The sequence below is a fragment of the Thermobia domestica genome, chromosome 9 (assembly GCF_964235325.1).
Source record: "Thermobia domestica chromosome 9, izTheDome1.hap1.1, whole genome shotgun sequence".
NCBI lineage: Eukaryota > Metazoa > Arthropoda > Insecta > Zygentoma > Lepismatidae > Thermobia > Thermobia domestica.
Genome location: NC_137462.1, coordinates 36180262 through 36252350, shown reverse-complemented (window position 1 = coordinate 36252350; position 72089 = coordinate 36180262). Strand labels below are relative to the sequence as shown.

The following is a 72089-nucleotide window of genomic DNA, read 5'->3' as shown; positions in this document are numbered from 1 at the left end:
TGAATAAAATATTATTTGATTGTAATATAAGACACAGAATGCATAGAACACTATTAAATGTAAGGAAAAAAATGTGTTTTACACATGCGCAGAATCTTTTATTGTAGGTATATAAATAGATGTATCACACTTGAAAAAAGCATTTATTTGATTTGTTTTGCTGAAGAGCAGAAAAAATGAGTAACATGGAGACTGTTTATGTTTCACCTAGAGAAAAGGAAATTCAGCGTGAAAACGAAAAACCTATACTGTTAATTCACCCGTCTGACCCCGATTTGCCAGATGAATTACATGATAAAGTGAGAATCATATATCCATGACAAGAAATAGAAGAAGTGTATTATTTTAGACGCTATAATAGATATAATGATGAAATACTCCCGGAAAGTGATGATGATGACAGTGTTTTAAATATTAACTGTTTTGAACTGGAAGCTGATGAGTGCGAGTGTGCTAGTGAAACTATTAGTGATACATGTGTTATACAATTATTTAATGAGTACACACCAAATTCAGTATTATTATGTGAAGCATGTGTTGAACATAATGAAAATTAAAAAGGTCACAACTGTTTGCTGCAGTGTGATTACGAATTATTACAAAAGGTGTGGACGATCTTAATTAAACGTGAAATGAGAGAGAAAATCTATAAACTTTATTTAAATAAGCATTTTAAAGGTTATAATATTAAGAACACTTATACTTTGGAGAAAAAATTTAATCTGGTATATGAATACATTACAGAGTGTGATTGTTATATCAAAGAAATAGTAGAAATGTTTTTAGAGAAAGATAAACAATTATTTAATTCTGTAAATGAACACTGAGACAGTGTAGCATATGCATTTGATTGTGTATGAATAGAAGAACATATTTATCCTCATATATATATATATATTAGGGCTAAATACTTTGATGTAAGTTGAGAAATTACAAAGGGTTACAGAGAATTGAACTGTTATCTATATTATTTATAAATGGATCAATTTGTAGTATTGTAATATTAAGAATTTAATAGATTACAAACATTGGACTAACACATGTAAATAATAGTTAGAGCTAAAATACTGAATTACTGGCAACTGAATGATCAGTGAGACTAATGTATTTTTAAAGAAATAAACTGATATTAGAAAAAATAATCTTAGTTGTTTGTATGCTATATGAACAAACTAGTGTTTAAGAAGAATATGGTAGGAAACTGAAACTATTTAATACTTTATTTTAGATTTTTTAGAGACATTACCAACGTAAGTAAATGATGAACTATTGTCGATTGAACGGGAATCACTGAGGTTGATACCTTGTGTGTAGTTTATGATATGAAGACTTTAACATTCTTGTTTACACAGTTACTTTTAAATGAAAACAACATATAATCTTGTACGCAGAATGGATTGAATTAAGGGCGTACCTACGCGAGGGATTCATTGGATGCGGACCACATTTAAAACTCTATAACCCAACAAACATTTGAACACTTTTTCAAGAAAATTATGGTTGCAGTAGGAGAGAAATGCGTGATATACAGTAGAAAAGTCGATGTTACAGTACCCTTGTACTCTTTCTTTTCTTAGGGGCCGCGGTGGCTCAGTGGTAGAGCGTTCACCTCTGGTGCTTGGGGTCCCGGGTTTGATCCCAGCCCCCGCCAAGTGAACTTTGTGGTGGACAACATCTTTTTTCCTGGTACTTTCATTTCCTACATTTATTTATTGGCTTAGTTAGCTTATTCGATCTTTCTCTCTTGCAATAGAATCATTACAAGGCTATGATCATACCTTATAATTATTATTAAATAATCCTTATTGAAGGTTTAATTTACTTCACGATTTCTTTGGAAACAATAAAAAATTTTTACTTGAGATGGATTGTTTCTCAGGGAGGAAATGTCAGAATCATGAGAAAATTTGCTTACATGCTGTGTGCCAAACATAATAAACCCTTGGCGGGCTAAGATCGAGCCATGGACCCATCACGCGCCAGAGGTGGACGATTTGAAGGCGATGAAGAATATTTTATAATACCACAGTGGTATCAATAATTGTTTGAGATTCTTACTATACTATGTGATACAGGTTACACGAATACATAATAAACCCTTGGCGGGCTAAGATCGAGCCATGGACCCATCACGCGCCAGAGGTGAACGATTTGAAGGCGATGAAGAATATTTTATAATACCACAGTGGTATCAATAATTCTTTGAGATTCTTACTATACTATGTGATACAGATTACACGAATTTTATTTTGTTCTTTTGAACTAATGTTTAAGAGGACCAGAAGGATGGATTTCAAGAACTACCTATGGTCCACGGACTAGTTTTAATTTTACAGCTTTATACACTTGCATTCAAAATTATAGGGTCATTAGATGGTTTTATAAGACCCTTATTGGAATAAATGTTTTCGCTGGAACCTTTTTTAAAATTTAATGTAAAACTTTAAACACAATGAAGAAAATAAGAACATGCTGAGGTGAAATAAACGTGAAAATTCCCACTGTGCAAAAGAATTAAGGAAAACAGCCTCTGTTTTCAAGCTGAGACTATCCATGGTTGAGATTGACCACCAAATATAACGATTATTTTTCAGATGATGAGTTTATATGCTTATGCACGTAGCTAAAACTGGAAAAAGTGAACCAGATAGTGTTTGAAAATGATATTACATGGCTCAATCTCAGAACATGCGCAATTGTGATGGACAAAAATTCCATGGGTAGTGGTGGTACTGGACAACAACAATTTCACGAAACATCTGTTGGTATCAAAATTAGCGATACATGAACTTTCAAAAGATTAAATGTTTCTTTATCTGCAGTGTTCATACGTATTTGAAATTTCATCAGAACAAGCATTCAACTTAAACTATAATAAACGAACGAACTATCTAGTTGCATTATAGGAGGGCGATACAGGTGTGGATGAAAAGTTTATGTATTGATTTTTGAACACGAGTTGTGTGCGAGTAATTCAATTTTATTTAACTTTTAATATTAGAGATTATTTTATACGACCATTTAATATTTTATTATTTCTTATACATATTTGCTTTCATCATTTGTCCATTGTAATGTTAGTAGAAAAATGTTTTATTTAACAATATAAGCACGAAAACATACAAGAAAAATATTAGACAACATTCATAACTATTACTGTACGGAATACTTCTTTAAACGGAAACAGTTTTTTTTGTCCATTAGTAGAGTGTATCCATTTGGCACGAGGATCCATTAGTTCAATCCCAGACCATGACAATTTGTGATGGACAACACCCTGTGGATTTTCTCGGGGTTCTCCATTCTCTACTACTTTCTTCATATTCAACATTTTTTACAATCATTAGCCATTCAACGTTGCCTACTTGTAAAATGTTTCAAGTAGATGAGTCTCATATGATGCATATACCCGGAAAGAATCCACTACTCCCGGAAAACTAAGTCTTTTGTCACACTTGAGTAAGCTCTTTGAACGTGTTTTTCTCTGGAGGCTGAAACAGCACGTAGTTAATAGAGACTTACTACCTCAGTTTGGATTTCTTGCCTAACATAGCACTACTACACAACTCGTACGAGTAGTGGATCACCTAACAGTGGCTTTCAACAGGAACCAACACACTCTTGGAGTATACTTGGATGTATCAAAAGCATTTGATAAAGTCTGGGTAACAGGACTCTTATGTAAACTATACACGCAAGGTCTTCCAGATCGTTTTCTACACTTACTTCGTTCATATCTCATTGGCAGAACATTTCATGTGTCTGTTGAGGGTGTCAAATCTACGTCTAGATCTATCAAAGCAGGTGTGCCACAGGGCGCTGTACTTTCACCGCTTTTATATAATCTATACACGGCGGATCTTCCGAGCTTACCGAGCTTTTTTCGCAACGTACGCTGACGATACTGCCTTCTTCACGACCAGTAGCTCACTTGCACAATGCTACATCTACATGCAACGTCAATTAAATGGTTTTCAGGAATGGGCAAGACGTTGGAGGATTAAAATCAATGCCGATAAAAGTTGTGCTGTCGTCCATAGTCGAAGACGCATTCGAGCCCCTCGACATTTGGTCTATGAGAATGCACCCATTCCACACGCTACGCACGCCAAATATTTGGGCGTGACTTTAGATCGTGGTCTAACGTTCGCCGCTCACATCAGGGACATAAAACAAAGAGCATTACGGAAAATCTCAGCGTTATACCCCATCTTTCGCTGCAGTTCACTTTCTCACGAGGCCCGAGTTCACATTTTCAAGATGATTGTCCTGTCTACAATTTCTTATGCATGCCCTGCCTGGCAACATGCTTCACACAGTCACACACAAATACTCGAAAGTGTTCAAACTCGAGCTGGTCGTATAATCACTGGTCACGACAGATACACAAGAAACAGACAGATTCTAGAAGATTTAGAGTTACCCTCTGTTAGAGAAGTTCTAAGGCATCTCCACAGTAAGTTCTGGCGTACTTTACCCAGACATATAAATCCAGCTATAGCTAACATCGGCACCGAATGCGCTCTCCGGAACGTGCATCGCACGCCACGCCTTTAAATATCTTTCTAGAGCTCATAATGTATATATTCTTTATAGCATCCTACTCATGGAGTCAGGGGCTTCGGCCCGATACTCTATACAAAACTACAACATGACCGTGACCATGACCGTTGCTGCTGAATTAACACACAACTAACACGCTAAAATGGTAGTCATTTTGTGTTATTTCAACACCTTATTTTTTACAGTGTAGGTCACTGAGTCTAAGGGGCAAAACCCTCCCCGTGTCATCAATGATTGATAGATGTTCCTTCGTGTCGGAGACATTGGGTGATACACTGTTCCAAACTTTCTCTGAATTCGTGTTACAGATTTTATTTATGCAAGTACGACACAAAGACTTTTCTCCTGCACAAACTTCGTTTATATCTAGTCAGCCAACTAGTACCCAGCATCCAACTGGAATTCCTAATCGCACAGTGTTGCCAAACTTTGACCGTTATCAGTTTCCTAGAACAGAGAGACAGATCCTCAGTCTTCAGTCTCGTAGAAAAGGAAGTTGTATAGCCTAGATTGCTTATTATTAACACATGGCATTTTATATCAAACCACCTTTGGAGCTGTACAAACATCAGGTTATTCAATTTGATACGTAATCCTTAGAAAGTGTTTACGAGCTTTCTCTCAAGAAGTCCTTTCTCTTATCGTCCACCAATACTAGAAGATGATAGGCCTATCCGATAATTTTCAACATACTCATATACTCGAATGCGTGACTCTTATTTTTCCACTTATCGGAATTTAATCTCCCTTTTTAAAGAATCAGCAAAGTTATTATCATATACTCCCGAATCCAATTCAAGAAAAAGAAAGTACCTCTAATTGCAAGAAATTATCTTCAAACTCAAGGTTATTGATATAGAAATATATAAAAGCTTAAAGTGAAATATTGTCTTGGGGCGAAGTCACATTTTTTTCATTACACTAATTTACAAGTATCTCGTGGAAAATGAAGAATATTTTTGTATTCTTATTAATTTCAATAGCGTTGCTAGCGTTAGTCGCTGGCTATCCACGACCCCGAAATTATATAGAACTAGGAGTGTTTGATGCCGATTCGCTTGTCAATGAGGAAGTGAAATCGAGCTGGGCATTGTTACCTCAGACAATTACCAAAAGATACCCATCAGATGGAGGATATACAAAAATACATGGAATTCGTGTTTTGGATAAGCATACAACGGGTACAGCTGTAGTAAAAGAAGGCGGAATTCTTGAGACATTTGTCGTTCTGGAATTTCACAGTCCACCTGCAGGCAGCGTCGATTTTACAGTCGAGGTAAGTTCTTTGGTTGACATTCTATTCTCCAGTATCTCGAAACAATCACGAACATCCCTGTTCATAACTACATCATAAGAAAATAATCATATACCTAGTATTATCATAAATATTGTTTTAAAGTAATCAATAAATGGACACAACATGGTGAAGAATATTGTAATATCTGAATACTATGTCATGCACCAACATACTGTGAACAGACAACACCAATCATTGTTCAAAACGACCACTATTTGCACGCACACAAGCCTTAAGTCTTTGTGGCCATGTATCAGTTGCATTACGCACTGTGTTTAGTGGAAAGCTGCTCCTGCTTGCATAAGAGAGCGTTTCAAACATTCTATGTTATTGTGTCATTTCTTATAGGCCATCTCCTATAGTACAGCCCACAATTAGTTTGCCAGAAGCCTGAAATATGGAACTAGAATAAGGCTAATCAGATGTCTGAATGGAATCTGGCAGTTTTCCAAGCTCTCTTGAATGATCTTAGCGTTATGAGCGGGTGACAAATCTCAAGCTTCAGGCATAGCCAAGAAAAGAAGAGATGCGTTGAAATCCTTCACAAGCCTTTTCAAGATAGTCTGTTGGTACAATCCCGCTGAGGTTTTGATTACTTTCTGACAAAAATGGAGCTCAGTAGTCTTCAGGTGTAAGAAGATAAGAAAACCTATCGAAGCCAAATCCGGGCTAAGCTGCAGGTAACAACCGATCTTCGGTGTGTGTTTGACATGTTTGACCACTCGCCGCATGACTTGGAGTTTGTTCCGAACGGTTTTAAAATCTTATTCAATGTCAAAACATTCCTGTCTGGTAAGCATTTGGTGTTGATGAACAACTGCAGATAGCTGTGATACACTGGTTCCACTCCGGAGCACAAAAGTTAAATCCACGATATGACAAATGCCTGAATTCTGATGATGAATATATTGAAAAGTAATGTAGCTATGCCGTAAATGTAGCAATAAAAGTTTTAAGGTCACTTTGCCCTTTGTGTTAATGTCTCTAGGAAAACCTACTTTCTCGACGCGCCTCGTATATTAATAAAAAATATTGAAATCTTGTTTGTGATGACGACCGAACAATTCAACTGATTGGCATGAATATTTTACCATGGTTAGTACCCATCATGAATTAAGCTTTTATCATATTTTCAGAAAAACACGTATACTAAGGGGTAGAGAAAGTTCAACAAGTCTCGCCACAACAAAGTATTCATCAATTATTACAGTTAACATTATGGCAGGCCCGTATCCAGGAGAGTGTAAGGGGGCCGGATCCCCCTTAAATTTTTGCTGGCCCCCCTAAAATTTTCACGGTACTTGCAAATGAACTATAATATGGTTAGAGTGCCCCCCCTAACTTCAGCAGCCCCCCTACAATTTTGGGCTGGCTACCGACCTGCATTATGGGCCTTATGCGGAGTTGTTCTAAGGCATGATTAGTTCCATACTAAAGAGTTCGACTAACATATATCTTACAATAGGTCGTATGCTGAAAATCACAACTTTACAGGAGAGCGAAAAAACTTTCAGTTTTGAAATAGGATGAGATATACATTTTTTTCTCCATTCTTTTTTATAACTGTGCTACTATTAGCCGGATACATATGATACTTTGCCAGGTGATGAAACAAGTGCCGCCAGATCCAATACTGGTGTTAACTAAAAGCACCCAAATTTTAACATACGACGTATTGCAAGATAAAGAACGATATGTTTGCTGCAGTAGTCAGGCCTTTAGTGTGATCCTGATCATACGTCAAAATGACTGCGTAAGGTCATATCAGTTTTTCATTGTTACATGTCAAAAAATATTTTCCATTGTTTTACCATACACTGTTAAAAATACTTTCTGAAATTTGAGAAACCGTTTGTTATCTGTGCACCGAGAATATCTTTTCTTAGAAACAAGAGTTTGAAACTCTCATTACTGAAAAATGAAGAAAAGTAGATAAGGTTGTATAAAACGAAACGAGAAAATATACTGTTACTTTCCTTATGAATGAGAATCGCCAAATCTCATTTCTAAGAAAATATCGTCTCGGTACACAGATAAGGAACGGTTTCTCAAATTTAAGAAATTATTTTTAACAGTGTAGATTTTCAACATAAACCACACAATGTTAGCGAGGAAAGGAACAAATTTTGGAACGAAAACTACACATGCTACATGTAACAGAATGAGTCGAAGAAACATTTTTTTAAAAAAATGAAAAGAACCTAGTACGGAAATATGCAAATATGTATGGTAAATGTGCAAAATTTGGGTCAAATCGTCCATTTTGTTGTGCCATTGACGCCATTTCGGTACCTATACGAAACTAGGCAATTTTACGTTTCCCAAGGGAATTTCTTTTATACTTTTGCACTACAGTTTTGTTTCTCTGGTTCTAAATATTTGATTTGTAAAAAAAAAAAAAAAAAAAAAAAAAAGTCTTCTTAACCCCCGATTTCCGTCAAAAGTGATTTCATAAAAGAAAATTCATTTTAAACACCTGCTTATTTTGAACGTTCTACATAAAATCCACTTTTTGCATTAATAGTTTCATTGCCTTCCTTTCATTTATTTATTTTACAGTAATTGCAACACTGACGAGACATATAAACATTAATCCTGAAGTACATTCTCTTCCATTATTGCAATTGTTTTAGAACATTTTAAGTTGATATTTGATGAAAATTTACAAATGCTTGTCACTTGTATTGGTTGATTTATTCGGAGTTTAGCGTCCAATTCAGCACCGAGGCCACATGAGACGCGGAAACACTGCTTAGCGTGTGGTTCGAGAAACATGAGCTTCCACCGGAGATCGAGCTCTAGTCTCCTGCCCCAAAGATGCGTAATTTACCATATAGTCACAAGGAGGTTCTCTCTTGAGCTGAATCTTGCCTAGACTTCTGTTCCCACATTGATGCAAGGAAGAAAACCTGTATTTTTCTTCTTAATCAGATTGTGTATTTGAGTACACTATACACGACTAGAAAGAACATACGTAGAATTTATCTTACGGAATTTACTGGAATCGTAGAATTTATAGTGATTATGTGTAGTTTTTTTCCTATAGGCTCTTTTTCTATTTTGAGTCAGTGAGTTTACTCCAGAATGAAGACTTCTGTGCAGCATGTCCAATTGTGTAGCACTCCAAAACATGAGTTGCTTAAGGGTCTTCACTATAGCGAAATTAAAACTACCGATAATATTATAGTTTTTTTCTGTATTATCTTCAAAACAAATAAAAAATATTCGAAAAGTGGATACGTAGAGAACTAAATAATACAATTTTTCATGTGCTACCGTTATCACAACTCATCTGTCTCCTTTCGATTTGCAACTGTAGATAGATTTAGCATTTTTTTTTTTTTCGGATTCTATAAATAGCGGCATACGAAAAGCAGATATGTGTGAATTGTGGTAAAGGTATCACATACAAAATCGTATTGTCTAGTTCACTACGTTTCTGCTTTTCGAATATTTTTTATTTGTTTTGAAGATATTACAGAAAAACTCTAAAATTAGCGGTAGCTTAATTTCGCTCTAGTGAAGACCCTTACCCTGAAGAAGAACTTTACCGACACACTAAGTCACGATACGTTACTTCCAGTTTCTCAGATGTGTTCCAGACGCAAAAGAACCAAATATTACTGAAACTGATGGGGAAGCAGCAACAAAGATCGAGAAAATCGAGGAACGTATTATCAGTAGTATCTCATAATAAAATCATGAAAATGATTCTTTCATACTACATAAATAGAGAAAGAAATACATTAAGTCGAAAACTCAGTGCTTTTATATTTTCCATAAGTAGAAGCTTTGCTTTGTATATACTGAAACACAAACAAACTATTTGCTAAGCAAAACAATAATATATTCACTAACCAACACTTTAGTGTCTGATGAAGCCAAAATGTTAGTTGGCGAAACTGTAACACGCATGTAGTTTTTTATGTGAATATATTGTTTTGCTCAGCAAATAGTTTGTTTGTGTTTCAGTGCTTTTCAAAGTTATGTAATTGCCTTTAAAAGTCAAGTGAAGATCTTATTTGATACTTATACAACGGGGTGCTCGAAAGTACCAGGCTTTGACAAGAAAAACAAGTGTCAGAGATCCGATATTACATATTTATTCCATTGAGATCAATGCACTTTTGACAGCGTTAACGAAGCTTTCCTAGCCCATAGAAAAAAAAAATCTTTTGATTGTCTCTCAAACCAGCTCTCAGCTGCCTCTGTGTTGGCAGAAATTTGCTCAAAACGGTGACCCTTTAGGTGCTTTTTCAGGTTCGGAAATAGAAAATAGTCAGAAGGGGCAAGGTCTGGGGAGTAAAGTGAGTGATGGATCAATTAGAATCCCAGGGTGGTCAATTTGGTAGCAAAAATGTTGGACTTGTGTACGGGTGGCTTATCGTCCAACATCATGATCCCTTTTGTGATATTTCCATGGCGTTTCCTCTTAATTGCCTCCTTCAGCTGGTCTAGAAGATTAGGATAATACTCTCCGGTGATAGAGGCGCCATTCGGTAGGTAGTCCAACATTATAATGTCTTCATCTTCACAGTTTCAAATAGATTTAGTCAAGTTCAATGAACAGACACGGGCAGAAACTCAGAAGGAAATATGTAAATCAAGATACACAATGCTAACATTCGAATGCTCATTAGGTTACTGCATTTGTAACTTCATACGACTCGATACACGTGTCTTCTAGGGATGTATCTAAAATTGAAAGTTCCCCGTTAAAAGTCTCGTGGTTAACAGGGGCCATCGAGTAGAGAAGATGTAATGAAACTGATTGACAGAAGTAAAGTGCTAAGAAAGATGCAGAGAAAGCGTAATAAACTTACTTGTTAGTGAAAAATAATTTGATGAAATTATCAGTACAAAAACTGTCTATTTGGATGAAAGGAGGAATAAGAACTACGCACCAAGTAAATATTTTAAGAACATTTCACATATAAATTGTAATTCAGTAACACTCTCTGCTTGTCGAGCCAGAGTCGAAGTACATTGATCACGTTACATCACTTTCTGGTACATTCATCGATATTAAATCAAACATCACTGACTATTTAAAGAATATTAATATGAAAACTAAACATTTAATGATTGTTGGCTGTGGTACACCCAAGATCAAAGGGAGATGCTATTCAGTTGATAGAAGAAGAAATCAAAAACTAATAGAATGGTGAATTTGCATGCTGCGGAATGACGAATTCTTCTGTGTCACCTTTTCCATTATTTAATATTATGTTGGCATTTAACAGGACCTTATTCATTTTCATACTTTATCTGTAAATGGCTTAAGTCATGTCAGAAGTTGCTGGAAATCAAATTCGAAAGAATTCAGTCTTCCTTCCATCTCAATCTACCTTAAAAAGCTGTCTTATGGGAGATCTGAGTTATCAACTCTTGTCGACTATGTGAGATGGCAAAATGACAATAGTAACAAAATTTACCTCAGCATGGATCAATCACAATTGTTAAATATTTCCTCGCTTTTGAAAATGGGGATTCACCGTAAACTCGGTTCGAGGGACAATTGATAGAAGGAAGAAATTGTGGAAGATTGTAATAGCAGGATTTTATTGAGATATCGAACTGCGAATTGATGGTTGGATTGAATCTGGGTGGAATTCTATTTACAACCACTTCATCGTGGTCTATTGTGTTTAGAGACAATTAAGTTTATGAGAATTGAGGATTGAACTGACAATATTTTTTTTAAAATGTTATTTAATCTTACATCTAGAACTAGAAAAGAATTTTAGGTATTTCTTATGTTATAGCTCTTCCTTTAAAGAAAATAGTGAAGAAATGCCTTTGGAAAACATTACAAATGCCTTGCTATGCATGGGTGCCAGTGGCATCTCAAAATGTCTCCGATTTGACCTAAATTTTGCACGTTTATTATATACATCTATACAGAACTTTTCCGCACTAGGCCAGGTTCAGTTCGAAGAAAATGTCTGAAACTGTCATTTTCGATTCATGTTAAAGTGCAACGACAGACCCAAAACAGCAGAATAAGAGAAAAATACTCGGACGCAATTAGATAATAAGGGTAAAATATTTAGCATTTGAATTAAGCTGTGTCCAACGATAGGCTTAGAACTTCAAAGGAGGGGAAAATCGTACAGAAGCCGTTAGACAACGAGGGAAATAAGTGAATATATTTAACACTTCTATTTTGATTTGAGACACGCGTGATTCTAAGAGAGGAAAGGAGATTTACACTATAAATACAGTGTTATTACAAATCATATTTCCGATTTCAAATACACTTAAAAACGTTTCATATACGTACGTAAAAGTGATATTAATGCGAACAGGAACCTCTGTTTTTATTACTCAGTTGCAATCGAGATACATCGATTTGCACTTGCGATTTCAATACTAATCTCCATAGACCAAAATCAATAAGAGGTAGTTAGTAATGACTTTTTGATATGAATTCAGTATCTACGGAACATGATCTATCTTTGATCCTATTAGTCTATTGCAATGAGTAGTTATAAATGTACTACATCAAGTTTAGGTATTCAATTCGCATAGTTTGGATGTCTACCGTACTTTCCCACTGTGTGTTTGGTACTTTTATCTCTTACCTTCTATTTAATAAAGAACATAGTAGTAATAAAAACCAGATAGAAATATATGAGAAAACGGATCATTTAGACATTCTGTTAAAAATATCAACGCCACACAAATTATTTATTACAGGTAAAGCAAACAATAGGTTGTGATTGTATTTCTGAATATATGACAAAACTGTTTTTATCCCAGTATTATGTTTAGTCTCGCAATCATTACATTTATGTTTCTAGTACTATAAGTGAAAATTAAGATTGCCCCATTCTTAAGTATAATAGAATATTTTTTTTTTTAAATTTGCAATATAGATATGCCATCAACCTAAAGCACTTTTGCAAAGATATTTGAGTCTATCCTTTTTAGATGCATATCATCAATCTCAGATTTATCAGAATGCCATTGTTCAAGGCCATTCAATAATGACAAATCTAAACATTAATACATATCTTATAGCAATTACAATAGGTTAAAAAGGGCACTTGAATGTTATCTACACAGATTTCTCGAAAGCACTTGATAATGTGAGTCACGTCATGTATAAACAGCGTTATTTGTAATGCTGTAATTGTGTTTTAGTGTATAATGGAGAAAGTCAAATAATGAGATGTATACCTGCTAATAAACCTAAACAAAGTTATATGAGAGACTAAATTCACATGCGTATTTTTCGAGAAAATCGAGAAATCCTAAGAATTGATGGTATACGATAACTACGCCATCTATTAAGTTGAAACTGGCACTGAAGTTTAAACTCATTAAGGTTTTCATTATAACATTAGCAGCATGGTATTACGCCGTATGGTTAATGAGCCATAACCCAAATTTATGATTAACTCTTAAATTTAAATTTTAAAAGGTCTAAAGATGAGACATACACGAGATATGTTTAAAAAGTATTGAATCCCAAACACTAATGCCCTTCAAAGTAGTCTCCTTGGTAATGCACACACTTCCCCCAGCGTATCCGCCATTGTTCGAAACAATTCTGGAACACAGTTTTTGGAATGGTGAACAGCCGTGCCGTCCCATTCCGCATGAAGTATGTCGGGTGAGAAAGGGGCCCGACGATACACAGGAATGTTGTGTTTGGTGATGGAAGCCTGAATCAAATTCCGCGGACACTCTCTTCATTCCCAAATTCTCATTTCAAAATTGAATGTTCCGATAGGATTAAATGGTTGCCGCTTGGGTATCGCCAAGCTTTTGGCAAAATATGATACAATATCGCTGCTAAAGTTTTTTCTGTCATTTTACAAAAAAAAAGACGACCGCTCACTACACGTCTTCACTCGTTGGCCGACTGCAAGTGACTGACGCTTTTAGCGATCGGGAAAAGATCACGACTGCGCATGAGTGTCCTCCTCTACATCTACACTGAAGAAAGTCTCGGGACAAAAAATGGTTCGACACTTTTGAACACACCTCGTATAACATTGAATTACAATTGTTAAATTATCATGCGTAGTTTTCGAAAAAATGAAGTTTTATGATACTAAAAAGGCTATAATAGTTCTTTGCCAATAATAAACAGAAGCTTTTGCTGTACTGAAACAGATAATTTATTTATTTATGTACTGTAAATATAAATATAACAAAGCTGTTAACCATGACCTAGTTACTTTTGTAGGCAATTCCTAAAGGGAGGCGTTGTCGGACACGAGAAGAAAACGACGCCCTGTCCTAGTTTTAAGTGATATGTACTGGTAATTTTATACAAAATATTACACGAAGTTTGTTATAGAAGAATGATATTTCTAAAGCATCTTGTTATTGTACTTATGAAATTTGAGAATACAGTCTTATCCTGTTAATACTAAGTTCTCCTAAGTTCAATATAATTGGTATTTATGGTATTTATATATCTTTACAGATTAATGGAGAACCTAAATCATGAATGATATATCTCCAGATTAAAAAAGAAGAAAGAAATAACACCCATATCCACAGTGTAGTATGTAACAATAAACTATGGAATAAATATATTTTTATAAACATAAAGGTAATCTTAATTCACGCCAATTTCACATTTGTGTACACTTGCTCAAAAAAAGTCTGGCTAATATTCATTCTTTAAAATATATTCTTGCAGTTGCAGATAGAAAAAGAACTTTAGTAGGGTGATGCAGAGCTCTATGATCGAGCTTTCATCTGTGATGTTTAGGGTCTCTGGTTAGATCCAAGCTCGCACCAAGTGGGCTTTGTGGTTGACAAACACCGTGTGTGTGTGTGTTTTCTCGAGGTTCTTCCGTTTCTTCCTGCTTTATCTATTCTACCAATTTTATTCATTCTCATCATCACCGTTTCTCTTAACGTCGGTAGAGAATCGTGTGATGTTATACTAAAAATTTTAATTAATTTCATTTTACAAAATTTGAATACTTGCACTTGCATTAAAAGCGACGAGTGTTTTTAAATTCCGTAAACACATTAGAGCAGCGTTTCCCAACCGGTGTGCCGCGAATGGGTCGCTGGTGTGCCGCGAAGAAATGAAAACAATATTGTTAATTCTATAACAATCAAATTGCAAGACATATAGGAAAAAGGTATATTTGTATTTCACATTACTATGAACTTCTACTGTGAATCTACAGTTTTAAGTTGCATATGGTGTTACTTTTCATGCTGTCTTTCATAATAAGTTTCACACTGTATTAAAAAAAAGGATTTTTTCATTGTTATGACCACTATTACTTCTTTATTGTTGCAAACTACTTCATAACTTGAAATTTTAAAATATCATCCAATTCTTTCAGCAAAGCAAACATGCATACAAATTTCCTACATTTGTGTTTTAAAAGTATAAGATAGTAAGACTATTCATGGCTTTGGATTAATTGTTTTAACAAAAGAGACACTGACCAAAGCTTAAAACTTTACTTTATTTTAAATTATAATTTGTAACTGTTTCGGATATCTAGCATATCCTTCTTCAGACACGATCGAAATATCTGTATTTTCATTAATTTCGATCGTGTCTGAAGAAGGATATGCTAGATATCCGAAACAGTTACAAATTATAATTTAAAATAAAGTAAAGTTTTAAGCTTTGGTCAGTGTCTCTTTTGTTAAAATAAGTATAAGATATTTGTTTGTTCGTTCGTTATTTAGTGATCTTACTTTGTAGTGAAAGGTTGGATAATTTTCGAGAAAGAAAGTGAATTTTTAAAAACTTGAGTCCTATATCTTATTGCAGTTGTTTTCTATTTTTAAATTAAAATGAAAAATAAACGTAATGATTTATTACGGGGAAATACCAGTGATCAAGCTTTGTTCTCCGTGAGAAGGATGTCAGTAATCACAGAAAAAAATGCCACGGTATTTATATTTATAAATAATAATAATAATAATAATAATAATAATAATAATAATAATAATAATAATTCTATAAGTATGCCCCCAGAATTCATGTTACACCTGTAGTGTGCCGCAAGTTGAAAAAAGTTGGGAAAAGCTGCATTAGAGAATAACACTTTTCAAAGAGAAGTGGATGATCAGGTGTTTTAAACAAGATTATACATTCAAACTTTCCTTCAACCAATCCTTTACACTGACCATACCGTAATATTACCTAGATACGGTAGTAGGTAGAGCATTTTAATACAGAGAATTCGGTTTTCTCCCACAACCTTTTTTATTATAAAATTCCTGTTATATAGAATATAACACAAAGCCACTATAAGTCTGGTCCTAAGATCATCAAAAGTTCACTAAGTAGTTTGCATAAAACAGGTGTCACTACATCCAGGTAGCCAAGGGAAGGATTCTCACAAAGCTCCAGGGTAAGCAGGTTTCTCAAGGCCCAGGCAGCCAATGGAAGGATTCCCACAAAGCTCCAGGGTAAACAGGTGTCTCAAGGCCCAGGCAGCCAAGGGAAGGATTCCCACAGAGTTCCAGGGTAAACAGGTGTCTCAAGGTCCAGGCAGCCAAGGGAAGGATTCCCACAAAGCTCCAGGGTAAACAGGTGTCTCAAGGCCCAGGCAGCCAAGGGAAAGATTTCCACAACGCTCCAGGGTAAACATGTGTCTCAAAACCAGGCAGCCAAGGGAAGGATTCCCACAGAGTTCCAGGGTAAACAGGTGTCTCAAGGCCCAGGCAGCCAAGGGAAGGATTCCCACAGAGTTCCAGGGTAAACAGGTGTCCCAAGGCGAAGGCAGCCAAGGGAAGGATTCCCAAAAGCTCCAGGGTAAACAGGTGTCTCAAGGCCAGGCAGCCAAGGGAAGGATTCCTACAGAGTTCCAGGGTAAACAGGTGTCTCAAGGCCCAGGCAGCCAAGGGAAAAATTCCCATAGAGTTCCAGGGTAAACAGGTGTCCCAAGGCCCAGGCAGCCAAGGGAAGGATTCCCACAAAGCTCCAGGGTAAACAGGTGTCTCAAGGCCCAGGCAGCCAAGGGAAAGATTTCCACAACGCTCCAGGGTAAACATGTGTCTCAAAACCAGGCAGCCAAGGGAAGGATTTACACAGAGTTCCAGGGTAAACAGGTGTCTCAAGGCCCAGGCAGCCAAGGGAAGGATTCCCACAGAGTTCCAGGGTAAACAGGTGTCCCAAGGCGAAGGCAGCCAAGGGAAGGATTCCCACAAAGCTCCAGGGTAAACAGGTGTCTCAAGGCCAGGCAGCCAAGGGAAGGATTCCCACAGAGTTCCAGGGTAAACAGGTGTCTCAAGGCCCAGGCAGCCAAGGGAAAAATTCCCATAGAGTTCCAGGGTAAACAGGTGTCTCAAGGCCCAGGCAGCCAAGGGAAGGATTCCCACAAAGCTCCAGGGTAAACAGGTGTCTCAAGGCCTAGGCAGCCAAGGGAAGGATTCCCACAAACTCGAGGGTAAACAGGTGTCTCAAGACCCAGGCAGCCAAGGGAAGGATTCCCACAACGCTCTAGGGTAAGCAGGTGTCTCAAGGTCCAGGCAGCCAAGGGAAGGATTCCCAAGGAGTTCCAGGGTAAACAGGTGTCTCAAGGTCCAGGCAGCCAAGGGAAGGATTCCCACGGAGTTCCAGGGTAAACAGGTGTCTCAAGGCCCAGGCAGCCAAGGGAAGGATTCCCACAAAGCTCCAGGATAAACAGGTTTCTCAAGGCCCAGGCAGCCAAGGGAAGGATTCCCACAAAGCTCTAGGGTAAACAGGTGTCTTAAGGTCCAGGCAGCCAAGGGAACGATTCCCACAGAGTTCCAGGGTAAACAGGTGTCTCAAGGCCCAGGCAGCCAAGGGAAGGATTCCCACGAAGCTCCAGGGTAAACAGGTGTCTCAAGGCCCAGGCACCCAAGGGAAGGATTCCTACAGAGATGGAGTGGGTCAGTGCGTCAAGTTTTCTGAGTGGGTAAGTGGGTCGTGAGTCAACATCATGCGACCTTCTGTGACCCACCACGCACAGTGACCCACTGCGACCCACCACCCACCATGACCCACTGCAACCCACGGACTCAGTATGATCTACTGACCCACTCTGCTCACTGCATTGTAGACAGTATCTTCTGAAGATTCGTAAATTTGTCTTCCTTTTACTTTCAAGACCTTGATTTCCCTTCCTTTTCCATTTGATTCTGTCTACTTACCTGAGGTGAGTATATCTAACCAAGTGAGAAAAAGAACTTCAGGCACTTTTTGATATTGATATTTTTAATTGTAATAATAGCAATAGGACTTAAAGTACTACTTGGCTATCAAGACACACTGCCTCTATAGTTTTTAGAGGAGCTAACTACTGGAAAAAATACATTTCTGAATAATATATAAATTATTATATAAAAAATTGAATGTAACGGTGTGTGCCTGATCATCACGACCAAATTGCAAAGTCAAATGAATTCACTTTTGGTGTATAGTTAGGCCTTAATCCAAACTGGGATGTTATATTGCATTCATTATAATGCATAATATCTTAAGGAGGTACCGGGTAGTGAGGATCCGAATTTTTGCGAAAAAAAAAATAATAATATCTCGCACGCCGTTAAACTTACGGAGCTGAAATTCAGTGTATTAACTCTTTATTGAAAATAAACAGAATGTGTCCTAGCATTTTTTTAAATTCTCCTTTTAGGGGGGTGGGGGGCACTTTCTATATATGGAAAATTGATAGTGAGTTGGTTTGTAAAAATGATCGAAAACGATCGATGTTATTTTAGAAAAAATCAGAAAAAAATACAGTGCTTGGCTTCATATATCCATTGCTTGGTACTATAATAATTGCTGAAGCTTATGTTTATTGTATGGAGCGTTTAAAGCACAGGGCAATCAACCCATAAAGTTGTGAGAAAATAGGCATAAAATTTGTACTGTAAGCTTAATTACACGGAAATTTTAAGTTTGGATTGTACGCATAATTATATGGAAAATTTTACACTTTTTTCCATTTTCGTTGGTCTATTTACCTTGATTTGGAGCTTTCAAAGGGTCTTTCCTAGTAAGATAGTGAAATCGGCCCTTGATCCAAATTGGGTCGGTATTGACCCGAAAGGTTACCCTTGACCTAAAACTACCTCAAAAAATTTTTTGACCCTCACCCCGTCCCCTTACTGAATTATCGTATCATACATGCTCAAAATTGAATATATTTTTTAACTTTGATGATGGTGATCGAAAAATTTTGAAAGTTACACAGATTGTAGATACTATTTAGATGTAAATGTGCATTTTTTTTTCAAAATCATCGATACGTATTTTCTTTATTTTTTATTTTTATTTTTATTTTTTCTTTTTTAGTTTTTTTTTTTTTGTGTGTTGAAAATTTCAAAAAATTGTCGGAAAAAATTTTTGGGGGTACACGTCGCTGATTTTTTGGTTAAAAATTTGTTATACCCTTAGGTACAAATATTTTTTCGGGACCTGAAAGTGATGGCAACATTGTCAAAAATAAATAAAACTGAAAACAAACGTGTCTTTTCAGGCTCAAAAAACCTCGCGTCGGCTGAACGTATCTATCAGTGCTTGCTTCACTGGCCGCATACAGTGACGCTCTCTACCGGTAGCGCTCTTTACCGCAAGCTGAGTGTAACTTTGTTGTGCAAGAGTCGTTGAAGTGGAAGCACTGTTACGGAGATATATTTGGTGTTTCTATTCCGAAATGGACCCAATCGAAGCAGCCGAAGAACAACAGAAGCAGAAAGGACGCAAAATAAAGGAAAATTGTCAACTTTGGCAAAGGATTGTTTGAAGGAACCCTCACCTTCAGGGCAATAAGATGGTGGAAAAACGGTGCAAAAAAAAAAAAACACGTTTTTTTCCAGTTTTATTTATTTTTGACAATGTTGCCATCACTTTCAGGCCCCAAAAATAATATATGTTGTACCTAAGGGTATAACAAATTTTTAACCAAAAAATCAGGGCGTGTCCCCCCCCCAAATTTTTTCCTACAATTGTTTGAAATTCTCAACACAAAAAAAAAAAAAGAAAAGAAAAAAAGAAAATACGCATCGATGGTTTTGAAAAATACACATTTACATCTAAATAGTATATACAATCTGTGAACCTTTCAAAATTTTTCGATCACCCCACCAAAATTAAAAAATATTCAATTTTGAGCATGTATGATACGATAATTCAGTAAGGGGAGGGGGTGGGAGGTCAATTTTTTTAGGTAGTTTTAGGTCAAGGGTAACCTTTTGGGTCAATAGAGACCCAATTTCGATCAAGGGCCGATTTCACTATCTTATTAGGAAAGACATTTTCATCCTTTTTTCCACTGAAAAGTATCAATAATTCAACAAGGAAATAATTATTCTATGATAATTTAATTGAAATTCATCGTAATTTGGCACATTGCAAACATCAGTGTGGTAATTAAAGGGGATGAAAGTGGGAAATTCCCATTCACCTCTGAACACTTTCCAGGAACCTCGTTCCTTTTCGCTTTCTAGACGGGGGAGGGAACTTGGTAATGGTATCAAACTTTCATGTGTAATTATAAAGATTAAATTTATAAACACATAAGAAATCATCAGTTTATCAGGCTTTAATTAATAATTTATTCACAAGATTCCCTATCGAAGGTTTGGTAGATGAAGTTTCTGTTCTTCATGAGTCGACATTGCCAACTGACGTGGTCGATATGGAAAAGATGTTGTATGATGATAGAGAGATGATACTTCTTGCTCAGTATTTCAAAACTGAATAAGAAAAATCGTTATCAGACTTAAGTCTAACAAGCAGATTGTCGATAAGGAGTTGCAGGAATCGGGTAGAAGTATTATCAATTTCCACAACAGAGTGCGAACGGGGATTTCACCTTATGAATTTACAGATGACTGATATTAGAAATAGACTAAGTGCTCAAACATTGTCTAACTTGTTGTTCATCAATGTTAATGGCCCACCACTAGACAAGCTCAAAGTAGACGAGCTATTTATTTCTTGGCTGAAGGATGGACATCATTCCGCTGCGAATGATTTACCACAAAAAAGTTCTGGAGACCAACAGGAAAAAAACCCGATTTCAGATTTGTTTTAAGGTGGAAAATTACGAGTTATGGAAAATGTGTACTTGTATTACTAATGGCTTATTTGTGTTATTCGACTTTGTACCTAATTTTTAGTAAGTCTTGCTTTGCTTTACTTTCTTTGCTTTAGGTAAAGTACTTTGAATAAATATTCATAATAATTGTAATTATGCATATTTGTAAATTAAATTTAACGTTGTGTTTTACTGATTACACAAATTACAATTATGAGCATATTTTATGGAGATGCTCTCACATAGAGTACCAGAGAACCTTTATACACTATGAAAAACTGATTTTTCAAGTCTTTTGTGAGAAAAATACTGTGAACTGAGAAACCATAGCCTTTTCTATATTGTACAGAGGTATTTTCCTGCGAATAGAAGTTTCTTTTGGAATGCGTTGAGAAATTAACACTTGCAAGAATACTCTCTTAGTACAAGAATATTTTAGACACACACTAATTTCCCCCCACCTCAGACTGTTTCAATTTCCTCACTGACAAACACTTTACCATATTATATCGTAAAGGTCAGATCCACCGTTATTGTAACAGAGTGGTGTTTGAGCGATTGACTAGAAACTCAAACTCCGATTAATGACAATTTCACAGTATTGTTTTATTACAAGTGTAAACTCTTTAGTCAGGACAGAAGAGGCCGTGGATCGTACTCAGAGTTGATGATGGATTTTGATGAGTCAGAGTAGGTCACAGTGGATGAGAGTGGCTCATGTGGGTGGTGGGTCAGAGTGGGTCATGGTTGGTGGTGGGTCAGAGTGAGTCACGGTGGGTGGTGGGTCAGAGTGAGTCACGGTGGGTGGTGGGTCGTGGGGCAGAGTGGGTTACGGTGAGTGGTGGGTCAGTGGGTCGTGGGTCAAGTTTTCATTGACCCACGCCAACTCTGCCCACAAATCTCCAGGGTAAACAGGGTGTCTCAAAGCCCAGGTAGACAAGGGAAGGATTCACATAAAGCTCCATGGTAAACAGATGTCTCAAGACCCAGGCAGCCAAGGGAAGGATTCCCACAAAGCTCCAGGTAAGCTGAGTGGAGGTGGTTTTTGAAATTTTCAGTGTCTCACACGAGAAAAAAGTTGGAGTTTCACATAGCTCCACACAAGCTAGGTATTTGCGATTAGGATTCTATCAAAGCTCCTGGCAAGCTAAAAGAGTTTTTGAGTACCCACACAGTTCCAAAAAAGCTACGTGGACAGGAGGCCTCTAACATTCAGGCGAGCTGGGAGGCTTGGATTAGATTAGATTTCCTAGAGCTTCAGGCAAGGTAAGAGAGGGTAATTAATCAGCCGAAACTGATGTAGATGGAGACGTTGCATGGAATTTTATGGGGGCGCGGTGGCTCAGTGGTAGAGAGTTCACCTCCGGTGCTTGGGGTCTCTGGTTCGATCCCAGCTCGCGGCGTGTGGACTTTCTGGTGGACAAACACCGTGCTCATGGGTTTTCTCGGGGTTCTCCCATTTCATCCCACTTTCTTCATTCCACCATTTCACTAATCTCTCATCATCACCGTCTCCTTTAGCCTAACCGGCATAACCGTGGGACGTAAAACTTAAAAATTTCATTTCATACAAATTCATGACATGCTAACCAATGATGATGGCGCCGTGGAGTTTCGTACAGGACCCACTTGTCATCATATCTCAACACCCTGTTAAGAAATGGCTCCTTCCTCAGACGAGACAGAAAAGAAACACAGTTGTCTGCTTTCGTTGCCCTCCGGCCCGGAGTCAAATCATGTGGGACCCTTTGACCCAACTTGTACTGCTGGGGGCCGCGGTGGCTCAGTGGTAGAGCGCTGGTGCATGGGGTCCTGGGTTCAAACCCTACTCCCACCAAGTGAACTTTGTGGTAGACAAACACCCTGTGCGCTGGTTTTCTCAGGGTTCTTCCGTTTCCTCCCACTTTCTTCATTCCACCAGTTCATTCATTTCTCATAATCACCGTCTCCTTTAGCCTAACCGGCATAACCGTGGGACGCAAAACTCAGAGATTTCATTTCCAACTTGTACTGCTTCCCAAGTTGATGGAGGTGCTGCTGAATGGTTTCTCCACTCACACTGAATTGTAGTCCAGTTCCTCACATGTCTGGTCACTGTTCGCCTCGATTGCTTCCCGAAGATCTTCATTTTGGACATGTGTTGGTCTTCCTTCATGTAGTGCGTCTTCGAGTGTTTCGTCACCGTCCTTAAACTTGTTGAACCACCGCTGCACTGTCCGCGTAGTCATGACACCTTCACCAAAGGCCTGACATATCTTCCGCCTCGTTACAGCGGCGTTTGACCCCAGTTTGAACTAGTACAGCATACACGTCAGTAAGATGCTATGTGGCGGTTCCATATTCACTCTGTCATTACGTAAGTTCACGATGTAACTGAACTGCCTCAACCAGATAGTATGTTGGATATACCCACACGAACAACTGATCTTCGCCTTATCTCCATTCGCATTCAACTCACGGTGTGATGGCCAATAAAACATAGACCTTCACAAATAGGGACAGAACTTTCTTGGTTACCTTTAAACAATGACTGATATAATTCAAAATATTTTATCACGTGTAACAATGAAAAATTGATAATATTTAAATGAAATAAAATTATTAAATTAATTGTTGCAGGATGAGGAGGTAATTGGCGACACAGAATGAGGTCTGCGCCATAATGAAAGTTTTTCAATTTCAGAAAAGGTATGAAATGGAATTATACCAATTTGGAACCCATGCTACCACCTTACTATATGCATTTTATTAGAAGTGATACATTGAAAAAAAGTTCAAGATAAGTAGGAAAAAGGGACATATTCGAAAATTCAATATATGTCAATTGGTTAAGCTGTCACAGAATCACAAGTTTAAATGAATTTTTGTTAATATGCATACGATGCAACGAGTTTCATCAGAGACTGCATATCGGAGCATCCTTTTGATACAGATTTTAATACGAACCTCACTCAATAATTTGCTAATATTTTGATATAATTTCTTCCTAATAATTATTGCACTACAATGTGAGTAAAATGAACAAAATATTTTATTAGTTCTATTAGGATTTCCTGTTTTACACGTATACTCACACCGGAAATTCCTGTTTACGCCTGCTATGTATGCAACCCAACTGACAGGGGAATAAACCAATTCAGTGTTGCCAGATCTACTGATTTTGCATGAGATCTCCTGCTTTTTCAACGTTCTACTGATCTACTGCGAAAGAAAACGAAAAGTGAACAATCTCCTGCTTTTTCCTTACTTCGAGAAGTTGAAGATTATTAATATTGAATTGTCAATGTTTCCCCACATAAAAAGATGAAATTTTTCTGTTATAATACACAAAGTTTTGTAGAGTGTATAGTTATAGAGCTTTACTATATATAATATGAATGCAAAGAATACAACTGTACGTCATCTTTTATAAGATTCGTCTATATTCTGACTTTCTGTAAGATTTACAAGTAAGTGTTGTTTAGGTCATTACTCCACGATCGTCAGCAAGAAAGAAATCGTCTTACGCCACTATCACGTGTGACTGTACCATATAGCTACGTTATCGCTACGTGCATGAAAAGACATTTTCCCACTCCATTTTACTCTTTCACTACGTTTTACTTCACATACGTGTGTATCAAATAATAGCCTATTAATATAAATCGGGACTTTCCCTTTTATTTGCTCAACGTAGTTCATCGGAAATGAATTCTGGACTGCTTGTTTTGACTACTGCCCCCTTACTAATGGCAAATTTTATTGCCTTCCCCCGGATTTACATTCAAACGCCACCACTGTATGTGTCTACTGCTTTCTCCTGTTTTCTATCTTCGAATCTCCTGCTTTTCCAACTGATTGATCTGGCAACAGTGAACCAATTGTTGTTGAGTTGATTTTAAGTTTAACGTTCCGTTCAGCAGCGCGGCTATATAAGACGTGGACCTACTGATTAACGTGGAATCCGAACCATATGAGCTTCTGCCGGGAATCGAATCCCGGTCTCCCACGCCAGAGGCGCGTACGCTAACCGCTTAGCCACGAAGGAGCTCAGGGAACAAACCAATTCTGCTCATGATGTTTGTATGTTTGTTTATTTGAGTTTAGCGTTTCTTTCAGCAGCGAGGCTATATGAGTCGTGGGCCTATAGCTTACTGGGTTCCAAACCACATGAGCTCCCCATGGGGTCCTTGGTTCGATCGCAGATCGCTTCAAGTGAGTTTGTGGTGGACAAACACCAAGTTCGTGGTGCGTGGGTTTTCTCGGGGTTCTCCCGTTTCCTCCCACTTTCTTCATTCCACCATTTCATTAATTTTTCATCATCATCGTTTCCTTTAGCCTAACCGGTATAACCGTGGGAAGTAAAACTAAAAATTTCATTTTTTCACATGAGCTTCCGCCGGGAATCCCAGATCTCCCAAGCCAAAGGCGCGTAAGCTTATCACTTAGCCACGAATAGTCTACGTATTTCACCAAAATTTACACAATATACTATTGTGCAGGTGGGGAATAGCTCAGATGTTGAATTACAAATCACTCACAAACTATTATAGAATTGTGTAGAATAAGGGCTGTAATTTGAGGATGGAAGCTTACAGTCTCCACGCAACTAGAATTGAAAAGGTTACTCTTCAAATGCATTCTAGAAAATCTACGGTTACAAATGATGATATGTATAATCGATAAGGTAGAAGGTATAAGAGGAAAAGTGAGAAGAAAGAATGTAACTTTTGGATAGGAAAAGCACTTGCCTTGTTCAATTCTGTTGCGGACCAGCGATGCGTAGTTGTCAAAGAACTGAGATGAAGATTCTCTCGAAATATTGCACGATTGTCTTGGCGTAATTGTAATAACACTAACGACGATCTTGGCGATTGGTTCCCGTCTTGTCAAACTGAAAGGGACAATGAATGGATATTTCTAGTTCAACTCAATCTGATGATAACTTGAAGGCAGGCCGGTCTCGTCTGATGGTCTGCTCCTATGGTGATAGATTTCCACATGTCTGGACTGACGATTCAGCCTGTAATCAATCCTTTACCTGCAATGTGTTTGATGTGGCGATGCACTCAACTTGGAGTCCACTGTCACAATCCATCTTAAGAAATCTGCCCAGACAGTTGTACATAGGGAGGACAATGACGTGATAAAGAAATCCTAGTTTCTTGTTTATTTGCTTTTCTTTACACGAGAATAAAATGATTTAAGTTATTATACAAATAATTTGTCTCGCAAATGTATAACAAAGATTGAAAGTTTCTGAAGAAGTAGAATTGAATGAGATTTAATAAAGATTTTAAGATCTTTAAATTTAACAAATAATTCAGACAAAGGATGTGGTCGTGTGACTTCACATTATTTTACTTTCAACGAATCAACTGAGCTCAATATTTGACACTATGGCTCTTATTATAACTATAGAAATCCAGCCATCTTTACACTCCACCCACTGAATGTTTGATGACATAAATAATCGTACAAAATTGTAGACACTCAAAGTTTAAGTACTAGATAGCCCTAATGGCTATTATACTTCAAACCTCACAATAAATTATATTTTTTATACCGTAAATATGTAGATCTTTGTATTTTTGTAGTGTTACACATTAAATTAAACACTGTTAATTAAAATTTATAATCTTTAACATATAACATCTAAGTACACATGTTTGCAGATTTAGGACGAGCACACTTTTAAAAGTGTAAGTCGAAGAAGTTGCCTCAATGCAGGCACGTAGCCAAGGGGTGGGTCCGGGGGGTCCGGACCCCCCCTTCGGGACCAGAAATAAAAAAATAAGGAGGGATGAAACAAAAAGAAACAAGAAATAGGAAGAATCAGCGTTAAAAATAAAGATAAAATATAAAGATAAAAATAAAGCTAAAAATAAAAATAATTTTTTATCATCGCTTCCCTGTAGTATCAAACATGTTATTTCGAAAACAATTTTCTACTGCTCCTTTAACTTGTCATTTGGAACAGACAGTAGTTGACGGAAAAATAAAACAAAAAAGTTGTGTGGAAAGCAAGCCCTGTTAACATTTGATTCAACAGAGAAAAGAACGCAGATATTATAAATATTTTACAAGACATTATTGGATAGTACATTTTTTTTTAAATTGTTTAGGTCATAATGAAAGGAAAATTGTTACATTTGGATGAACAGAAGAAGGAACGTAGATATTGTAAAATTTAAAAAAAAATATTTTTTAAATATTCTTTTATTCGAGATTTCTTCATAGTTTGTTACTAAAATAATTACTAACATGCATGGGCGCCGATCCTGGAAGGCCGAAGGAGCCCGGCCTCCCAAATGTCATGTGGGCCCCCTTGTTATATTTATGAATATACAATATATTGGCATAATTTGAATGCAGTTTGTCTTAAAATCCTCATATATGCCTTCTGTATCTGAATGGACCCCCCCAAATTTACAGAGAAATCGGCGCCCTTGCTAACATGTCCTAATTTTAAAGTCTTAACATACCAATATATGTTGCTAGTAAAATAGTTTAAATTGATCAAGCCCCTGGTGTCATAACCACAATAATTCATATCAAATCCCCCCCCCCCCCCATCACGAAATCCTGACTAAACGAACCAATGTATGTTACCAGTAAAATAGTTTAAAATAATTGAACTCTGGTGTGATAACAACAGTATTTCATGTCTTGGACCCCCCCTATTACGAAATTCTGGCTACGTGCCTGCTCAATGTATTATTGTAGTGTAGTAACAACAAACAAACAAACAAAAAAATGAATTACCAGTACCTTGTCATTCTTCTTTGCGTACGTTTTTGTATATGTTGAAATGATTAACGGACAACGTGGTATTTGTCATTCAATGAAGTTTGTTGTTGCTGTTTTCTATATTGTTTTTGTTTTATGTTATCCAGTTGTAAAGTTCACGCTAAATTTTGAACATCTGAAGTTTCAACAACACTGGCACTTTCGTCTTCTTCATCTTACCTTTCATCCTCTTCAACACCTATGTAGGTTCTCAGTGAGAGCCACATAGAGCGCTTATCTCTGGTGTGTAGGGTCCCTAGTTCGACTTAATTCGCACCAAGTGGACTTTGTGTGCGTGGGATCGTTATTCTACCGTTTCCTCTCGCTTCCTTCATTTTCACCATTTTTCGATGGATATCTCCGACCATACTCAATGTGTATTGTATTTTCTCAGTACTATTTTCACTCCCTTCCAATATAAAATAGTGGTGTAATGTATGAGTTCGTACTACTGATGACAAGGATGTGTCTGCACAGTCGTGCAAGCGTAGTGCACCCGTCATGTGATTGGTAAGCTGCATAGCAGTTTCTGAAGAAACCTTCCCACAAGTACTATATATGTAAATATATATATATATATATATATATATATATATATATATATATATATATATATATATATATATATATATATATATATATATATATATATATATATATATATATATCAACTAGCAGATTGAATCAAATTGTTGCATGTTTTCTCATAGTGGTGACATACATATTCCTAAAAGTGACACACATACCCCTAAGAATGACAAACATACCTATAAAAGTTGCATACACACCCGTAAGAATGATACACATACCCCTAAAAATAACACAAAACACCAAAATTAACATACATACCCGTAAGAATGACACACATGCTTATGAAAGTGACACACATTTCCCTGAGAGTGACATACCCCTGCTAAGAGTGATACACATTGTCCTATGAGGACACACATATTGACCCATATTTACTGGATTTAGCTTCCAGTATTGGTCTGGTTCACATGCCTCATTTACATGACCTACAGGGATTAAGGAAAACACTTTAAACTATAAGTACTAAATTTATAGATAGTTAAGCATTTCAGGCAGATAACTGTACCACTTAAAGTTAGTAATCTCTTATTTATAAATAATATGCTATGTTTGTGATGCCGACTTTATCTATTAACTTGCTTGTATCTATCAAATTGCTGGGTTTTCCAGTATTCCTAATGTAAGAAGATATGTAAGAAAATAAGAAAGATAAGCCAGAATTCGCATCACGTTCTTAGGACGCATAATGGAATTCCAGATATGAATAAATTCTGAAAATCATCCCAGCTGTTTCATGAGCTTCCGTGTTAGTTGGTATCTTTAGTTATAGCAACTGGATCACGTTTTCCTACGTGGAAACGTCAAAAGTCTTCTTTGCATGTACAAAGTAGTATACCGGTACATATTGTTTTTTATTTTGTCCTGAGAGTCAATAGCATATCATTTCTGATTAAATGCGGTGTACAGAATGTCATTTTTGGTGATAAGTTCATAATATCAAACTAAGTCTGGGTTAAAATGGTGCTTTATCAGAACTTGTTTCCTGACCAATAGACTTATCTTGCTTAAAAGTGGCATGGTTAAGTCTATTGTATATACAGGGTGTCTCAAAAGTCCCCTGACAGAGGGTAACTATGTTATTATCAGAGTTACAACAAAATGTAAGAGGGGAAGCTGTCTCCAAATATAATGTTTTCAATCTAAAGTGAAGGAATTTTTAATATCGGATGAACCGTTTGGACTGTATACCCTTTATGCGCCCAATATTAATTGAGAATGCAACGTTGCAATTTACCTGGACCCACAACATAAGTGAATGGAGTTACCAAGGACGTTATAAAATAGAGGATCTGCCCATACAACAAAATTGTGAAGCCATACGTCACAGTTTTGCGACACCTACTCTGCTCGCTCCGGGCCAATAAGATTCGCAATGTTTCGAGCCACCAATCATGGCCGAAACGAGAGTAGCCAATCAGACGTGCTGGCTAAGACGATGCTCGGTTGTTTTTTGGCTTCATTGAGTTCATATGATGAACATATACGTGTGGGCAGATCCTCTATTTTATAACATCCTTGGAAGTTACTGCTTTTACGCTAACATGTCGATGGCCAGCCCCCATTTCAAACAGTGATTTCATTCACTTATGTGGTGGGTCCAGGTAAACGACAACATTCCATTTTCTATTAACATTGGGCGCATAAAGGGTATGCAGCCCAAACGGCTCGTCCGATTTTTTTTTTTTTTTTTTTTAAATCCTTCACTTTAGCTTGAAAACATTCGAAGACGGTTTTTCCTCTTTCATTTTGTTTTAATACTGATAATAAAAGAGTTACCCTTTGTTCGGGGACTTTTGAGGCACCCAGTGTAGTACGGATATTTGGGATAATAATCACACCTAGGTAGATAGCCAGAATTCAAAAATTGCATGGAATTAAAATAGCACCTGTTCAATCTCGAAAAAAAATTGAATATGTTCAATTTTCCGTGTTGATTGCATGTAGCGCAACGAATCGTGACAACCAGGACATTATTGCGACATATTAAACGCAATAATTGCATAATGTAACGTGACCAATTTATATTACCTCACTATAATAATATTTCTACAATGGAACAAGCTATTATTTATTACTACTTATCAAAAATTCTTCCACTTTAAAATATCAAAAAAATGTTATCATCTACGATGGAGCAATTTCGAGAAATATTATCTTTAGTCTCAAGGATGTTGATATAGAAGTGTATAAAAGGTTCGGAGCACATGGAACGTTGCCTTAGCACAAGGTGAATTTCCGTCATTACAATAACTTACAAGCATCAAGAGGAAAATGAAGAATATTTTTGTACTTCTATTAATTTCATTAGCCTCATTGGTGTTTGTCACAGGCTACCCACGACCCCGTAATAATATAGAAATGGGAACGTTCGATGGCAGCAAGATGCTTGTAGACGAAGAAGTCAAAACTAGTTGGACGTTGTTGCCGCAGACACTAACGCAAAGATTCCCCACAAATGGAGAGTACAAACAAATAAGAGGAATTCGGGTTGTGGACAAGCATGCGACAGGGAAAGTTGTGATACAAGAGGGCGGATACCTTCAAACACATGTCGTGCTAGAATTTCATAGTCCACCTGCAAGTAGCATCGATTTCACAATCCAGGTAAGTTTTTTTTTTTTTTTTTGGTTCATATAATTCTTTATTCCATCCTATTTGTAATCTACTGGTCCCCAATCTTTTTTACCTTGGGACCGCCTCAGTGAACCTTGTACACTCATGTCCAAAATGATTGTCGCATATCTATAACTGTTTTCTTGTAAGAATATAATTTGACAATTATTTTTCAGGGTACTTTTAATACTGATACTATGTGTATAATCGGGAAATGTATATTTGTGGTAAATTTCATAAGAAAAGAATTATAAACTCGAAAATTAGAATGAGTAAAACAAAATGTTGCTAACTGGACAAGAAAGTTTTATTTTCGTTTTATTGTTCTTATTTACTGCTCTATTGACATGAAATTTGCCACATATATGTCTTTGCTGATTTCGATTCCCGGCGGGAGCTCATGTGGTTCGGATTCCACGTTAATCAGTAGGTCCACGTCTCATATAGCCTCGCTGCTGAACGGGACGTTAAACTCAAAATCAACTCAACTCTTTGCTGATTATACACATACTAACATTATAAGAAATACCGGGCGAATTCGTTCTCAAATTATATTCCTACAACAACATACTTATAGACATGCGACAATAATTTTGGACATGAGTGTACTTCACGCCTCCCTACCTGCCGCTCGTTGTTCTGCGCCTTCTGCTATAATTAGAAGCACCATTGAATTTCGTATCTTCGAAAATAATAATAACTTACCAATTTATGTTTATTTCCAGGGAAAGTCCTACGTACCAAAGTATTGCTGATTTTTTTTTTTTTTTTTTATCAGTTGTAGTCCAGTATTTTACTCAATAGTTTTTTAGTGTTTGTAACGCCTTTTTATTACAAAGTTGTTATAGTTGCCGCGACTACCCGTGAAGCCTGGGCTCTACATGAATCATAGTACTGTTTTCCCTCACGTGGGATGCTTCGGAAGAATTCGGAAAGATTCGCAGGGCTGATTTCCGAACGCACCACGGAAAAGAAAAAGTGTAATAGCAGAAGTGTACCAAGAACGTTGTCGAACTTACCGTTAGAGGACAAGGCAAACGAGCGAAAAAAAGAAAAGCAACACTTACGGAACTATAACACGAACACTAACAAATATTCAAATTAAACAGTAACAATAATAGATAATAGCAAAAATATAAAACAACAACAACAATAATAATAAACGAAACGAAACTTAACGGCAATACGATAACACTGTATCTTCAGAAGGTGTTCTCCATATAGCGAGAGACGACACTGGCAACACTTCATGGCGGGGATTTGACGACCAGGACACAACTTCCCGTGCTGAAATTGGTAAATCTGGGGCAAGCTTCACGACTCTTCGCGATCACTACAGTATTCATGACGAACTGAATGACTGTAGTTTATTTCTGTCAGTAGCTTGGGACTCCTTTGCTCGTGTTTCGCGATCTACCAGGGAGACGTGCCAGTCTAACTAAATATTCATAATATAAATATTGGAGGTTTGTAAGATTTATTTATTTATTTATTTGTCATCAGCACCAGGAGTAAAAGTGGATCTGAAAAGGTAGGGGGACGCATGACGTCACGCAGTCCACCGTGCGTATCTTTGCCCATTGTATTTTTTTTAAGAAGTGGGAGAATGCAACGAATATTTTCTGGCTGGCAGCGAGGGGACGGCGCGGCGTCCTCCGCGTTTCCCCTCACTTTTATCCCTGATCAGCACAACAGGCATAAGCACAATTATAGTGTTGGTATAGGCTATTACAAAATAAATTTACAATAGTTTTCTTAAACATATAGTTCCTATTACATGTCGCCTATTTATTTCAAGAATGACATAACACAAAATTCCTCACTTTTCACGAGAAGCGTATTAACGTTTCGAAACCCAATGAAAACACATGGGCGCCAGAACGACACAAAGTGCTCTCTAGCGCCCAGTTTCAGAAGCACATTTGTGAAATTTTTACCAGAGATAGACATCAAGATTAGCTTTCATTTTCTGCCCATAAGTCAATAAGAGCGATTTTTGAATTATGTCACTCTTGAAATAAACAAGCGATATGTCAATTTCTTTGTGTTCTATATATATTTTGTTACAAAAAGAGATTTCTTCAGATTGGTGTTTTCATTAATAAGTTGGTCCTTGCTTTTTTGCAATAGAATAGGACAGAATTATCACCACGAGTTTTAAGTGTCGGGACATATAAATTCAGTGTCGATATGAGATCCATACATTAAAATCTGACGGGAATAATTCATTTTTGTTAGTGTGGTAATATTGTTAAACTCCTTTCCAGTTCTAATTATGAACCCTAACATCTTGAGAGATTCATTAACTACGTTCACTATATGGTTATTAAAATGTCCGTTTCATATCAAATATAACTCCAAGATTTTTGACTGAATTTGATCTATTTAGTAAGATCTGATTCATTGAATAATTAAACTCTGTTTTGTTTCTAGTAAACGATAAAATACAGGGTGCGGCACGTAAAACCGGCCCGTCGTAATATTCTGGTATATTGTGTTTTTGGCAACATTTAAATAATCTACCTTCCTACCAAGAGATGGCGTGTCGAGGTCGGGTCGACTTACATGACCTGCAGCAGTCACGTGCAGCCGCAGCCAGTGAAACTTGTCGAAACCAGTTGATAAAAAGGCCTCGTTGTGTTAAACCGGGTGAGTGTCACTGTGTGATAATGCCGTATTCGATACCCGAGCGTGTTGCCATTGTTGAAGGGTTCATTCTCACTGGATCTTTTGTGAAAACAAAGAATTTGTTTCGGGAGAAATTTCCAGGACGTTGGAACTGGCCACCTGGAATCTCTAACCAGGTAAAAAAAATAGGGTATCCGTAGCTGGCGGAGAAAAATAAACAAGTCCCTTAGTTATTCCATCCACACTGGTTTATTTTAGACGCGATCTTCGTATATACGGTTGGATTACTTGCCTCTTTGGAGTCGAGAAAACAACCGTCGAATTGATTATAATCCTCCACGGAGGTAAATAGACGTACTTGATTCTAAGTTGACGACCTTGCTATTTCTTTGGTTTTTCGATTTACTGGAGCACGCATACGATCTCATTGGTATTGACAGCGCTTTTCAGTGCTGGAGGGTGAAGCTATCATCATCATTCTATCTATTATCATCAAATCGTTCATCACACATTTATAGACACACATCTTCGTATTTACATTTGGGCATCAGCCCAGGGGCGGATTTTCGATGGCGGACCCACGGCTAGGATCAGGCAAAACGATGAAAGGCAAACATACAGGGTTACCTCAAGTTCTACCTGGACCATCCGAGAGCACACCGAAGGGCAGAACCCGCAAGGATCCGAGTCACACTTCTTCTAGTATTAGTAAATCTCAGTAGCGGCGAGGTTCTCAAGCCTCAGTTGCCTCTGCAACTTCCGTCATCTCTTCTGGGTCTGTCCGCAGCAGATCGCCACATCCATCAGAACATTCAGACAGTTATGCCGAACGTCTGCAACAATCGCCACCTCCGAAGAAGCAACATCTCGCTTCTAATTCATCTCTAAACCAAGATCCAATGGACATAAGTCCATCTTCAAATCATTCTGACGGATCCACTCCACCTTCAGTTCATTCCATGTTATTGACTAATTTCGACGTAAAATTCAGCAATGCGAAGTTTGTTTCCATACAACTGCGCAAATACCTCCCTCGAGCAGCAATTTCAGAAATTGTTCATACGAGAAATGGCATCATTTTAAAAACACCGGACCCAACTCTCCTTACCACAATAAAAAACAAAGTGCCTATTGACTCATTTGGTCCAAATGCAAAGATTCAATCTCTGAACTCCTCCACACGTAAGCATCCTCCACCACCAAAGCGACCACCATTGTTATCTGTCGTTATTCGGGGGGTTGACCCCTCCTATACAGATGAAGAGGTCCAAGAGGAGCTCAAGCTAGAGGGCCACACTATTACGAAAGTAATACGCATTCGAAACGATAAAGGTCCTACCTATATGGTTCGTGTGCTTACAAACCATCAAGACACCATTGACGAGTTATTAGCGTCAGGTGCATACATTTATAATCACAAGCACAGAGTCGAACCATCACGAACACCAGTTCCAATGCCGGTCCGCTGTGAACGTTGCCAGGTCTACAATTCCCATCACACATCCGATTGTAAAAGTTCCAGTAAATGTGGCTATTGTGCTGGTCCTCATAACACCCGGACTTGTGATAACTTGGAATTGCCACCAAAATGTGCCACTTGTAATGAACAGCATCCGGCCTACAGTTACAAGTGTAAGGCAAAGCCAGACCCTATTCAGGATCATCCTGAACTCGTTGTGCCCTTGCGACCGCCGGCACCAGTTCAAACCCATCCACATCCAATTGACGCTCCTGTTTCATTAGATCAGCTATTGACGTTTCTAACGCTAGCTTTGCAAAACATCCACCCCTTTATTAGGCCGCATATTCTACAGCAAATCATTCTGGCAGCAAAAACCACTTTTCATGTTAATTTTACTGCTACTTATTCCGGAAATACTGTTCATTTTCATAAATCACATGCTAGTTCACTCGTTTAAGATCATGGCTTTAACTTTTCTCTTTTTGAATATCCGATCACTACCAAAACACAAAGTTTTATTTGAACAACTTCTTCTGGAGGAACATGTTACAGTATTCTTACTCAATGAAACATTTCTAACAAACTCTCGTACTTGCCGTTTACCACGATATACCATGTTACATTCTGCAAATCCTGTACCTGCACTTCGAGCAAATGGGGGAGTAGCCATAGGGATTTCACCTCACATCCCTTATCGCCAGCATCAGTATACAGCAACAGCTCTTCCTGAATATCTCCTTGCCACAGTTTATTTCAAAAATGTCATCATCACCCTAGCAACTATATACATCAGACCAAATCATCCATTACCTCAGCAGTTCGTACAGTATATCTCCAATAGTTTCAACAGATACATCATTATGGCCGATTTCAATATGCATAGCCGCAGCGATGGGGACCGGACAAATTTCATTAACTTCATAACAACCCACACTACTGGGGCTATTGTTGATCTTCCACAAGCTACACGCCCAATCTCAAACACTAAGCCTGACATAGTCATTGTCTCCACAAATCTTATCTCACATTGCACTGTAGAAATCCTTGATCTTCTTGGTAGTGATCATGCACCAATCAAGCTTGTTTACAAACCATACTCAGCTACAACCCATTCCTCTTTACCAGTACGAGTGAGCTTGCGTTACGATAAAGCTAAATGGGATCAATATCGTTCACATATCTCGGACCTCACCAGTGATATAACAGAACCGACCACATGTGACGATTTATACCAGACTGTAGATCGCATTACATCCGCAATTCAGGAAGCCAGCAACTTGTATATTCCAACAACGAAATCTGTTCCATATCAGCCTAAACTTCCGCCACACTATCTCTCCATGATCAAACGTTCACGTCAGCTCTATCGAGAATATCTCCACACTCGCAACCCAGAAGCACTCCGACATCACAAACAACTTCAACGTACAGTGCACAATTACATCAAAGCATATAAACTCCGGTGCTGGGTAAAGACATGCAACACCCTGTCTGAAACATCGCATCCTACTAAATTCTGGTCCCGCTTCAATGCGCTTTGTGGCAAATTCTCTAATACACCCTACCCCATTTTATTGGGTGATACACCTGTTAGTACCGATAGCGATAAAGCGAATGCCTTTGCAGATCACCTACAACGTATCTTCACACCGCCATTTGAGAAAACACTTCACCCTGCAGACAGACTCAATACTTCATCACCAGAACTACAACCGAATACTACTCATGTTTTACCTCCTAATACTGCTGTTTCCGCCCCAATCACCACTCACGAAATCTCTCAAGTTCTCAATAATAAACGAAATACTGCACCTGGCTTAGATAACGTGACGTATCGCCATATCAAGGAATGCCCTATTTCACTAATACTACTTCTTGCGAATATCTATACATTCATATTGCGAACTGGCTTCTTTCCTTTAGCTTGGAAAACATCTAAGACGCTAATGTTTGCCAAACCACATACACCTCCTCAGGATGTTGCGTCTTATAGGCCTATACAACTTACATCCACATTCAGTAAGATCCTGGAACGTATCCTAGTTAAAAGATTACATATTTTCATCTCAGATCACGGCCTACTTCCAGTCACACAAGCAGGTTTTCGACCAGCTTTCTCCATAAATGATCAACTACTTCGACTCACAACGCTCATTACTTTACACTTTAATTCAGCAAATCCTTCCTGTTTAGTTTTGTTTGACTTGGAGAAAGCATTCGATAAAGTCTGGCACCAGGGGCTTATATACAAACTTCTGCAATTTCAGCTCCCTATCTCCTACATTCGCCTCATTTACCATTTCATTACAAATCGTATCACCTATATCTCAGTACGAGGCAGTTTGTCCCATCCCATCTTTCTGTTCTCTGGAGTACCACAAGGGTCAGCCTTGTCTCCTTTACTATACCTTCTGTATGTAGCTGATATGCCCCGCCTGGCAGATCAGGTCCATCTCTTCCAATATGCGGATGACACGGCCCTTCTCGCACTTGGAGCAACTATCCAGCAGCTCAACATTAAGTTACAGACTGCTATTAATCGCTTTCACACTTGGTGCACTCTTTGGCGGCTTACTATCAATGCAGCTAAAACCCAAGCCATCATATTCCTACCACCCAGAAGAACTTCCAAAGTCCGCAGAAATCCACGCAATATCTCTCTGTATGTTGATGGAGTGCCTATTCAAATCAGCAATACTGTCACATATCTGGGAATTACCTATGATCGCCACCTTACTTGGTCCCAACACCTGAAAGTCATTACTACAAAAGCCTATAATAGACTCAATCTATTGAAACGATTGACTGGTACCACCTGGGGCCTTAAAGCACACACCATCCTAAATACCTACAAGGTATTCTTACGACCTGTCCTTACATATGGATTTACTGCTTGGATAGCTGCACCCACTAAGTTCTACAATAAACTTTTAATTCTGGAACGCCATGCTTTCCGTACAGCGTTCCGCATTAAGCTGCCTAGTCCTACACAGGAACTATATCGCAAAATTACTTTTCCGACTTTACAATACTACCTAGAAAAGCTGCGGCTAACATTTATCACCAAACGCTTCGAAACACGACATCCTTTATTACAGGACACAATGCGTTATTTAGCACTTCATCCAACACCTCACCGTTATTATCATCCTCCACTTTCGCTCCTCTTCACATTATATCATTATACTCTACCACCGTTAGACCCTGCTTTACTTATAATCACAGATTACGTCATTCATGAACATCTTCCTCTCATTCACCCATCATTTCCAGCACAGTGATTACCATTTTTACTAACATGGGCCTCATTCGTCTTCATCATTGCCTAGAGTAGCCCCTAGGCTGCAGATAATCTCATTTGTCTAATTATTATCATCCACGTGTTGTCTTGTGTATGCACCTCACCACATCTTTCACTCCCATTGCTATACTTGTACATATCATGAATTCCATACCTCATGATCATTCTCATTTTGTTATCCTTTATTTATTTACAATATATTGTATGTTTATTTTCCTTGTGTATATACCTGCACCAAATGTTAAGGATTAATGTTCCTAAAGTCTCCACCACCAAAATTTCTTATTTATGTAAATGTTGTTGCTAATAAAGTTTAAAATCACTTAGCCCATCTAACATACTCATTCCATAATTAACCATCAAGTCTCTTTCCTAAAAGAGGGCGTAACCCTCTGCAAGGCTGCTAGCCCGTAAGGTTAGCCTGTAAAAAAAAATTAAAAAAATAAAAAAAATAAAAAAAATAAAAAAAAATCCAGGACGTTCTGTGCCAGCAAAAAGCACCATTCAGGAATTGATTGAAAAATGGCGGCGTACAGGATCGGTTCAAAATGCTCCCAGGAACAGACGACCATCTGTCTGCACACCTGAATTAAAGATGCAGGCGGAGAAGATAATGACAAGAAGTCCAAGAAAGTCAACCAGGAGATTGAGTCAACAGGTTCATGCGAGTGAGAGAAGTTGCTGACGTGTTTTAAGGGGACTAAAGTTAAAACCGTACCGGATAAGTGTTGTGCAAGAACTGAAGGAGCCTGACCTGCAGAAGAGGGTGCATTTCTGTTCATGGCTGTTGAGCAATGTTGCCAGTGGTTTCTTGGATCCACTAATGCTCATCATGAGTGACGAGGCGTGGTTCCACCTGTCTGGGTACATAAATTCCCAAAACAACCGGTATTGGTCGACAGAAAATCCACACGCAATCCACCAGGTACCCTTGCATGATGAGAAGATTGGTGTTTGGTGTGCCATTTCCGCCACACGCGTTATTGGGCCCATATTCTTTGAGACGACAGTGAACAGTGACGTGTATATGGGAATCCTGGAGGAGTTTTATACACACTTGACCGAAGAGGAGCGTCAGTTATGTTACTTTCAGCAGGACGGTGCAACATGCCACACATCAGCTGCATCATTGTTCCTTGTGCATGAGATGTTTACACCAGAGAGGACAATCAGCAAAGGCTTGTGGCCTCCTCGGTCACCAGACTTGTCCACGTGTGACTTTTACTTATGGGGACTGTTAAAGGGAAGAGTATACGAAACAAATCCACACACAATTGAAGAACTCAAGACCAGGATCCAGGATGTCACCAATAGCATTACAACACAAGAACTGACAAGGGTATATATGAATCTCCTCAATCGTGCTCACATGTGTGTTGAAGTGGGCGGAGGACACTTTCAGCACCTGCTGTGAAGGCTGCTGTGAAGGTGAGTAGTCATATTCAGTGCATTACATTTCATTTATGTGTTGTAGTTAATCATATTCAATACATTACATTTCATTTTATGTGTTCACTTTACGGGCAGGTTTTACGTGCTGCACCCTGTATTATGTTTGTTTATGTTTTCACTAAGTTCGTTAAGAGAACACCAGTTAGCAATGTTTTTCCGTATCGTATTGTAAACTACATAGTCATGGATGGTCTTTATCCCACCGTATATTTTGAGGTCACCAGCAAAAAGCAATTTGTTACTTAACAATATATGAACAGGGAGACCGTTAATGAATGAAAGGAACAATGACGGACCTAGATTAGAGATCTGTGGAATTCCAGAATATTCAATATAATCAGTTGATTTAATTCTTTGTAGATAACAGTTTGTTTATGATTGCTTAAAATGATGAGAAGAACTTGATCAAGGGAGAAGAAAAATTATATTCACCTAACTTATGCAATAATACTTTGTGATTGACTCTGTCAAACACATTTTTCAGACAAATAAGTCGCATTTAGCAATGCCAAATAAAAGGATTCGGACACAGTCATCCCTGTGGGGGGAAGGGTCAGAACAGGATAGCATGCACCCCCGAATATCTTGTGTAAAAAATAAAATGGATACAAACTGAAAGCCATATAACTACTCTTACCATCTGATAATATCCATTTCTGTCTTCCGAGATCTGGGTTCGATTCCCGGTGGGAGATCTTGTGGTTTGTATCCCTTTTTAAGCCATCGGTCCTCCTCTCATATAGCCTCGGTACTGAAATGAGTGTTAAATCCCATTTCTTTCAATAGGCAATTCTATTTTCTGTCTATTTACTGATAGTTTATAAGCACTTTCAGCATTCATCTGTTGTATCTCTGACCTTTTGGAACTAATAATATATTTAATAATAGTAGAAGCTAGTTACGAGAAAATAATAACAATCATAGACAAACAGAAAGAAGTATCTAGAGGGCAATATGAATGCTAGGGGAAAGAAATAGATAGGAGAGGCGAATTGGTGGATTTATTTCGGCAGAACATATTGACAACAGAAAACATATGGTTCAGTCTACAAAAATAAGAAAGATAGACCCGCAATTACCAATAAATAAGTGTATAAATCAAATAGTTTATACAATGATACCGGATACTTTTCGAAACAGAAAAAAGATAAGGAAGAGAAGAAAAGATAAAATCGTGAAATTTGTATGTTGAGAGGAACAGAGAAAGTTAGTTTGAACGAAAACCAATGAAGGGAATTCGGAATAATAAGATGGAAAGAATACAACTCGAGAAAATTTAAAAATATATTGAAATATTGTTGAAGAAAAATTTTATTCTGAATAACTTGGTACAAATGCTAACAAAGCAAGGAGATAAATATTACAATTTAATGGATGCTATTGAACCGAATAACCCCAATGTTAGTACGAGAGGTTAACTAAGAAATATAGTGTATGAAAATTTATAGCAAGTGAAAATTTATAATGAAATACCAGTTATGGCAGAAAATTATGATGAACTTCCATAGCATAGAAACATAGTTTTATGTTAGTTGAAGTGAAATCCGACTAAAAAATGTAGCCGGAAAAATACAGAATGAGAAGTTAAATTTCGAAAATATTGAGTGTTGCTCGGTTGATTGCAGTTAGTGTTCTTTTCAGTACAGAGGTTAAATAACATGCAGATCTACAGTTTAGGTGGAATCCGAGCCACCATTGCGCGTTCAAAGTTCAAAACCCTCCCACCGAGATTCGTCCCAGATTTTAAGATGTGGAAGTAAAAACAGATTCGTTCGAAATTAATAATAATAATAATAATAATAATAATAATAATAATAATAATAATAATAATAATAATAATAATAATAATAATAATAATAATAATAATAAGAAGAAGAAGAAGAAGAAGAAGAAGAAGAATTTGAGAAATAGACACGGGAACTTATTTGTGGGAGCAATTCGAACCTTCTGGACGTAGGGTAACCGTATAATATTGTGCAAAGATCAAAATTAAGAAGTTTGGATTATAATGGAAAATTGAAGATTAGAGAAAGAAAAATGAGGAAATAAACTTGCAATGAGGGTGGGAAAAGAATGTGAATATAGAATTAGCCAGCGAATTAAGAAGGAAAGTCAACAAAGACAGTGAATATACAACAAATATAAATGTGATGACAAGAGTCTGAATTTAAAAGGCTAGGGAAAGTATAATAACGTTTTGTCAAGGTAAATTCTATGGAAATAGAGAAGGGATCAAGAAAGAATAATCATGACAATATACAAACTAAAGACAGAAGTGCTTTTGATGTGTGAGATGTATCTTAAGGCAGATGGAAGGGAAACTGAGGATGGTAGATCTATGGTAGACTTCCAAGTTATGGAAAACCGGAAATGGTAGATCTATGGTAGACTTGTAAGTTATGGGAAACCGTGAAAGATAAATATGTTACTTCCAGCTCCGATAAAGGTATAAGGTAGGCGATGGTATATGTTTTTGAGCAGGCACGTAGCTAAGAGGGATGTTCTGGGGGTCCGGACCCCACCTTCGAAACTAGAAATGAAAAAAATTAAGGCAGGATGAAACAAAAAGAAACGAGAGAAGGAAAAATCAACGTTAAAAATAAGAAGCTAAAAATAAAAATAAATTTTTGTCATCGCTTCTCTGTAGTATCAAACATATTATTACAAAAACAGTTTTCTACTGCTCCTTTAACTTATCATTTGGAATAGACAATAGTTGACGGAATAATGAAAACAGAAAAGTTATATGGGAAGAAAGTTCTGTTAACATTTGATTCAACAGAGAAAGGAAAGCAGATATTGTAAAATATTTTACAAGGCATTATTGGATATGCACTTTCCATAATAGTGGATATGTACTTTTTATAATAGTTTAGGTCATAATGAAAGGAAAATTTTGAATGAACAGAGGAAGGAACGTAAAAATTGTAAAACCTTTTTCAATACCTTTTTTATATTCTTTTACTCGAGATTTCTACAAGTTTGTTATTAAAATAATTAAAACATATCCTCATTTTATTGTTCTAACGTACTAATCTATGTTGCCAGTAAAATAGTTTAGAATGATCGAGTCCCTGGTGTGATAACCACATTATTTCATGTCACGGACACCCCTCTCCGATTACCAAATCCTGGCTACTTGCCTTTTCTTGAGACTATGAATCCATATCAAACTTCAATTTCTTGCTACCTTTTACCGTTTTGGTCGAAGAAAAAGTAGAACAATATTGAGTGTTATCTCAGCTTGTTACTACTAAAAAATAAAACGATAATCAGTTTTGACCGATTAACTTTGAAAACTTGAATAATATACCAATACTAGCCTTTGGTTAGCTGGGGGCTCCACTCCCAGACCCCCGAATTTGCTCGGCCTACGGCCTCGTATCTCTTATGTATCAGCCTTTACATGAAGAATGAATTTCGTGCATTTGATTTTTACGGCCTCACACCTCTAAAACCCAAAATTCTAACAAATTTCAAATTTCTTTTCATATTTCAACTATCTAAAAGATAAGATTTTGTATTCCAAGAAAACGCTCATTTAAATAACATGGGAATTTCTTTATTTCCTTTAGACCTCTTAAAAACAAAAAAAAAAAAAAAAAAAAAAAAAATCACTTTTCGCAATTTTCGTTTGGGTTAGTCCCGGAAGGCTACAATCATGTCAAATTTCATAATTCTAATCCGACCAGAAGTGCCAAAACATTTTGGGATTTGGAAAATGTCCTATATAAATAACATGGAACATGGGATATAATATATAAAACCACTCTAGAGTTAGAAAAAATATTTTTGACGATTTACTTAGTTAACGCTAACGAAAACGTATAAGCATTTGGAATTTCAAGTTTTTATTCCAATTCCAAACCACCTAAGAATTAAAAAGATACACTTTTGAAAATTTTACTGTCAGTTAGTCCCGGAAAGCTACAATCATAAAAAAAATTCAACTTTCACCATCAACTGGAAGTACCCCTTTATTTTATGTCAGTTCATGTAGTTTTATATATAGTTAGGATTTCTCAGACTACAATTGTTAACCTAAATAAAACTCACTAAGAATCAACTTATCGTAGGACCTTCAATCACTACAATTTATTCAGCTTCTTACTGATATCCTAATCTTCTACTATCCACTGAATATAATATCAAAAGAATCTTTGACTCGTTCCTACCAGGTTACACAAATATATACTATTTGCCACTAAGACTATACGCCAGAGACGGGGTGCAGATGGCGTGGGTCAGTGGATCAAGTGAGTCAAGTTTTGAGGGGTCAGTGGGTCGTGGGTCAACAGCATGTGGCCCACTGTGACCCACCACCCACTATGACCCATTGCGACCCACCAACCACCATGACCCACTGCGACCCACCGACTCAGTATGATCTACCGTCCCACTCTGCTCATTGGATTGTAGACAGTATCTTCTGAAGACTGGTAAATTTGTCTTCGTTTTACTTTCAAGACCTTCATTTCCCTTCCTTTTCCATTTGTTTCTGTCTACTTACCTGAGGTGAGTATATCTAAGTGAAAAAAGAACTTCCTATATTTATATTTATATTTTGGACATTGATATTTTTAATTGTAATAATAGCAATAGGACTTATACTACTACTTGGCTTTCGAGACCTGTGAGTTTTTAGAGGAGCTAACTACTAGAAAAAATACATTTTCAATCACTGTAATATATATATTATTATATAAAAAATTGAATGTAACTATGTGTGCCTGATCATCACGACCAAATTGCAAAGTCAAATGAAATGACTTTTGGTATGTAGTTAGGTCTTAATCCAAACTGGGATGTTATCATATCGCTTTCATTATAATACATATCCTAAGGTGGTAGTGGGGATCCGAATTTTTGCGAAAAAAATTAGTATCTCGCAAGCTGTTAAACTTACGGAGCTGAAATTTAGTGTATTAACTCTTTATTGAAAATAAACAGAATGTGTCCTAGCATTTTTCAAAATTCTCCTTCATGGGGGTTGGCTCTTTCTATATATGGAAAAGTCGGTAGTGGGTTGGTTTGTAAAAACAATCGAAAAGTGTCAATGTTAATGTTAACTTCCACTCTTATATGACCTAAATTTAACAGTTATTCATGAAGTATTTTGTGAGTGTTCTCAGTTTCGTGTCCATGCCATATCACAGTCCTGTATGTGCTGACTTAAGGTCCAGAACCCACTTAGAGCACTTAGTGTGGATCCTGGTCCGTTGTGTCCTTCCGCTCGCACACCCAGGCTGGGACCGTCATTTCGGCCGAGATCGACTGAAGCGGTCACTAAGTTCACTATCTCTGAGACACTCCTCTTCACTTATTGTCCATAACGCAATGAGGTACACCCAAAACCCCGAAAACCGAAAACCCGGAAACCACGAACACAAAAGCACACATGCGACGCACACACACAAGACCATACGCATCCGGAGTCCCATCCGGTGTAAACCGGGGATGCGATGATCCACTCGCTCCTCTCCCCCGGGGGCACGGAATACCAGTGCCATCCTGAAGATTTTCTTCGGTCCGGAAGATTTCATTCATTCAAAAAAACTCAAACACACATCCACTCTAATTCTATTTACATTTATGCAATGCTTATTCGTTTTCATTGTAATAAGTTCTTCTTCTTATTTCTGAATAGCTGTTTGCTATTCGCTTTAAGATGTTAAAATCATTTTCGTTTTCGATTATTTGTATTAGATTTTTACGTCTGATATTTTCCCTCTCTGGTATTACATCTTCTGTCAGAGGGCACCAAAAGATGTGGTGCTCTGGTGTTCCAATTTCGCCGCATTGACAGATTGCATTCTCTTTGGCCTTTATTCTATACAGGTAAGTTTCATAGGGGCCGTGCCCACTTAGAAAGTGAATGACACCTGGACTTGGATCTAGATGTTTTAACTTTTTCCTTTTATTAACTGTTGGAATAATATCCCATAATCTTCTTGATTTGAGTTTGTCCATTCTAAGTTCCATATTTCTTCTATAGTTTCTTCGATCTCCTTCTTTGTTGTTACTGTCTTGCCAAGAAGGTTCTATTAGTTTTTCGTTTTCTTTCTTTTTTAGCCAGTAGAATGCTGCTCTTTGTAGTATTACCAGATGTAGTGGTTTTATATGTAGTAGTATACATAATGCTTCATTTGGCACTGTGTTAAATGCTCCACTTAGTCTTATAAGTAAATTTCTTTGAGGTCTATTTATGGAATCTCTAATTTTTTTTGTTCTCGAAAATTCGATGTACCCATAGACTTGAAGCATATGCCACAGTCGCACATAGTATTGTATCATGGTATAGCTTTAATATTTTATTTGGTAACTTGTATGTATTTTTGCCAATTGTCATTAGTTTGTTGGCAATTTTATTACTTTTTTCAACTATATACTGTACATGTTTCTCAAAGTTTAAATTTTCATCTATTGTTACGCCTAAGTATTTAAATTCTGTTACTCTTTTTATTTTTTGATTTAATATTTTTATTTGTGGTTCCCTAGTTAATTTGGTTCCAAAAAGCATAAACTTAGTTTTTTCGCTGATAGCTTTAATTTATTTTCAGAGCACCAGTTATATAGACTTTCCACTACTTGGTTAGTTTTTGTTTCTATTTCTCTTCTGTAATTCGCCGAGGTTATTATTACAATATCATCAGCAAAGGCTATGATTCTATCTATTGACTCATTCTTTGCCATTTTCTCCAGGCAAGGCTGTAGTTGTATATCCCACATCAGGGGTCCCAAGATTGAACCTTGTGGACAGCCCTTTTCATTTTGTATTTCTTTATCTCACATTTCTGTTTGTATAACTACTTTTCTGTGTTGGAAAATAGTATTTTATTACGTTTTGCAGATATTGTGGAAGCCTTAATTTCTTCAAATTCTCTAATAACGTTGGTATCCATAAATTATCGAATGCTCCCTCGATGTCAACAAACAACGCTAGAGCATATTTTTTTTTTTTTTTTTGGTAGTAACTATTTTGTATTTGTTCTTTAAAAACATTCAGTGCATCCTCGGTCGATCTTCCCGCTCTAAAACCATATTGTAGAGTGTCATTCTGTGTATTTCTATACTTGTTTATCCTATTAGCTATAACTCTCTCATAAATTTTGCTTATGTTCTTTAGTAAACATATTAGTCTGTAGGCACCAATTTCTAAGGGGTCTCTGTCCAGGCTCTTAAGTAGTATAATTAACTTCGAAATTTTCCATTCATTTGGGAATGTTTGTTTCTTTAACAATATGTTGTAAAGTCTTGTTAAGTAAGGGACCCATATATCTTTATTCCTTTTATATGTTCCATTTGTTATTTCATCAAGACCTGGGGCCTTACCTGTTTTTAGTTTCTTTATAATTTTTTCTACTTCATCATTTGTTACCAATTCGGAGTCGTCCACATTTACTACTGTTGCTTCTCTTGCATGAGATCTTCTTAGCTGCATCTGTCCCATTGTATCATCTTCCATCGTATCCTTAGGAAAAAATTTCTGCATTAATTTGTCTAGTGTTTCTTCTCTTGTTTTTGTGTACGTTCCATCTGCATTTTTAATTGTGCATAATGTTGTAGGATTAATCTTTTGCATAATTAATTTATATGGAAAACCCCAAGGATCCATTTCTATGTTTTTCGCCAGAAACAATTCCCAACTTCGTTTTTTCTCCAGTAATACCGCCTGTTCATATTCGTCCTTTATCTTTCTATAATTTTGGAGCCTAATATTTTTGAGCCTCGGTTCTAGGGTTGCCTGATAACTTTTTCTTCTTGCTTTTACCAATTTTTTTAATCTTTCTAATTTTGGTTTCCAAAAGTCACCGTATCCTACTTTTTGCACTAATTTCGGAGTGGATTCTCTTATCGCGGTTATTGTGGCTTCTACCTTTATTACCATATTGTTAGCATCTTCTGTTTGTTCTAATTGGGGTCGGTCTAGCTTGTCTTTAAAAACTTCCCAATCTATTTTCTTTATATTTAATCTTTCTTTATTCCTTCCTTTATCCATTTTTACGTCGAAGGTTATGACTTCGTGGTCACTGGTAGTTTGTTTATCGTGAACCATCCAATTTTCTATTTTGTCCATAATGTTTATTGTGCTGATTGTTATGTCTATAAATGATTCGCCTCTTGATCCTACGAAGGTTGGCTTGTTTCCAGTATTTATAATCGCAAAATCGTTTTGCATGATAAAATCTCCCAATTCCTCTCCTCTTTGATCGGTATATGGTGAACCCCACGCTGTGTTCTTGGCGTTTGAATCTAACATTATTATGATCTTTTTTCCAGGGTTTTGTCTGATTATTTGCTGTAGTTTATTTAGAAATGATTTAATTTCCTTACTATACTGAAAATAAGAATTTATTAGCCAGATTGAATCAGTTCCTTGTGTAATTTCAACACATACAGTCCAATTATCACAATATTGTGAGATTTTTAATACTTCTAGATTTTTGTTCATGACCTGCTAGGGAGGCCTCACCACCATAAATTATTCTCGCTGATGTTGGGAAAGCTACTAATCTGTTATTATACGTATATGGTTCTTGTAGAGCGATTAAATCGATATTTATTGTTTCCACAAATCTTCTTGCTTCCATTGTCGCGAGTTTCGACCTGTGCGAGTTGTTTTGTGCAATTTTTAATGTTAGTAAGCTGTTAAGCATGTTTGGTGTATACAAAGGCGTCCATACCAGTTTTGCTTTAGTCGAAACAAATTCTGCCGTGGGCGTTCACCATCTGTTTGTATACATTTTCTAATTCCCAGTGTATACCTCTTCTCTCATATACTTCATTTATTAGATCTCTTGCCTATTGTAATTTTTTGGGGAAGTGGAGGTATGCCATACATTTTTTGGGAAGTAGAGGAACGACATACAACGTGTTCCCTTCAATTTTACCCCGCGTTCCTGTATGGATTAATAGTCCCATGAATAGCTTTAATACATCTCTTAACCCTTCAACCCTGCACTGAGACCAGCAGTGATAAACGTCAATAATTTCCTGTTTCGATGTCAATACCAATCCAATTTCTCCACTAAAACCGGAAGTGATCAAAAATTTATGATCACTTCTGGTTCATTGTAATCTCCATAGAACAAGAGCAGTAAGACGTAGTGATATGGATTAGGTTTTACACGGTAGGGTTTATATTTACCCTATCAATCAGTTCAAATCGGAAGTGGTGGAAATCAACGATTTCTGATCAACACTGGTGGTGGAAATTAACACTGATAGCCATCTAGAAAAGAAGTAGTAATAGCAAGACTATTTTTCAAATGGATTCAGTATCACAAAAATAAATCCTACGTAGACCTTTACTTTATCTTCCGAGAGAAATCGGAAAATGTAGATATCTACAACAACTTCCAATTTCAATTCTGTTTTTCTTAAAGCTTGCTAACTTTTAGTTGTTGAATTTGTAAATTATGATGATAAACTTTGTTTTTCATAGTGAGTTGTTGAACTCGATGTAATTACTTTATGTTTATTTCATTACAGATTAATGGAGATCCAGCATAATGAGTATTCTAATTGTAATCTAGAGCTGAAGGAAGACTGTAGACCTAAAGAGAAAAACGCTCATATATATAGTGTATTATGCCATAACCAATTAACAGAATAAATATATTTTCTTATAAAAGTAAAGATAATCTTTATTTTTGTGGTATTGACATTTGTACAGGGTGCTTCAAAATGAATAACGGGGTTTTAAGCCTTTGTAGTATTTATTACAATTAACTTACAATTAAAGATAATACACCAAATGAAACAGCAACTCAAATAGTTTTGTATGTACGCATGCGCATGTACTGTTTCCTTTGACCGCCGTTAGAAAGCGCTAGTAGCAAAAATTACTACTAGTGAGAAAGAAAACTTTTTGTATTTTACAGTTTGCAAAGACTGAATCTGTAATTACAGTGCAACTATGTGTGTGGATAATTCTAAGGAGACGCTTACAACTATGTACTTATAGTTTGCAGTTGCTACAAGCTCTAAAGCCCACAGACTACGGTTTATGTGCAAACTTCGAAAATGTAATGTTGCTGCATAACGATGAAGATTTTCTGGATCGAGTCGTTTTCAGTGATGAATCGACATTTCACCTAAGTGGTGATGTGAAACCTCATAACGTTCGGATCTTGGGGTCAGCAAATTCCCACGAGATGATACAATTTCAACGAGACTCCCTTAGATTGAATGTATATTGTGCCATATCACGGCTTAACGTTTATGGACCTTTGACTCGATATGTGCCCTCTGACGAATGGTATTCACATTGAACACTTGTAGCAAAAACTGTTTGAGTTGTTCTTTCATTTGAATTATTTATAATTGTAAGTTAATTGTAATAAATCCTACAAAACCTTAAAACCCCGATATTCGTTTTGAAACATCCTGATTTTTTTTTTTTGTACACACTATTTTCCTGCACTACCTTCAACAGGATGGTAAACCACCCCACTTCCATTTCGATCTGAAGAACATTCTCTATTCCATATTCTCTAAGTTATGGATAGGATGAAGAGAAAGTACAACGGAGTAAAACGATCTCTGGATTTAATTCCCCTAGAATTCTTTCTTTGGGAACCTGATAAGAACAAGTGAACACCGAAAAACTATCAGGATAGGAAGATCTGAGGGAACAAATTGAACAGGATTTTGATACTATACCGCTAGAAGCAATAAAATCGGTGTGTCGATGATGTTTTGCGACGAAGGATGACTATTCTGACCATGTTCGTCCTTAACATTGCATATGTATCTGCTTTAATTAGTGAACCATTCTGTTTCAAAGAGTGCACACATTCTGTATTTACTTATTATATCATTCGTATATCTATTGGTGTCCAAGATAACTTTGCTTTCTATCTTGGTACAGTTCTGTTCACAAAAAAGGGAAACTGCTTTCCACATACTACAGACTACAATGATTACAAATATGCTTCAATATTTTAGCATTCAAACTTAAATTATTAATAGTGTGATAGATGATATTCAACATGAAATAAATCTTACGTACTAAATTCACAGTTTTACGGTTGATAGCATGGAAAAAGATTGTTATGTATTGCTCACCACATTAAATATAGGTTAACAACTCATTTTTCATATCAAGAAATAACTTATGCATGCAAGACAGCACTAATATCATTAATATATAACTAACTAACTCTATGGTCTATGGAACCCGGAGGTTCAATGCTGCGTTCACAAAAGCTCTCCAATGATTTCTATCCTTAACCAACTGGATCCAGTTTCTACTTTGTATTCCTACTTCTGCGAGATCCATCTTAATATTGACTTCCTATCTGCGCCTAGGTCTTCCTAATGGTCATTTTCAGATTGGTCTTCTAGTTAAGACTTTGAAAGCGTTCCTACTTTCTTCCATCCTGGCTACAGGATTATTATATGTATCTATATTATATATTAATAATTATTTATATATATCTATATTATATAAATAAAACAGACTTATCTATTATAACGAGTAATGACTCAACCGTTTGAAAGGAATTTTTGAACATAGTTAAAATAATCAAACCTCAGACTGGGTTGTTGTCAGAACATTTTCATTGTCTGAAGGCATTAATATTTGAGCCCGCTATTAAAACATGAAATATGAAATGTAGGTCTGAGAATGTCTCCGGAAAGCAGGACGTACAGTGGTGTATGTTAACATAGGTAACAATGTCCTATAGCGGTGTCTGATTTATTCCTTGAAAGGCGTATCCCACTGCTTTCAAAATTAACATACAGGTGCGGGGGTGAATGATAGTATAGTGCTTCCGTACCGGTTCTTATATTGGCTTTAGTGGTTAGAAAAATACAGTATAATTAGCCAAGAAAAGGACACAAATACACCTTGCACTATAGTTTACTTTGCAGGCCTCCCCAGCTCCACCCTGCCCGAGTCCATCATGCAATAGTCCCGTCTTCTATTGCATACCGGACTCGCGCACAGATACACGTAGAGGCACTCACAAAGTTTACCTGCCACAACCATCACTTCCGGCCAGTCAAACACAGAACACGGGAAATAGATCGTTTTCGTGTAACCCTGTGCAACATCACGATATTAAGTTGTATCAATTATCTGACACTACACATCAAATTATACGATTATACTGACCTTTTGATCACATGCACATTTGATGAATTTTGTTTTCATGTCTATGGAAACACAAAAGCACAAAGAAGTCATGCATAATTAGGCATTTATATATATATATATATATATATATATATATATATATATATATATATATATATATATATATATATATCAACTAAAATTTTACTACACGTTTGTCACAATTATTTTTATACTAATCGTATGAATTTAAGTTTATTCAAGGCCCTAATATTGCACGCTATCGCGTTCATGCACTATTCGTATCAAGAAAACCCCTTTAACACGTTAACACTTATCTGTTTGTAAGGATCCATGTCCGTAAGAGGACAAACTTTTGGCAATCGTCCCTGTTTTTGACAATTGTCCAGTCTCCTTTCTCACTATTACTGAGCATAAATAATTCATAATTTTACCTATTGAAGAGCTCAACACTCCGATGCAACGAGCCACAGTCACATTGATGTTCCTTCGATGTTCCCGCTAGAATAAATTCACTGTTGCCAGTCTCTTCCCACCGGGGTGCTCCCAGCTACCAACCCAACGCAATGGATAACGTAATAGTTAAAAATAGCCATGAAGTACTGCGGTTAAGAATATATCGGGAGAGAATGTACTCTTGGCGTTACATTCCATAACCATATTTGGAGAAGTAAAAGGATTTTCTGCGTCGAAAATCACACATATACATATACACTTTTGTCTGTTTGCGAAGAGAAATTTCTCAGAGCTTTCTTTATATGAGATTCACTTAAAAAGTAAAGTAAAACAAATATTAAATGAGTCATACTTTAGTGTTATAGTCCTGCCAACTGACATCATTGGTACACTAGCAATCATTTACCACAAGTGTAAACATTAGTTAAAGCTAATATTCCTTATTTGCAAGCTATAGTAAATTTACTGTGTGTAGTGTGTACCAGATAAGTGTAAAAATGTCATGTTCAGGACAATAAATAATGTAATCTAAATAATAATAATATCAAATTTTAAACATATAATATATTAAACTAAAATCCTAAATCATATAAAAGCAACAGACATTATTTATTTAAAATCAATTGTTTATTTTGGGCACACATCAAGGAACCGAAGCAGCAGCCCACGCAGCACGTATATATTTCTCTTTTCCTCACCCAAAACGTCCTAACAATTGATTCCAGGAACACTTTCAACGAATTAGACAGAAACTCAATGCTATCAGCTGTTAAAGATAATTTCCCTTCGACATTTCTTTATGTTCATCAGAGCTATTCAGAAGCTAGCAATTTATATTATGGGAAGGACCTCATTCTCTCACAAAAAGGAGAGCAGCAGGGCGATCTCTTAGGACCAGCTCTATTTGCAATAACCTTACAACCAATAGTCAATAAAATAAACACATATCTAAATACTTGGTATTTAGACGATGGCTGTCTTGCTGGAGATCCAGATGACGTTTTAAGCACATTAAACATGATTCACATACAAGCTAAAACAATTGGTCTACACCTCAACTTCTCAAAATGTGAGGTTAGTTTTCTCAGAGCAACAAAGGGATAGACGCAGAAATATTTTACATTATACAGAGAAGCAGCTCCAGGAATACAATTAATGTCACCGTCAAATGCTTATCTTCTCGGAGTTCTCCTTTCAATAGAAGCTCGAAGAACACTAATAAAAGAGAAGACAGCCAACCTAGAATTTTATTTCTCACGATTATCTCGGATCTCAGCACACTCCGCCTTCTATTTACTAAAGTCTTCATTCAGTATTCCAAGAATATTATATTTTCTCCGATGCTATTTAACATGCCAAGATGAAGACCTTCTAGAACATTATGACAACGCCATAAAATCTGGACTAGAGTCTATACTCAATTGTGCTCTGAAAGAAAACAGCTGGCTCTAGGCTTTTCTTCCTGTTAGAAATGGCGGTTTGGGCATTCGCCGAACCTTAGATATAGCTATTCCAGCTTTTTGGCCTCGCTCTACGGTTCTCAAAGCCTCATAGGATCATTATTTCAACAGGACCTTCACCCATACATAGACTCAGAAATCACAGAATGCTCTTCTACATGGGCTCTACTAGTCAGCTCTGAACTTCCTCCACTAAGCGCAAGGAGAAAGCAATCATCATGGGATGATCCCATTATCAAATCGCACTTTTCTCACCTAATTGCATTCAACCAATAATCTAGTGGACAAAGCCAGACTACTCGCTGTCACATCTTATGGAGCAGGCGATTGGTTTAAGGCCTTACCATCTTTTTCGCTAGGACTCCATCTACCCAATGAAAGTTTCTGAATTGCTAAAGCATTACGTTTAGGTGCAGAGATTTGCGTACCTCATAAAAGTTTCGCTTGCAGGAGCCCAGTAGATGAAAGAGGACTACACGGACTTTCCTGTTTAAAAAGTGCTGGCAGACACCCACGACATTCTGTGAGTTAATAATGAGAGCTCTTATCTCAGCAGGAATATCATCAATAGGAGAACCAACTGGATGCAATCGATCAGACGGCAAGAGACCTGATGGATTAACATTGATACCTTGGAAAAGAGGTAAAGCCTTGGTCTGGGACTTTACATGCGCCGACACGTTCGCTCCTTCCGTTATTCATTTTTCATCTGTTCAAGCTGGCACCATAGCTAGTAGAAAAGAAGCAGAAAAGAGAAACTAATATAGTAACCTAATTGACAAATACCAATTCGTAATAACTATAGCAGCTTGGGGCAAAGAAGGTCTCAATTTTATCAAGGAAGTTGGTCAACCAATTACTCTTCTAACTGGAAATAACAGAGGTAGTACTTTCTTAACATAACGTATAAGCATGGCCGTACAAAGAGGCAATGCTGCCTTAATTCGAGGAACTATACCACCAGGAAAAGAACTAGACGAAATCTTACTCCTATGAAAAAATAAATGCTTCATTAAACAAACCCATCCATGGAATAGATATGGAACCATCTTTATTATACTAGTAATCACGATCGAACTCGCAATGGAATCAAGGACATATAACAATGAATTTGTATTTACCTAGTATGTTAAAAGATATTTATGATGTTATATATATATATATATATATATATATATATATATATATATATATATATATATATATATATATATATATATATATATATATATATATATATATATAATTGTGATATAAGGGTGTTTCAGATAAAACGTCCAGTGCTTATAAATCCGAAATGGCTAAGAATAAAAAGATGAAACAAAAACTGAGATAGGAAAATGTTATAGGGCGCATCACATGGTGTTGTTGTGGTGACCCACAGGGCCCTCCTTCAAGGGGGCCCAGGGGCCAACTTCAAATTTTCAAATAGGAACATGTATTGAATCATACCTCATTCAATAGTACTTGAAAAATGAAACAACTTTTGTAGGAAACAATTTTCGATTTGGGCCACCGTTTTCAAAATGGCCGCAAAAAGTGGGTCCTATATCAGATAAAACGTCCAGTGCTTATAAATCCGAAATGGCTGAGAATAAAAAGATGAAACAAAAACCGAGATAGGAAAATGTCATAGGGCGCATCACATGGTGTTGTCGTGGTGACCCACAAAGCCCTCCTTCAAGGGGGCCCAGGGGCCAACTTCAAATTTTCAAATGGGAACACGTATTGAGTCATACCTTATTCAATAGTACTTGAAAAACGAAACAACTTTTGTAGGGAACAATTTTCGATCTGGGTCACCGTTTTCAAAATGGCCGCAAAAAGTGTCCTGTATCATATAAAACGTCCAGTGCTTATAGGCCTAAATCAGAAACGGATGAGGATAGAGAGATGAAACAAAAACTGAGATAGAAACGATGATAAAGCATATCAAGTGGTGTTGTTGTGGTGACCCTCAGGAAACTCCGTGAAGGGGGCTCAGGTGTCAACTTCAAACTGATACAGGACTTTTTGCGGCCATTTTGAAAACGGTGCCCCAAATCGAAAATTGTTTCCTACAAAAGTTGTTTCGTATTTCAAGGACTATTGAATGAGGTATGATTCAATACATGTTCCCATTTGAAAATTTGAAGTTGGCCCCTGGGCCCCCTTGAAGGAGGGCCCTGTGGGTCACCACGACAACACCATGTGATGCGCCCTATGACATTTTCCTATCTCAGTTTTTGTTTCATCTTTTTATTCTCAGCCGTTTCGGATTTATAAGCACTGGACGTTTTATCTGAAACACCCTGTATATACATATAATATATATATATATATATATATATATATATATATATATATATATATATATATATGTATATATATATATATATATATATATATATATATATATATATACAAATCATAAACAATAAATTATCATTATCATATAAATGTTATAATTATATTTTAATTTTCGTTTCTTTCAACACAAGTTACGGTTCATTTACACATACACACATAAAAGAACTATTTTATATTAACTAAAAGAATTATTTCTTTTATATATTTTTTTAATTAATAATCATGCAAATTATTCTTTATTCACATTCCCAATATGAGTCTATACATTTTACATTTCATAAGCCAACTTAAATTCATTAAACTAAAAGCTCAGTAACTAACGCCTACTAACAAAATTACAAAAATGAACCAAAGCAAAATAAACAAAATTAACCTACAACAAAAATTTAAAAAACGCTCCACAACTTTTAATTCAAAATTCTGAAACTTACCCAATTTATATACATAACATATTCAATTACGTATTCTTTAACAGTAAAACAAAAATAATTTCTTTATTTAGAAACGTCCATTATCCATATCATTTCACAATATAAATTTATGCAAATGTTTATCACTTCCGTAGCAAAGCTTCTGTTTAAGCCGTCTAATCATCTGCAACACAAACTCCATATTCCTTTAAAAAAAAATCATCAAATATTCCAAGCAAATGCTACATAAACTTCTTACCTATCCTAAATTCGTCCTCTTTTCTCCTTCACTCTCTTTCCACCCTTTCACATCACAATCTATTTCCAATTAAAGAATATTTAATTTCATTAGTAAAAACAACCCAAATCACAAACTCATTACCTCTGCTCTAGAAATTTTGATTCACAAAATACTAAAATCAACTTATCAGTTCTAGATTCCCAAATTCTTGACCTTAGTTTTATTACATCAAACTACAAAAAACTAACAAAACCACACTGCACATGGTGGAGGTGCTGGGTTTTAATATTGCACCATACTGCAGGCAGTATTAAGCTTTATTTGATGTAGGTTTAAGTATGTTAGGCTAATATATGTCCCGAATAATCTTTGTGTGTTCTCACGAGTCAATGGACCTGCCACGTCTGCAATATACTTTTTTACCCATTTACTTCATCTTTCCGTTTCAAATAACTATTAACACGCCAAACTAAATATCCCTTGATTCTCTTATCACATTCAAAATACTTAATTTCAATTCTGTTGCCGTTATTTTCGGAATATATTATCTACCACTACAGAAAATAACTAAACTGACAGGATTTCGTATAGAACTTGGTTTCCTACGTAGTTATTTCGTCACTTATAGATTTGATACGTGATTTAGTGAAAACTATCATTTTCTCAAGTTCTTGCAAAAGTTTTGAGAAACAGAAATTACAAGAACTTGTAAAATTCAGATTCTTAGCTTGTAGCTAGTAAAGTATTAGACTTGTAATCTTGAAAAACAGGCGCCAGTTCTTTACGTTTACAATAATTCCAGTCGGTAGCAACACATAACGAAGAAAATAATTGAGTATTTCACATTAGAAACATATTCTATATTTGGTGCACCTATCCTATTATTATTTAAGGTTGTTTTGTCTTTTCTCAAACAAATATTGATTACATTGTTTCAGCGTTGGAAGGGAGTACTCGCAATTTTTTCTTTATCTATCGCACCACTTGCTTTGGGAAAATTTCGGAAACTAAACTGGAAATTGTATTTCATTACAAAATTAGGTGTTGATGTCTGGAACTTAATGACACGTGAGTATAATTGCGTAGATGAATATAGCTCCTTGACATAGCGGAACTGAATGTTACTGTCATTTACACAACTAAATACCTGGATTGGAAAGCAATAAAATTGAAGAGACGAAAATTATCCATTTTAGAACTAGTTGTGCTTAGCAATTGTTTATTGCTTACAAATAACCCAAGATATTGGCATAGAAACCAAAATAAGATATTGGGGGAACTTTATTTGAAATGGTTTTTGGCAATTCACCTGTTCTTCAAGCCAATAGACGTTTCAGATTTCCCCAGTAAATGGTACTTTTAATACAGTACTGCGATAGTACTGTTAAACCACGTTGAGCACATTGGAATATCCCCAAGAGAATATGGAACCACCCCACCGTCAAACCCCTGAAATCATCATTGGTTTGAACGACGAAGAAAACTGAAGAAATGCTTCACTTTGATAGACGGAGAACGGAAACGGAATAAAGAAAATACCCTTATAAAAGTATTTATTTGGCGACATTTTGCATACTACAACATCTTCATTCAGCTACTCAAAATTTGAGAGTCTGATACACGTGTGCGCGTGGTTTTGTTGCTTTGTGGAATCCGGTTTGATAGGAACTACTGTCTGCAAGCTGTACCGATACAAAGTTTTCAGCTTCTGTAAAAATTAAGACAGGGCTAAAATAAATAAAGAAGTAAAAACGTATAATGAGGAAAAAACTCAAATAAAGCGAATAATAGTAGTATGGAAAAGACAAAAGTATAAAGGACACAAAAGGATACGGACAGAAGATAAGAATAAGGACACACACACACACACACAAAAAACAGAATTCCCCTCAAAACGTGGTTATTGTTAGGTAATCGTAAACATCGCCTGATGTCTGAGTATTCGAGATCTTCTATGAGAAAGTACTGAATACCTAAACATTGTTCGGCGTAAGCTCTAAACTACGATAAACAAAACCACGTGAAACTAAATCTCGCTAATTTGCTGTTGTCCTACCGACGCTTGTACTCCTCCGCAAAATAGTTCATGTCATTGCATTATTACTTTTACTATGAAGCTTCATATAAAACTGCTATATTATTATAAATGACAAAAATATAATACGCATTATGTAATAATACTGCAATCGACTGAGGTTAATAAAACAATAGAAATAAATACTAAGCATGCGCAGTAATTCTGGCGCCAACTCAACTGTGGAAGGGTGTTCTGCTTTTAAAGTCTGAAAGATGGCTGGCATGAATCCCGGTTCCGTGAATGTTGTGGTGAAATACCAACAAGGTAAACCTTTAATCACTAAGCAGCAATTGTTTACCAGCGAAATTCAAACATTTTTTTTTTAACCTTTCGAGTTGTTTTCTTTCTTTTCCGCTGCTGCTGTAAGTATCTGGGCAACACGAGACAGTATTGTCAAAATGCACGTGTATAAGTTGCTCCTCCCCGTGGGGAGTGGGAGTGATACATCACTAGCCAATCGTATTTGTGACAAGCGGAAGGATACAAATATTTTGTTTATCGGAGTTTAGAGCTTACGCTGAACAATGTATAGGTATAATATTTGGTCTAGGAATTAATTCGTGCGGGTGGACAAGAGATGGCGCATTGAACGGAGCGTCCCACAGTTCCGTGTATCCACACATGTGTTGCAAACCCCTGTCATCGCGTATCGTTCGTAGTATAGGGCAGTGGATTAAAGCGTCAACAACACCAGTTTGTAGTTAAGTGAACATGGCGCAATTTGTGCCTGATAAAGTGTTTTTGCGGGGTGTCCTGCTGCATTACTTTAACATGCAGAAAAGTGCGACTGAAAGTCATCGTATTTTGGTGGAAGTGTATGGTGACCATGCTCTAGCTGAGCGAACGTGTCAGAAGTGGTTTGCACGGTTTAGAAGTGGTGATTTCGGCTTGGCAGACCAAGAGCGAGCTGGACAGCCAAAAAAATTTCAAGACGAAGAATTGACAGCATTACTCGAGCAGGATTCGTGTCAAACGCAGGAACAACTTGCAGCAGCATTAGGCGTTGATCAAACAACAGTCTCCAAACGCTTGAAAGCCATGGGAATGATTCAAAAGATGTCACATTGGGTTCCACATGAATTGAAAGACAGAGACGTTGAAAGACGAAAAACCATTTGCGAATTGCTGCTTCAACGACAGAGCAGAAAGGGGTTTCTGCATCGAATTATTACGGGTGATGAGAAGTGGATCCATTACGAGAACCCTAAACGAAAAAAGGCCTGGGTGAAACCAGGTGAACCAGGTCCATCACAACCAAAACGAGATATTCACTGTGCAAAGGTTATGCTGTGCATATGGTGGGATATGAAAGGTGTGGTGTACTATGAGCTGCTGCAACCGGGTGAAACTATGAATGGAGAACGTTATCGACGACAATTAATGCGTTTGAAGCAAGCTCTGGCCAGAACACGACCAGAATGGGAGAACAGACATGATAAACTTATTGTTCAACATGATAACGCTCGCCCACATGTCGCAAAACTGGTCAGAACCTATTTAGAAAATGTCGGATGGGAAGTTTTACCCCACCCGCCGTATTCACCAGACGTTGCTCCTTCGGACTACTACTTGTTCGATTGCATGAACAACGATTTGATTGGACAGCGGTTTACTTCTTCAGAAGATATCGAAACATGGGTCTCTGACTGGATCGCTTCCAAGGATGAGGACTTCTTTCGCCACGGAATCCGTACATTGCCTGACAGATGGGCGAAAGTGGTGGCTAGCGATGGACAATATTTTTCTTAAGGTATTTATGTATTTTGTGTTTGTACTACAGCTTCAATGTGTGTGTACCAACCGCATGAATTAATTCCTAGACCAAATACAGTCTTCACAATACGGACGGTTCTCGCCACGAACTAAATAAAAATGTGCGAGATGAGGGTATCCAATAAGGAACCGAGTCAGAGACTTCATCTCGGCGATTAGTATGGAAAATGTCTTCCAATTACCTAAAATAGATTTTTTTAACTTATTTTCATCGGGTTTGTTCTAATCCGCTTGGCAGTGAGAGCTCATTCGTTGGGCAATTAGCTATAGAAATCAGAGCATAGGAGAAGGTGCTCCAGTGTAACATATTCCAACACAGCGTTCTTGACTCCTGTGTCGGCACTCTCTTTCCTCAAATGATATTGTACAAATTTAAAACAAAAATTTAAAAATATCACGAATCAACGCTATTAAGTGAAGTAGAAAATGCTTATCGAAAAATTTTAAGACCTAACTGTATTTTGGACTACACTTCTAGGGTAAGGACTCGTTTTCAAATCGTCTCAGGTTATAACAGGTTAAGTATGTGATGTTTATAGAATTAAGAAAAATTATTACTATTAATTTATCATTTTTTAGACAATGAAGGCCCTAAAATTTCACATAAAACTTGTAATTTTTGTTCAATGTAAGTCTATAAAATTGTCGAAAATAATTACTCTGAAGGATGTCAATAGTTAACTTATCTCTAATCTAGATTGTGAAAAGACATCTGATATTTTAATGTGTTTTGAAGTTTACTATTTACATTCAAGTTTATTCTTTTACAATAGTATACCAGTTTGAAAATATTTCAATTGTTGCATTAAAGGTTAAACAATACTTGCAATTAACGTTAAGTCCTTGAAATTTTATCTTGGCGAGACTGCCTTTGATGTATTAGCAGCGGACATTCTAACCTAACAAATATATGCAGATTTTGAAAATGTGCTGTAGAATCAACTTCACGTAATATTAATATTTATTATATGTATGAATACGAAAATACAATAATGAAGTGAAAGACTTGATAAGTTATTATATGTTTTCTCTATTTCCTATTTTATTTGTGTATCTTTTTTATATTCAGCAATTATAATTCAGCTTTCTAAACTGTAAGCAAATGATCAGAGCACAATCTACTGTGGTAATTATATCTCTGTCGAAGTGCAAATTCAGATACCCCTCTGGATTTCCTGATGTTGTCTTGTTCTTGTCAGTAGAAGACAAGAAGCACTAGCATTTCTTATCGGAGTTAATAATGCATGGCCCATTTACCGCTGAGCAAAAGCGTGCAATCAGTCACTATGAATCAATGCTACGAGTTGCGAAAAGCACTGAAGAGCAGCAACAATTCAAGTGTACAAAATAGCTTTACTGCTAGAATCTACGAGCACAAAGCAGTAGAGTATATATGTAGGTTCCTGTTGCAGGAATTTCAAGTCTTGGTAGCATTACCTTTTTAATAGAAGCTATTCTCGATTTATAACCCAAACGTTTGAGAGTAGTTTTGCCTGAAATGTCCAGATTTTTTTTATATAATTACAACAACCGTAAACATGTTGACCACTGTCAGCAAATCCGTGTATCTCAGCATAAACATAATTCTTCGATAGGCCTTACTACACATCTGTCAATTTGTATTTCATTAATAGTTATAACATGATGACACATGTCTACTCATTGCTGATAGAGCTCTTATGGTATTTGATCACCTCAATTGATCTTATGGATCCACATTTCTTGTAAGAAAATCTTAAATGGAGTAACTACAGGATTTATAGATCCTAAATATTCAAATATTTTTGCTATGGTCGAAGTCGCTTGACGTTTAAGTGGTATGGATGCTATGTTGTTCGTATATAGTTAATTTGACTGACTTGTTGGTTATGAGAAGTTTGTTCTGATACGGGATTCCACGATAAACTCAATGAGACACCTGATTCGGACTCAAATTGAAACGGTAAGTGTATGTCCCTATGTTCTTCTAGTACTGCCTCTAACCATGGTGGCTCGTTAGGACATCATTTTCGTAAAATAAAACTACCGCTTTGCAATGACTGAATAAGTTCCTTTTGATGTTTTTACACTTGTTGAAGGTTGTACCATCCTGTGTTTACATTGCCAACATAAAAATCACATTCCAATATTGTCGCTGCTTAAAAATATTTAATTCTTTCTTCTTCCGCTAACTTTCGAAGACATGCCGTCGACAAATATGGTGATGATGTTTCGCCATATGTGACTCGCTGCAAGCCATAAATCTTGACTGGTTCCACTGATGAATATGTTCACAGAATTCTCTGAAGTCCAATGTCATCTTCATAAACTTTAATTAATCGATACATTGACTGAATATCCGCCGTAAAAGCAATAGGAAAGATTCGAAATCTTGTGATAATTGAATGTAATTCTTATTGGATTGTTAGTCCTGTCATATGTATGTCATGTAATGAAACCCCTATTGAAGTCTTCGCAGAAGAATCGAAAACCACTCTTAGCTTTGTTCTGGTACTGAATGGTTTTAACACTGCGTGACGATGCAGATAATTTCTCATATCACTATCTTCGTGTTCCTCTTTCACTGGTTTCATGTGACCTAATTTTTCTTATTCTCTTATGAAGCACAGTATTGCTCGTTAATTTCTGGACACTATTGCAACCGTCTTTCTAACTGGTAAAATCAGAGAGGAGCCAAATTATACGATTCTCCTCATGGTTTATAGCTTACCTTAATTGGCAGACTACAACGAATTGACCACTGCAATCTCTGGTGGCATTTTCCTCAAAATGTAGTTAATTTTTCCCCTTGAGTCATGGCTGATGAACGTACAGGGGTGGACCAAGGCAAAATTTTCACCCAGGCAAAGTGACCTTTTCACCTGGGCGCCACCCCTAGTCCTAGCCTAGATTTTACATTTATTACAATGATTTTAATATTTCAAACCCATTTCTTAAAAAGAAAAGTTAATATTCAAATACATGATATAGGTATATTTATTACTTAAAGTATGTTATCAATTACATTTTTTTTATTATTGTTTTTATGTACCGATATGTGTAAACACAAACAATTATAACGTTCTTACCAAAGGTAATCGTTAACCTGGTTCGGCTAATAACTTGAGTCAAGTTTTTGTGGTAGTAATTATTCACACCTCAAAATATCTTCTGTGAGTACATTTACTTGTATTCTCACCTTTTATACTGAAATTACAAAACGGTGATACGTATTAAACAGTTTTATTCGTTGATTCTTTATGAACGAATATGCACATAGACTGCTTTCCAATCGTACATGTTGGTTAGATAACTATCAACAACTACATAGCAACGAATTATACAATAATGTATATTTCTTACATATATTAAAAACATTCTTCTTTTGTTATTTTTAAATTAACACTATATCAGGTATAGTGCTTGTGTATGAGCACTTTCTGCCCAAGGTACAGGTAATTATTAAACGATACAAAGTATCTCGTTATATAAAATGTCGCCCGACGATGGGACTGAATATAAAAGTTACAAGGGAGCTTGACTTTTATATTTAAGAACCACTGGTCCGTTTATAAGAACAATATTCCATAATTACGTCTTTTACATTTTGATCGACCCTCGCATATAGATAACATTATTTATTTTCACTCATATAAATATATTTATAATAAATCTTTCATTTCTTTATCATTTATCCTTTATTACATTAATATATATATTTTATTATTATTAAAACGTCGTCGCTTATTTATATAACTAACGAAGGGTACGAATTCAAAATAGTAAGAAGCAATTACATTTTCAAACATGAGTCACCATGATCAAGGGCGCATTATATAGTAATTACTTAAAATGATATTTTACAGTATGCATTGTATTCATTAGGCGTCAGAGTATAGAAGAGTCTTATTCCAGTAGCATATAAGATGGTACATGAAGACAATTGTCGGATAATTAGCTTGATATAATGAACCTTATTCTTAACATAATCTTTGACAACAAATTCTCAACACAAATTCATATAATATAAATAACCTTTGCCTTTAATCAATTGTGGATTAAATTATAATTCTTCACATTAACAAGAGAGAATTAAAATCATTTGAAAATTGTCATTGGTTAATGAGAATTAAAGAAAATTAAATTGAATAAAAATAAAATAAATGTTCATGAAAATCTATAGCTGATATGTGTCTAACCCTTACTCCATCAATTGTAGTCAGCTTAAATTCGGATTTGCATATGATTCTAATAAAGTACATTGTACTGCACAATCGTTATTATGTCCCACACTATTTTGTACCTGTATTGCGTCATGACTTTGATTTTGATGAGAAGTGCCATCTCTTGCACTACGGTTAAGTCTATCCATAGAATTTATAGCATTCCTAGAATTTCGCCATGTATTTTGTCTGCTTTTGAGTCTACCTCGATTAAGTGATCTGACATAGTTGTTGTCACGATTGGTTAGGTTAGGTTGATTCCCAACATATCTTTGCCTATTTTGCTCGTTCTGATTGCTTGAATTTACTCGGTTTAGGTTGTGTTCCGTATCGTTCACACTACGGATATTTAAATTCCGAACAGGTACAAAATGATCTGAATTATTTTTACTTTTACCTACTCCTGCTTGTTGATTCAGAGCATGGTATTGAGTTTCATAACATTGAACAAGCATTAGTAAGTGGTTGAAACTCATACACTGTATAGAAAATAGGATCTGTTGTAACTTGAACGGTAATAAATTTCGAATTGATGCTATGATTCTAGATTCTGATTGCAATGGATTTACGACTTTTAATTCATTGTATGTATTTACAACAAACTCGACAACGGATTTGTGCAAACGAGGATTGAAATGTTGGTTTCTAATCGTGGCATCTCTATTTGTAAGCAAAAAGTCATTTTCATAATTTGCGATTAGCGCTGCTTTAAACTCCTCATACGTACTAACGTGATCTCGTACTGCTTTAAACCATAAAGAACATGGTGGGAGTAATAAATGAGGGATTAATTTCATATATTGTGATCTATCTATACACATTATATTGCACTCATCCTGAAATTTTTCTAGGAAAGAAGTAGCATTCTCATTACACTTACCACTGAACTTACTCATTGCACGTATTTCACTCATCTTTACGCTTAACTTTACCTTCCTTTTATCATTCCGTGTTCTTCTTGAGTGACAATTCCTACCTATGGCGTGATGTGTAGTTACACCGTCTCTTTTCCGCCCATCTGAACTCCTCGGATGATTTTCTTCCAAAATAATGTCCTCATCAGATACGGGTGAAGGCGAGGTCATCTCTGGCGAACAAGGGAATTCCACACGATCATTAATCGTGTTATTGGGGTACGTGTTGTCCTTGATCTGTAGTGTCCTAATTTCCTCTTGTAAGATAGCTATCAACTGCGTGTTTGCACGTATCTGATTGGAGTTATCCGTGATCTGGATTTTTTGTTGATGTACAGAAGATTCTATTGCTTCTAAATCCCTTTTTACACCACTGACTTCTTGGATTAGATGGCTGTGACTATCTTGACAATCCTCAGATATTCTTTTTAACTTTTCGTCAAACTGCGAGGTGATGTCATTCATCGCCTGAAGAATAAATTGTTTCGTCTCATCTGACTTCTGCTCCATCGTCTGCTTTTTGGCTTCCATATCTTCTTTTCGGCTTTGTTCTTGCCGTTCTAAGAGTAGTAATATTCGGTCTTCTAGTGTCGTTCCTGGTGCTGCACTTTGTTCACCATTATCACTATCACTGATTTCTTTTTCCATTGTTTCCCCGTTCATATTTCTTGAGATTATTCTACCACTCCTCAGTCTTGTCAAGTTCGTAGTCATTAACTTTTTTTGCAGAAGTAAATTCACCCTTACTTAACTTCGGGAATTGAATTTACAAGTTCCCGGGTGAGGTAAACCAAAATTTTTATAACGTTCTTACCAAAGGTAATCGTTAACCTGGTTCGGCTAATAATTTGAGTCAAGTTTTTGTGGTAGTAATTATTCACACCTCAAAATATCTTCTGTGAGTACATTTACTTGTATTCTCACCTTTTATACTGAAATTACAAAACGGTGATACATATTAAACAGTTTTATTCGTTGATTCTTTATGAACGAATATGCACATAGACTGCTTTCCAATCGTACATGTTGGTTAGATAACTATCAACAACTACATAGCAACGAATTATACAATAATGTATATTTCTTACATATATTAAAAACATTCTTCTTTTGTTATTTTTAAATTAACACTATATCAGGTATAGTGCTTGTGTATGAGCACTTTCTGCCCAAGGTACAGGTAATTATTAAACGATACAAAGTATCTCGTTATACAATATCGAACAGCATTTATTGAATACTACTAATGGTGACATGATTACTGCTGTATTCTAAATTGTTTTGCTATATCAATAACTTCAGGAGTCATTGTACCGTATATATCTGACTATGTAACAATCTATTCTAATAACGTGAAATACCAATAAATACACCTCACATATGTTGAACGTGTTTTAGACACAACAATATAAGCAACCCTTTTTAATGTAGGTCGTAGTAGTTGAAGTCCATAGCATTCATACAACGTACTCATGAATTTGTACAAAAGATGAACATTCTTACAAGACTACAACTTAACAGGTTTTATCAAGTATTAGAAATCCTCTAACTTTCGTAAGTTTGATAAGTAAGTAAACAGTATATTAGTCAATTTAGGGAACTTTATGAGAAAGTGTTCATATCTTTTTCTTCCACAAAAACAGTATCTTAAAATCTACAATAATTTACACAAATTGTTTTCTTAATTTTGCAACCTTTGACCTCAGGCATGATAATTAATAGCATAAAAAAACTTAAGAAAAACTATTTGGTCTAGGAATTAATTCATGCGGTTGGTACACACACATTGAAGCTGTAGTACAAACACAAAATACATAAATACCTTAAGAAAAATATTGTCCATCGCTAGCCACCACTTTCGCCCATCTGTCAGGCAATGTACGGATTCCGTGGCGAAAGAAGTCCTCATCCTTGGAAGCGATCCAGTCAGAGACCCATGTTTCGATATCTTCTGAAGAAGTAAACCGCTGTCCAATCAAATCGTTGTTCATGCAATCGAACAAGTAGTAGTCCGAAGGAGCAACGTCTGGTGAATACGGCGGGTGGGGTAAAACTTCCCATCCGACATTTTCTAAATAGGTTCTGACCAGTTTTGCGACATGTGGGCGAGCGTTATCATGTTGAACAATAAGTTTATCATGTCTGTTCTCTCATTCTGGTCGTGTTCTGGCCAGAGCTTGCTTCAAACGCATTAATTGTCGTCGATAACGTTCTCCATTCATAGTTTCACCCGGTTGCAGCAGCTCATAGTACACCACACCTTTCATATCCCACCATATGCACAGCATAACCTTTGCACAGTGAATATCTCGTTTTGGTTGTGATGGACCTGGTTCACCTGGTTTCACCCAGGCCTTTTTTCGTTTAGGGTTCTCGTAATGGATCCACTTCTCATCACCCGTAATAATTCGATGCAGAAACCCCTTTCTGCTCTGTCGTTGAAGCAGCAATTCGCAAATGGTTTTTCGTCTTTCAACGTCTCTGTCTTTCAATTCATGTGGAACCCAATGTGACATCTTTTGAATCATTCCCATGGCTTTCAAGCGTTTGGAGACTGTTGTTTGATCAACGCCTAATGCTGCTGCAAGTTGTTCCTGCGTTTGACACGAATCCTGCTCGAGTAATGCTGTCAATTCTTCGTCTTGAAATTTTTTTGGCTGTCCAGCTCGCTCTTGGTCTGCCAAGCCGAAATCACCACTTCTAAACCGTGCAAACCACTTCTGACACGTTCGCTCAGCTAGAGCATGGTCACCATACACTTCCACCAAAATACGATGACTTTCAGTCGCACTTTTCTGCATGTTAAAGTAATGCAGCAGGACACCCCGCAAAAACACTTTATCAGGCACAAATTGCGCCATGTTCACTTAACTACAAACTGGTGTTGTTGACGCTTTAATCCACTGCCCTATACTACGAACGATACGCGATGACAGGGGTTTGCAACACATGTGTGGATACACGGAACTGTGGGACGCTCCGTTCAATGCGCCATCTCTTGTCCACCCGCACGAATTAATTCCTAGACCAAATAAATAAAAAGGCAAATTCCACTATTACCGCATAATGTTGGTTTATTATTGGCACATCGTGATATTTTTTCCTACCTTGGCATATTTCTTCCTCGTTGGCACCAACACGGTCGCATTACTAGGTGAAAGTCAGATGGTGCGAGGGTTTTCCTCTCGACGTTTCTCCCATTGTGCGCTTGTTTCAATGGAGGCACAACCAACCCCTGTTTCCATGTCTAATTTTGCAGATGACCCCGTTGGAGATATTCACAATACGCCACTGGTGTCGCTACTATTTTTATTGCATTCTACACATACGATTTGGTAGTTCAATTGTTTGTTTGACGGCTCTATGTGCATTATTAGCTGAGATAAAGGCCTGCTACGGGTAGTCAGATACAAGTCTGCAACAACGCCTCTAGCGGCTAAATGGGAAAGGATATGACAAAGTTTGTCCTCTAAAAGTTGCCTTACATTTAATGTCCTTTCGAACGATTCCAACAGTTATACCACTCTCCATTTCAAATTTTGAAGTTGCCCCCCGTTGGAGGTATTCACGAGACGCCACTGGTCTCGTTCCTATTTTTTATTGCATTCTACACATACGAGTTGGTAATGCAATTTTTTTGTTTGAAGGCTCTACGTGCAGTATTAGCTGCTATATAGGCCTGGTACGTTCTTATTGATTCACCCTGGTGTATATATATTTAAAAATGACTGATATTAGTGTCGAATCCATAGTTTTTGAGATCGCTGAGTTGTACAGTGACCTTCCGATCCCGTTTAAATGCAAATTCAGCCCTGTAACTTGCGGGAGATATTTATATATAAAAATCATCGAAAATCACCATTATTACTGTGGAATCCATACTTCAGCAAAACAATATGGATGGGTGTAAAACATCCATGCATAGTTTTCAAGAAAATCTAGAGAAACTATTTTTTTTCCGTAATCATAAACAAACGAGTATCGTTTCGCATTGTGAAGCTAAAACTTCTAATCTATACAAATTCAATTTTCAAACTTGAAGTATAACGACTCGTTGCAATAGGTTAATAAGATCAAAGATAAAACTTGTCCCGCGCCCTCTGAATCCAAATCAAAAAGTAAACTACTTCCTGTTTGACTAGAGGGTTAAGGAACCAGATGAAATCTATTCTTGGGAAGCTGAATCGATTGCGAAAAACCGCATCTTGATAGCATTTACCGTTTTTACCTTGAGGAAATCAGTATTGAAACACCGGAAGTAATAGTAAATTTGAACCACTTTCGGTTGCAGTAGAGTATTGTGGATAGTCATGATATGATGTCTTGAGACGCTGTATCGCTTGCAAGAAACCGCTTCTTGTTATATATTACCGTTTCCGTTATATGACGATAAACGTTGAAACCGGAAATGACTAATTTGAATCATTTCCAGTTTGAATTGAGAGTTAACTGCTCGGGAAATAGAACCTATTCTTGGGATGCTGAATCGATTGTAAAAAGCCGCATCTTCATATTTCTTACCGTTTTTGCTCTGATACATGTCGACGGATGGACGAACGGGTGAGCAAAGTCGTTCTATAAGACTTCCGACATTTATGCAAAGCATAGTTTGAAAAGTCTAAAATTGAGGCTGTGCGACAACCATCTAAACTAATGTAGTATGAAAGTGAAACTAATGCAGAAGTATACACTTGTCTAAATCATCAATATGACAACAGTAAAAGATGATACTACGTCGACAGTTATGATAAATGAGATGTAACCCAAAGTTGCGATTAACGCTAAAATTTTAATTTTTGTTCACCCGCAATATTGTTCAGAGGCAGGAGATTATACGGGGTGTGTTCAAAAAGTATCGAACCTTATTTTTTCCCGCGTAAACCAGTGAAGCGCGGGAGACTTTCTTCAGTAGATGTACAGGGGACACTCATGCGCAGTAGTGATGTTTTTCTTGTGCGCAGAAAGCATCATTCGCTAGCAGTTGGCCAACGAGTGAAGATGTCTAGTGGCGGTCGTCGGATTTCAGTTTTTTTGTAAAATGACAGAAAAACTTGAGCAGCGATATTGTATCAAATTCCAAGCGGAATCCATTTAATTCTGTCGATACATTCCATTTTGAACGAGAATTTGGGCATGAGGAGAATGTTCGCGACATTTGATTCAGGCTTTCAGCGCCAAACACAACATTTCTGTGTTTAATCAGGCTCCCTACTCACCCGACATGGCTCCATGTGACTTTTGGTTATCTCCCAAACTGAAAATGCCACTAAAAGGGACAGGATTTGAGTCAAGAAAAGATATCATGCGGAAAGCTAGAGCACGGTTACTCACCATTCCAAAAAACTGCGTTGCAGAAATGTTTCCAACAATGGTGGGAGGGCTGGGAGAAATGTGCTCATTACCAAGGAGACTACTTTGAAGGAGATTAGTGTTTCGGATTTTCAAATCAATAAATGTATTTTTGCCAACCTATGGTTCCATACTTTTTGAACATACCTCGTATATCGATTTGAACAAACTGATGCCTCAGGGTAAATTTGCACGAGTAATTTGCGATAAAATGGCGCTAAAAAGTACTATTGGTATATTATTCGTTGCCACTAATAACTGACACTTTTATTCTTCCGGGACAAATTGTATCTATTGTAGTTTATAGTCTTCTAACCGTATGGTAGCTCAGTGGTTCACCCTTCTCGCTGGTATAGCAGTTAGTACTTGAGCCTTTGGTGTACGTGGTCTCGGACAGAGTTGGCGTGGGTCAATGAAAACTTGACCCACGACCCACTGACCCACCACCCACCGTGACCCACGATCCACTGACCCACCACCCACCGTGACCCACTGTGACCCACTGTGACCCACTGTGACCCACCATCCACCATGACCCACCACTCACCATGAACCACTCTCATCCACTGTGACCTATTCTGACCAAAATCCATCGTCATCAACTCTGAACACGATCCACGGCCTCTTCTGTACTGACAAAAGAGTTTACACTTGTAATAAAACATGACTGTGAAATTGTCACTAATCGGAGTTTGAATTTCTAGTCAATCGCTCAAGCACCGCTCTGTCAGAATAACGGTGGATCTGATCTTTATGTTATAAAATGGTAAAGTGTTTGTCAGTGAGGAAATTGAAACAGTTCGAGGTGAGGGGAAATTAGTGTGTGCGTAAAATATACTTGCACTAAGAGAGTATTCTTGCAAGTGTTAATTTCTCAACGCATTCCAAAAGAAACTTATATTCGCAGGAAAATACCCGTGTACAATATGGAGAAGGTTATGGTTTCTCAGTTCACAATATTTTTCTCACAAAAGACTTGAAAAATCAGTTTTTCATAGTGTATAAAGGTGCTCGGGTACCCTATGTGAGAGCATCTCCATAAAGTATGCTCATAATTGTAATTTGTGTA

At 36.9% G+C, this 72089-nt stretch overlaps 2 protein-coding genes across 2 annotated transcripts; both read left to right on the top strand.

The window, feature by feature from the left end:
- Positions 1–5428: 5428 nt before the first annotated feature.
- LOC145693956 (uncharacterized) lies at positions 5429–14428 on the top strand. Its single transcript, XM_081770116.1, has 2 exons — positions 5429–5839; positions 14301–14428. Exons 1-2 carry the CDS (start codon positions 5510–5512, stop codon positions 14322–14324), a joined length of 354 nt encoding a protein of 117 aa, XP_081626242.1. The 5' UTR covers positions 5429–5509; the 3' UTR covers positions 14325–14428.
- Positions 14429–30426: 15998 nt separating this feature from the next.
- LOC145693955 (uncharacterized) lies at positions 30427–49296 on the top strand. The gene is made up of 2 exons (XM_081770115.1): positions 30427–30831; positions 49176–49296. Exons 1-2 carry the CDS (start codon positions 30499–30501, stop codon positions 49194–49196), a joined length of 354 nt encoding a protein of 117 aa, XP_081626241.1. The 5' UTR covers positions 30427–30498; the 3' UTR covers positions 49197–49296.
- The last annotated feature ends 22793 nt before the right edge of the window (positions 49297–72089 follow it).

Coding starts and splice junctions, on each gene's coding strand:
- LOC145693956 (XM_081770116.1), top strand. CDS start 5,510: ATGAAGAATATTTTTGTATTCTTATTAATTTCAATAGCGTTGCTAGCG. Junction 5,840..14,300: donor GCGTCGATTTTACAGTCGAG/GTAAGTTCTTTG, acceptor ATATCTTTACAG/ATTAATGGAGAACCTAAATC.
- LOC145693955 (XM_081770115.1), top strand. CDS start 30,499: ATGAAGAATATTTTTGTACTTCTATTAATTTCATTAGCCTCATTGGTG. Junction 30,832..49,175: donor GCATCGATTTCACAATCCAG/GTAAGTTTTTTT, acceptor ATTTCATTACAG/ATTAATGGAGATCCAGCATA.